The 72,089-nt window shown below is 43.2% G+C and overlaps 2 protein-coding genes across 2 annotated transcripts; both read right to left on the bottom strand.

The window, feature by feature from the left end:
• Positions 1-35,103: 35,103 nt before the first annotated feature.
• foxk2b (forkhead box K2b) lies at positions 35,104-59,644 on the bottom strand. Its single transcript, XM_080009014.1, has 9 exons — positions 59,318-59,644; positions 55,259-55,453; positions 47,503-47,656; positions 46,574-46,720; positions 44,819-45,012; positions 42,381-42,583; positions 38,176-38,415; positions 37,147-37,353; positions 35,104-36,059 (listed from the first exon to the last, which is right to left on the bottom strand). The coding sequence occupies exons 1-9, from the start codon at positions 59,602-59,604 to the stop codon at positions 35,845-35,847; spliced, it is 1,842 nt and encodes a 613-aa protein (XP_079865140.1). The 5' UTR covers positions 59,605-59,644; the 3' UTR covers positions 35,104-35,844.
• A 10,878-nt stretch (positions 59,645-70,522) lies between these two features.
• Positions 70,523-70,930, bottom strand: pirt (phosphoinositide interacting regulator of transient receptor potential channels; the record flags this gene model as incomplete). Its single annotated transcript, XM_080009674.1, has 1 exon — positions 70,523-70,930. The coding sequence occupies one exon, from the start codon at positions 70,928-70,930 to the stop codon at positions 70,523-70,525; it is 408 nt and encodes a 135-aa protein (XP_079865800.1).
• Positions 70,931-72,089: the final 1,159 nt, after the last annotated feature.

Here is a 72,089-nt window from a genome sequence, read left to right as displayed (position 1 = left end):
TGTGTTTCTTTATAATATGTGCGAGTCAGAGCATATAGAGGTTAAACAATAATGGGGCTAGAATCTAACCTTGGGGCGCTCCACATATAATACCCACTTTGTTCGACACAAAATCTCCAATGGACACAAAGAACTGCCTGTCCTGTAGGTAGGTTCTGAACCAGCTTAGAACCGGGCCAGATAGGCCAACCCATATTTGTAATCTCGCTAATAAAATCTGATGGTCAACAGTGTCAAAGGCAGCACTGACATCCAGGAGCAGAAGAACAGATAGTTTTTTAGCATTAGTGTTTATGTGCAGATCGTTCACAACTTTAATAAGTGCTGTTTCTGTGCTATGGTTATAGTTGGCTATAGAAGCCTATAGTTGGCAATAACTGTTGCATCGAGATTGCTCTTCTTCAGGGGTTTAATGATGTTTTAAATGCTGCAGGAAATATACCTGATTGAAGTGAGCCGTATAAATTTCTAATACAGAAATGTAGTTAAAAAGAGTTTTAAAAAATGTGGTAGTGAAAGAGTCAAGGCAGCAGGTGGAGGACCTGAGATGACCAACAATGTCGTCCAGTTTTTTTATGTCTAAGGGGACGAAGTGAGACACGGCAGCAGTCATATTACTGGAGAACTGGAGGGTAGGTTCATTTCTGGATGTGAGGCACTAATATTCTGTCTGATAGCTATAATTTTGTGACTGAAGAATGTAGAAAACTCCTCACATTTTTCAGTGGAGAGCATCCCTGATGGGGTTGTAGATGGTGGAAAAAAAAAGTCGATCAGCAGTGGAGAAGAGCACTTTACTATTGTTGATATTTTCATTAAGGATTTTTGATTTCTGGCCTGTTTAATTTTTATGTAGTATTGATTGAGTCTATCCTTGTAAATTTCATGACGAACCTGAAGTGTTCATTCTGCCTGGTGACACTCTCTCTTAAGCTGCCTAACAACCGCTCCATTTCTCCGGGGGGGCTTTTTGTTTTTCTATGTTTTTAGTTCCAACAGGTGCAATGTTATCAATTATATTTTGTATTTTTGAGTTGAATTTGTTCACAGGATCCTCAGTTGATGATGCCATTGAACAGCGGGTAACTCATTTACAATTCCCTTAAAGGTTTCAATGGTATTATTGTTAAGGATACATTTTTTTAGTTGTTTGGGTACCCCGCTGTTGTAGAGGAAGAGTACGCACGTCATAGAATATGCAACAGTGATCTCAAATAGCAACCTCCATGACACAGTGATATTAAATCCTTTTGATATGACCAAGTCCAGAGCATGCCCCTTATTGTGGGTGGGTCCAGAAACATGCTGAGTGAGGTCAAATGCCTCCAATAGGCTCATGAAGTGTTGAGCATCTGTGTCTATCTGATTGTCAACATGAATATTAAAATCTCCAACGATAATTACACAATCATATTGAATGGAGCCCTTGGACAGTAGCTCAGAGAATTCATCAAGGAAGCCACATTTCCATTTTGGTGGCCGATGGACAGTGATGACTAAAATCGGGGCACTGCAGCTTATAGATTTAGCAAGATGTTCAAAAGACGTGAATTCTTAGAGGGGGATTTCCTTGCAGGTATAGATATCAGAGAACACAACAGCTATTCCACCGCCTCTCTCATCGGCTTGAATGGTTTGAATTAATTTGTTATTAGCAGGCGCTGTCTCAATGAGTGCAACTGTGCCATTTCTGTCCAGCCAGGTCTCAGTCAGTAGAGAGAAATCCAGGTTATGTGCACGTATAAGCTCTTTAACTATAAATGACTTATTAGTTAGTGACCTGACGTTTAATGAGGCCATTGCTTTATTGTTCTGGGTGCATGGCTTTGCGGGGGACCGATAGTTGGAGTCTGAACCGGTAGTGAATCGTTTAGTTACAGGGAAGTTACATGGTTCGATTGAAATCAAATCAAATCAAATCAAATCAAATCAAAATGTTTAACGTGTGTGCGTATTAACGTGTTGCTAATATTATACATTTTAAAATCTCCTCTTCCAAACATTTTTTTCACCTACACTTATAAAACGTTTGCAGTTTTTCCCCACATTTCCTACCCCCGCTCACCATCATTCTGACGTGTGACAAAGCAAAAAAAAATCGGATTTTATTGCATTTCGATTGTGATCAAGATTCAAGAGGTTTATTCGTCACATACATATACATACTTTCATACATATATGCAGCGAAATGTAATGCAACGCACCCGGTAATTACACACGATATGTCCTAGGAAAATTTCTTTCTACTCGACCAACTAACTGATTCCTAAAACGGAATACAGTTAGTCGAATACTTATAGAATAATATAAAAATATATAGGATAAAATAAAATAAAGTAAAATAAAATGGAATAGATAGAGGGAATAGGTTGGCATGTGAATGAAGTGAGGTAGTGTTTGTGGGATAATACAGCACAGTATACAACAGTACGGCGCAGCAATACAAACAACCCAGAGCAGTGACACAGTATGGGGTGCAGTATGCTACATACAGTACAGTAGGTAGTGGAGCCTTTGTGTGTGGCTCAGTGAGGACCCCTGGTGAGGTCAGCATTGACAGGTCTAATTGCTTGCGGGAAAAAACTCAGTCTCAGTCTCTCTGTTCTCGCTGCGTGACTGCGGAGGCGCTTGCCTGACCGCAGCAGCTGGAACAGTCCGTTGTTGGGGTGGTGAGGATCCTTCATGGTCCTGTGGGCTCTGCTACTACACCTCCTGGTGTGTAAGTCCTGCTGGGAGGGGAGGGTAGTTCCAGTGGTACGTTCGGCTGAACGCACCACCCTCTGCAGGGCCTGCCTGTCTTTAGCAGTGCAGTTCCCAAACCAGGCAGCCATGTTGCCTGTCAGGATGCTCTCCACCGCTCCACAGTAGAAGGACTTGAGGATCCTCACCGAGACCCGGAATTTCCTCAGCTGCCTGAGGTGGTAAAGACGCTGCCTCGCCGTTCTCACCAGAGTGTCTAATAACATAACTACTTTACCCTTGAGACCATTGCATCAAGGTGCATTACAAAATGGCATAGAATTATAGTTTTTAGGGTTTCACATGTATATAAATGGTTGTTAAAATATTATGCAATGTATATAATAATTTGGTTTTGCGCCTGTCGAAGCCACAACTCTGTATGTTATCAACCTTGTTTTCAGAAAAAACAGGTTTTATTCGCAATGTCATTGAGAAGTACTACACTACCCCTAATCCTAAGTGTAACAACGATGTCTCTGATTGGTGGAGCTCACTGTGAGTGTGGACATGGCTGCACTGGCTGATGTGTACATTTAAATTTTGTGCAAACACTGACATTTATATCCAGTTAAATTGTATCTATGAAAGAAATTCATACTGAGGGTATGACCCTATATCCCTATCCTTGCCCAACCTTAAATTTAAGAGACCATTCAGAGAAAAAGCGAAACCAGTATCCTGCTTTTTTATTTCCTGCTAGTCAGAAAGAAATATAAACCCATGCGTTTTAGATGTCAATACATCCATGGTAACGTAAGGAAAGCCATGCAACACATTACGTTTGGAAGTGTGAACTACGGAAAGACTGTGAATTACCGGTTTCCGAGTTTCAGCGGAACGCAGCATTAGATCTACCCACACAGGCTGCTAATATCACAATGCCAACTATGTAGTTCTGTGTAGCTGCCACAGTGCTGGATCTATAGCCTTTAAAATTGTTGAAAAATAAGTGGGATAACAGACTTTGTTTTCTGTCATGATTAGAGACGTTAACAGGATGCTACAAAAAGCAATTTAACAAGGTCAAAAACATTGTTGAATTTAAATGAAGGCCATTTAAAAAACACCTCGTCTTCTAGCCAGGTTTGTTTATTTTGTTATCTGCTTTTGGCCTTGTCATACGCTACTTTCTAACTGAAAAAAACCCTGTCAACCGTTAACCCTGTAAAAGGTTCCATTCTACCACTTTCTTTATAGAAACATAATTATGTCAACGTAACTACCAAATTCATGACTGGGAAAATCAGGTCATGGACCGCGAAGCCTGCCTCCTCTCGGGTAACTGACAATTTGCCAGAAAAAAAAACAACCCAAAAACAAATTAAAGGAAATACGCGTGAAGCGCCGAAGCGCTACCGTTCCGACTTTACAGTTTGTGTTTCCATGGCGATGGAGCTGGAATCAGCAGGAGGGAGTCCTTAGAAAAACGACAGCGACGACAACAAACAGACGTCTGTTTGTGTCGTGCGCACGCGGCAGCGTGCGTCACATTTGACCTGTGACCAATGGCGTATTGGCCAAGGTATACAAAATTATTTTGATACTGTAGAGCAGGGGTTCCGAGTCACCGGGGCCTGGACCAGGGGTTGGTCTTCTGCCTGATCCGAGCGATCTCAAATCAAAAACAAGCGCGTGAGAACAAATAAAAACAATGTGTTTTTATTGTAGATGTGTTTATCTAATATGTATTTATTTATTTATCTGTCAATTATTTATTTTCCCTCCCTGCGCTGTAATGTCCGCCGCTCAGTGCGGGTGGCGCCTCGCTCTGCTCTCTGGTCCCGAAATGTGGGGGGGGGTTCCGAGATTATTCTCGAAACACAAGGTTCATTTCTTTTTGCGTGACCCTAATAATAAAATACAAAGGTTGGGAAACCCTGCTGTAGAGTATGCGTTAGGCTTAGGTGTTAGGAGTCCTTTCACAGTGTTTTTGTGGGGTTTTTCTTTGTTGGATGGAGACATAAAACACGGGATGAAACGATTCCGCCTCACTCAAAAAATGTAATTTAATCATTGCCGTGAAATGTCGTGTTTCTCTTTTCAAATCCGTGAAATCTGCTATTTTTCAGAATCTGGGTCGGTGACATTGGGCTAGATTTTTTGTGAATTAAGCGAGGCACCTCAACATGACTTTCAAGTTCGAAATCTATCTAGGGCTTATTACAGTGCTTTGGTCAGGAACCTTTAGAAAAGAAGGAAATGCCTTGGCGGTGGTTCCTTTTCTTTTTTTTTTTTTTTTTTTTTTTTACATTTGATTTATTTTTAATTTGAAAACTCATGGCTAAATCACCCTTTAATTGGTCATTTATGGACATTATTTGCTGCATTACACAAAGTATTGTAACTTTGACCATCTGTTTTCCAATGTGCAATGGAAGCACCCCGCAAACCTTTGTACAAAAGCTCTACATGGAAATAAAGATTTTTATTACGGTTAATTCCTTCCTTTTATCTGTTCACCTTATGGAGCCTTGTGTCTAATACCTGCTGTGTTCTGGGCAAGTTGGTGGTCCTATTCAAGTCTCCAGGAACGGAAGAACGGCGCTGAAATGGCCGACAAACAGTGACTCAGCTGAAAGCATAATTCGGCAGCCACCTTGAAAACCTTCTTCACAAGAATTACATAACATGATGTGTATACCATTCAGACATTAGAAAAGAACAGAATATATAAAAAATTAAAATAATATATTCATAATAATATAAAAAATACACAATTAATACATTTTTTCCACAAAATAAATCATCATAGTCTATTATTATGTCTGAAAGTATTTATTATAGCCCTGTTTTTAATTTCAGACTGAAACCTACTAAAAGATGGTCCAAATACTCCTGATACACCCTGACCACTATAAAAGGTATTTATTTTGGCTAACACAGCTCATTTTATCAGATATTCGGCCTATTCATCTATGCAGTGTGTGAAAATCATCACTTCACACAATCACATACATGTTAAAGTCAGCCGTGAGCACCGCACAGCATTGTACTGGATAGTACACCGTACACCACCAGCCACACTGTGCCAATGGGAGGATTAGCGAGTAAAGCCCCTGGTGTCCTGGAAATGTTAATCAGATTTCTAAATGCGTCGATGGGCCACCTACGGACCAGAAACCTGAACTCAAAGCCAAAAGGAAATACAGCCACGCGGCTCACGGCTCGTGTACGACCAGTGAGCACGGGCATACTGCTTATAGTTGCGCGGTGCCGTGCAGACGTCGTGGCGACGTTCTCCTGAAAGACAGGGGGCGCAGTGCGCAAGCCACCCTGGGACACCTGAAGAGCTGCTGTAAACATCACAAAGAAGTCCTGATGGAAGGATCTCAATAACTGGAAAAGAGAAGTCCAATTAACATTTTACAAATAGTCAGTGCGGGGGGTTTTTCTCGATTTTGTGTACATTTTTGATGTGAACAAGTCCGCAAGCAGGCCCGGCGCCATTATGAAGCGACTGAGGGGGCAGTTAGAAATGTCCAAAATCTTTGGACAGAGACGGCTCTTCCATGAATTCAGCGCCATCTGGTTCTTTTTGCGGTCAGGCATGGCTGGATGGTACAGACTGTACCTGCGGCCCTCTTCACACGACCTTCCTTCGGAAAGCGTCCATCTTCGGTGACCTGAAGCGTGCGCCGTGGAGTTGGAGAAAATTGGGAGGTGTGCGCCCTCGCGCCAAATCGTCACGCGGCGCTGTAGCGAGCGCCGCAATGGCGTCATTTATGGTGCGCGCACAGAACGACACCGCGGCCACGTCGGCCCTAAAGCAGGCTTTACTCCGCTCCGCTCTCGTAACCTGGACTTTCTTATGTCCGCGAGGCACAGGGAAAAACAAAACAACCACGACAGAACCTCGAGTCGTGTGCAACAGGCGCTGTGAAGACCCAAAAGGCAGTGGGTATTCATATAATAAGCAAAAAAAAATGAAAAAAAAACCCTCAGGCTCCAACGCGTGGGTTTTTCATCATCACCATACGCAAAGACACATTTTTCATTTTTGTGTCTGCGTCATAACCGGTGCAGTGACCCTCGCTGAATGGAGAATTATCAATTTCTCTGTTGCTAGGCAGCACCCCCACCAACCAATCAGACGGAGTTCAAACCTGCGGTCCACGCCGTCAAGCCGGTTGCGTTTCAAGCGCTTGATTTATTATTCATTTTCATCCGTTTCTTTCCTCGTTCAGATAGTTTTTGTAAGTTATTCTAGTCATGATTAGTTAGGTTTGTTAGGTTTTTGAAGTTAATTTTATGCTTTTTTATAACCTAAACCCTCCCATGCCCACCCCCTGTGTATTAAGAATTATATAATTTTCTATCATATCATATCTGTCTTATTTTGTTCCATCTTATTTTTTTACTTGGTTAAACTTTTTTCTTTCTGCATTTTTCCATTCTTTTTAAATGTTTTTTTTCTTCTTTATTACTATATAGGTACAATATTAAAGATAAATACATTTTAGCTTCACCTAACATTCATCTGCAGTCCCGTAACAGGAATCAATTACATACGTAATCATGCCACACAATCCACAGTACAATAACAACAACAAAAGACAGGTACCTTCCACTGTGTGTCACTTTATGCCACCTTCTCTTCTGTTACAGTGCGTTTTTTTTAAAGGGCAATTTAAATAGAGCATGCAAGCACAGGGTCTATTTTCGGCCTCGTTCGTTATATCATAACCTTAGTAAGTGCATGTTATTCTTATTTTATATGCGCCACGCCTGCATACCTGCGAGGTGAGACGCATCCTTGCAAATCAACACGTAATCAACATGAAGCAGAACACAATGTCTCCGTAATTTTGATTCCGACCAAACAAGATTTATTTATCTTTTGTTTTTTTACAAGCAGCAGAGATCAGTGTTTTTCAACCAGAATAACTGGTGCGCGTCTGAGCTCGCCAGGCATGTCATATGAATGTCTCAAATTCTACCTGAAAATTGAATGAATGATGGAAATTTGCTTTTGTGTTGTAAGATCAATCGATTGCCAAGCTGCACCCGTTCATCTAATTCATCAGCTCCCGCAGAACAGAAGCTCCGTGTGCAGAACAAGTTTCACTCTGAAAGTGAAGAGTCGTATTGATGAAAGGTTTCGACTCTTCTTTGAGATTCGCCCCTCGCCGACTCACTCAGCGAACAGGGTCGTTCGATTTTCTGACTCTTTCTTTGTTTGATTCTGTCATTCAAGTGGATGGTTTGGTAGATGGAAGCATCTCTAATCTGCACGTATTAGCGACGGGGGCGGATATTTCATTTCACTGTTGGGGGGGGGCACAATAAACAGAAAAAAAATTCTCAGGGGCAATTCCTGCGGGGGACACCAAAGTTGCGGCCAAAAGTGCCTGTTGTATACAATGCAGGGGCGTCGTTAGGAGTGGGCGTCCGGGGCTTGAGCCAGGGCTGGCTCTTCCTAGAGGCTACACAGAAGGCCGCCAATTGTACCCTGATTATATCCTCCTGTGACGGTGCCGGCTGTGCCCACGGCGCGCCAGCGGTCTAATGGGGACGCTTTCTGCGTCACTCTCTCACAAGATGTCTAAATCATTTGAGATTCTGGGCCATGTTGACATGATTGATGTCAGCTGCACATTCATGCTGCGAAATCTCTCGTTCTGTAACATCCCAAAGGTGTTCTATTGGATTCATATCCGGTGACTGTGAAGGAAACTGAAGAACATTGAGCTCATTGTCATGTTCATGAAACCAGTTTGAGACGACTTTGGCTTTATGACACGGTGCATTACCATGCTGGAAGTAGCCGTGAGAAGATGGGTCGATTTTGGCCATGAAGGGATGAACGCGGTCACCAACGATGCTCAAACAGGCTGTGGCATTCATGCCATGATTGGTTGGTTTTAACGGGCACAAAGTGTGTTGAGAAAAGATTTCCAACGCCATTTCACCACCGACATCAGTATGGACTGTTGACACAAGGCAGGTTTGGTCCATGGAGTCATGCTGTTGGCGCCAAATTCTGACCCTACCATCCGTGTGCCTCAGCAGAAATCGTGACTTATCAGACCAGGCTACGTGTTTCCAGTCTTCAACTGTCCAGTCTTGGTGACCCTGTGCCCACTGCAGCCTCAGCTTTCTGTTCTCGGCTGACAGAAGTGCAACCCTACGTGGTCTTCTGCTGTTGTAGCCCATTCGCCTCAAGGTTCCACGTGGTGTTCATCCTGAGATGTTTTTTGTCTCACCACAATTGTTCCGAGTGGTTATCTGACTTACCGCAGACCTGTCTGTCAGTTCGAACCAGTCTGGTCATTCTCTGTTGACCTCTCATTAACAAGCCGTTTCCCACGGAAGAACTGCCACTCACCGGATATTTTTTGTACCATTCTGAGTAAACTCTAGAGACTGTTGTGCATGAAAATCCCAGGAGATCAGCAGTTACAGAAATACTCAAACCAGCCCGCCTGGCACCAACAATCATGCCATCGCCGAAAACACTGAGATCACATTTTTCCCCATTCTGGTGGTTGCTGAGAACATAAACTGAAGCTGCTGACCCATTTCTGCATTAGTGATGTGCGAGTCATGAATGGATCGTTTGAAACAAACAATTCTTTTTACTGACTGACCCTCGAATGGGGCAGACTGTCTACATCTGAATCACCTAATTACAATATGGTGACAATATGGTAATATAACCTAAGTTGAAAAAAATGATAATGAAGGTCAATAACTGATCAATTGGACCTTTCTAAAGATGGCGTTGTTTTTGTAATACAAATATAACAAATGTCAGCCTGTCTTTATAAACAACTCCTTTCTGAAGATGACCTTGATTTTGGAATAAAAATATAACAAATGTCATCCTGTCTTTATGAACATTTCCTTTCTGAAGTTGGGCTTGTTTTGGTAATGAAAAGATTACATTTTGGGCGAACTTTATGTAAGTTGTTTATTTAATTCTTTTAAGGTTTGAAGGTTGGCTGATCGACCAACCTCATGGACAATCGCTGCATGTGCCCAGGATCTTCTGAGCTCGAAAGGGCCCTCCGCCGATGGGATAAAAAAAATGGATTAATTTTTTTTCCTTAGCGCCGTTATTCGCTGTCCAGCGGGGTTGGTGGGAGAGGTGGAGAAAAGAAGAGGGATCTGTCCTCTATGATGGAGAGAACAAAAGACATGCAAGGACAGGTAACGACGCGCGCTTCAGTGCCCAGGGGTCCATAAGCTTCAGTGCCCAGGGGTCCATAAGCTTCAGTGCCAAGGGGCCCATGAGCTTCGGTGCCCATGGGCCCCCGGGGGTACTAATCCACCCTTGACTACAAAGACATTACATGTCCTCGCCGCGGACCAGGACGGACCCTCGACAGGCGAAGACTGCCTTCTTCTGTACTGTAATAACAATAAGGTGACTAATAATACCAAAGTTGACCAAGTCAAACAATCTGATAATGGTCAATAACTGATTTATTTACCTTTCTAAAGATGACCTTGTTTTTGTTAAAAAAACAAAAAACATAACAAATGTCAGCCTGCCTTTATAAACATTGCCTTTGGGAAGATGGCCTTGTTTTTGTCATAAAAAGATTAAAAGTCGGGCGACCTTCAAAAATAGTGAGATTTTTTTGTTGTTGTTTTTTTGTCTTTTCAATAAAACAGTTATCTCGCATGTTGTCATCATTTCCCAAACATTATGAATCCACTCTGCTTTGCAAAAATCAATCAGACCATGTTTGATTTGAATATGTTCAACTGCTCTAAAATTTGACATTAATTGAATTAGTTATAATGTATTTTTCGTTGTGTTTTACGAAAACTCTGACAACTATAATTGATATAATTCCTGAGACTTATCTTAACCCCGTCTATCTACACTGTGCATTTACTTGTACTTTACATTTTTTTAGGGGTCCTGCCGAAAAGGGGAAACCAAATTGTTTTTGTTGAGAGTGTTTTTAGTATTATTCTTCTATGCCTTCTACCATTGGAAGTACCTGGTGCTCAGAAACCATTAAACCTATGGACATGAATAAATGGCCATTGTATGCATGCTGTGGTCCACATTTCATCCACATCGTTCTATATTTTGAGCAGAAATTAATAAAAAACTTGGTGATTGTGGAATAGTGGACACTCAGAAATTTGTAAATGCTGTCGATACGAAGTGATGGTGTATTTTACGGGCCTTCACAAACTGTCCAAACTGTCCGGCCATTTACAAACTGTAAATTTGTAAATGGCTAACCTGGACCCAGTGTATTGCTGCCTGCAGCTATATTTACCGTTTTTATTATTATTATTATCATTATTATTATTATTATTATTATTATTATTATTAGTATGGGTCCAGCCCGCAGGCCTGGAAAACTATTGTTTTTTCTCCGATTTTTATTATTATAAATCTTCTTGGGAAATTTTGGGATAAAAGTATGTGAAACACAGCAACCACAGTACACACTCGTTGGAACCGGGACATTACAGATGTCTTGTTGTTGGAGTTTGATCAATATTGATGTACATTTGGAGCAGAAATTAGTGAAAAACTGTTGTAAATTTACTGGAAGTTGAAGAGCATTGGTGCGACTTGATTAGTTTGAGTAGCAGGGTGCTTTGTGACATCATCATCCAAAGTAATTTAAGTGTAGTCTAACATTTGAGATTGAAAAATTGTGAAATTTGGAATTGGTGTTGATGTAAAACAATGTGTTTTATGGAACCTCGAAAACCCGTAATACATACCTAACATAACTAAACTGGACCCCATGTATTACTGCCTGCAGCTTTATATGTCATTATTATTATTATTATTATTATTATTATTATTATTATTATTATTATTATTATTATTGTTATTATTATTATTACACCTTGTTTTAGCTCCTATTGTTATTGTTCAGATTATTATTATAATTATTCTACTTGGCACTTTTCGGGCTAAAACTGTCTGGAACAGAACAACTATTGCAGCTACGGACTTGGTTGAGGTGTTGTTAGAACCGAGACGTTGGACGTCGGATGTCAGACATCCCATGGTTCAAGTTCCATCCAAATCGATCCACATACAGAGCAGAGATTGGTGAAAAAAGGACGATATTTGACAGTAAGTAGCCGAACGCTCGTGCATCACCGACACACCAAGATTCTAAAACTTCGAACTCATTCCACCGTCGAGTGGTGGAGTGAGATGAATTTGTGGAGTGAGGCGCTTTGGCCGAGACTAATGAGTAAGGCCGGTCGACCCTGTTGTTCTGGGGAACCAGGTCCTCTGGTATTTTTCTTTGGACATTTGTTGGTTTAAGGTATGGAAACCCTGTTTCAGAGTCCGGTGTTTTATTCGTTAAAGTATTGGAACCCTGTGTCAGAGTCTGCCTTCAACATTTTTTTCATTTTTGTTCTCTGCTTGGTGGTGGGGGTGGAGGAGGAGTAGGCTTCAGTCAGGAATTCTCCCTGGCCTCAGTTTGGTGTTGGCGGTATGTGCTGTGGGGATGGTCTAGTTGAGCAGACACACCTGACCTGGATCCAGGTAATTGGGTCAGAGTGGCTGCATACCTGTTGCTCGTTGGTTGGGCTAATGAGCAGCAGGGAAAACTGCCGTCCCCACACTCACGCAGGCTAGGAGCTCTGTCATGACATGTTCGATCTGCTCCTGGTTAATTCCACCAAGCCTCCTCTCTACAAGAAACTGGTGTCTACAACGCATCATCTTCTGCATCTCTGTGCCGGAGGGCACTGGAAACGTCACTTGGGTGGCGTGTTGCAGGCAGAACTGCCACAGTGAGTTATATCAATGAGAAGGGAAGGATTACAGGCAAAAATAGATGGTTGTTTTAAAGAAAATTGTAAAAACAGAACATGAAGGTGAATAATTTCCGTATTTACCTTTGAGAAGATGGCCTGGTTTTTGTAATAGACATATTACAAATGTCCATCTGTTTTTATAAAAATTAGCTTCCTGAACATTGTGTTTTTGTGTTAATCAATTACATTTAACACAATTTTTCTAAACACTGTTTTAATGGACAAGTTGTAATTTTTTTTTCCTTTTGGAATTACTAAAGATTGCTTGATACCCAATTTCCCAATGCATGCTATTTTACAAATAATAAACAGTTTGACTTACATATGTTCAACTGGTCTAACATTTACAATTGAAGAATTTCAAATTTTGAAATTAGTGTCAATATAAAAACATGTGTTTTACAGAATTTTGTGAACTTGGAATGGCTACAATGTACAAATAATTGACCTTTTGTTGCAGAATTCACAGATTATCTCACACTACACAGGATAAAGACGACTATTATGCCCGGACAATTAAAATATTGTCCTATACGTCAAATTTGGGTCACAATCATGCTGAATTTGTGTCGGTAGAATACAGAAAATCTGCTAAATGAAATACAGACCTAACACAACTAAAATGGACCCCATGTATTGCTGCCTGCAGCTATATTTATCAGGGGTCCAACCCGAAAAATTCTCAGAATTTTTCAACCTAAACCTACTTGACCCAGAAGAACAGAAGAAGCTACAAACACGGTAACGTCTCGTTTGAACTGGTATGTCACAAAAATCTCGTGAGTCAACTTTCGTCTAAATCGACCCACATAAGGAGCAGAAATGAGTGAAAAACCGACCAAATTTGACGCAAATCACAGACACAGTCTAAGTCACGAACACCAAAGGATCGACAACAGGTCTAAAACTAGGTCTAAATCCATCTGGAACACAACAATAACAGATGTTACAAACAAATTTGAGGTGTCGTTTCAACCGGTATAACCTAGAGACCTGTAGGCTTTCGCTTGCATTCACACGAACAAAACAGCAACAAGTTTGTTTGTACCACACACACACACACACACACACACACACACACACACACACACGAGTCCTTGAGGTTTTGGGTCAGGGAGTTCCCTTTTTACTGATCTGTTCACCCTGCAGGTCCGTGCATGGGTGAAAAATTGTTCACAGTGGTGTGTGTGTGTGTGTGTGTGTGTGTGTGTGTGTGTGTGTGTGTGTGTGTGTGTGTGTGACACACCTCATTTCACATCCTCTTTGCTGATGTGACCCTAAAGGTGGTTGTGACCAAGTGCAGCAGTGTTTTAATTTCTTTATTATATTTCATTTCCAATAAGTCTCATCATTAGACTTATTGTTAGTCCCATTGTTAGTCTCAATGTTCGTTTCATTCTTAGGCCTCGTTGTTAGCCTCGTTGTTAGCCTCGTTGTTAGCCTCGTTGTTAGCCTCGTTGTTAGCCTCATTCTTAAGTCGCATTGTTAGTCTCATTGTTAGTCTCATTGTTAGTCATCATTCTTTGTCTCATTCTCAGTCTCAGTCGCTTTCTTAAGTCGCTTTCTTAAGTCGCTTTCTTAGACTGTTTCTGCAGCAACAACAGAAACAACAACAAACAGGAGAACCAACAACTGCAGCAAATGTCATTCTAAAGTCTCATTGTTAGTCTCATTGTTAAAGTCTGTGTAAAGTGCATTCAGTGATTTGTTTCTAAAAACGTTATAAATTGCGGCAGTTCCGACTACCGCACGCCACCCAAGTGGTGTTTTCGGGACCCTTCCGGCGCAGAGACACAGATGATGATGGGTTGTAGACACCAGTTTCTTGTAGAGAGGTGGCTAGGTGGAATAAGCCAGGAGAAGATCGAACATGTCATGACAGAGCTTCTATCCTGAGTGAGTGTGGGGATGGCAGATTTACCTGCTGCTCATTAAACCAACCAACGAGCAACAGGTATGCAGCCACTCTGACCCAATCACCTAAATCCAGGTCAAGTGTGGCTGCCCAACCAGACCATCCCCACACCACATACATGTTATATATATGCATTGCTGAAAACATGTGAAAAGACTGCGAATGATGTAGTACTGAATTGTTGAGTTAGTTGTCATTCTTAACTCTCATTGTTAGTGTCATTGTTATTCTCATGGTTAGTCCCATTGTTAGTCGCATACTTAGGCTCATTGTAAGTCTGATTGTTAGCCTTATTGTTAGTATCATCGTTTGTCTCATTCTCAGTCTCATTCTTAGTCTCACTCTTAGTCTCATTTCTGGTGCAGATAGTTCCGTCCACATACATGTTCAGGGAGGGAGATGGAGAGTGAGCGGCAGTGAGGTTCTGAGATGGCTGGAGTTTTATGATAGAAGACTCAAACAAAAAGGCTTGCTGGCTAAAACGTGAACATAAAGTGTTAAATAATTGGTCAGAGTCCGTTTGGGTCACGATCCTGACCGCAGGGTCTTCTGCACCATGCGTCCTCACTGCAAGACAAACAACACATAGGAAAACTCTCCCAGCTGACTCAGACTAATCAGCGGAAACGGGCTGATCAGCCTTGTCAGAACATCTGCGCCGGTACAGGACGAGTCCCGCGCTGTAGCCGGCAGACCTCGGCTTAACCATAGCCCCTCATCTGCCACAGTCTCAAACTTAAGTCCCATTCTTAGTGTCATTCTTAAGTATCATTCTTCACACACTCACTAGTCCTTGGGGTTTTGGGTCAGGGAGTTTTATTGATCTGTTCACCCTGCAGGTCCTTGCATGGGTTAAGAATTGTTCACAGAAAGTGTGTGTGTGTGTGTGTGTGTGTGTGTGTGTGTGTGTGTGTGTGTGTGTGTGTGTGTGTGTGTGTGTGTGTGTGTGTGTGTGTGTGTGTGTGTGTGTGTGTGTGAATTGGGTCTGTTTTACCTTCCTCAACTCATGTCCTCTTTGCTGATGTGACCCTAAATGTGGTTGTAACCTAGTGCAGCAGCATTTTAATTTCTTTATTACAGTTAATTTCCAGCAAGTCTGATTATAAGTCTCATTATTAGTTTCATTCTTAGTCTCATCAATAGTCTCATCATTAGTCTCATTGTTAGTCACATTCTTAAATGTCATTCTTAAATGTCATTCTTAGTCTCTTTCTTAGTCTCTTTCTTAAGTCTCTTTCTTAAGTCTCTTTCTTTAGTCTCTTTCTTAATTATCATTCTTAAGTTTCATTGTTATTTGCATTCTTAGTCTCATTGTTAGGGTAATTCTTAGTCTCATTGTTAATTCTAATTCTTAATTCTAATTCTTAATTCTCATTGTTAGTCTCATTCTTATTTGCATTGTTAGTCTCATTGTTAGTCTCGTTGTTAGTCTCATTGTTGGGCTCATTGTTGGGCTCATCGTTGGGCTCATTGTTGGGCTCATTGTTGGGCTCATTGTTAGGCTCATTGTTAGGCTCATTCTTAAGGCTCATTCTTAAGGCTCATTCTTATTTGCATTCTTAGTCTCATTGTTAGGGTCATTCTTAGTTTCATTGTTAGGGTCATTCTTAGTCTCATTATTAATTGTAATTCTTAATTCTCATTCTTAAGGCTCATTCTTATTTGCATTCTTAGTCTCATTGTTAATTCTAATTCTTAATTCTCATTGTTAGTCTCATTCTTATTTGCATTGTTAGTCTCATTGTTAGTCTCATTGTTAGTCTCATTGTTAGGCTCATTGTTGGGCTCATTGTTGGGCTCATTGTTGGGCTCATTGTTAGTCTCATTGTTGGGCTCATTGTTGGGCTCATTGTTGGGCTCATTGTTGGGCTCATTGTTAGGCTCATTGTTAAGGCTCATTCTTAAGGCTCATTCTTAAGGCTCATTCTTATTTGCATTCTTAGTCTCATTGTTAGGGTCATTCTTAGTCTCATTATTAATTCTAATTCTTTGTCTCATTCTTAAGGCTCATTCTTATTTGCATTCTTAGTCTCATTGTTAGGGTCATTCTTAGTCTCATTGTTAGGGTCATTCTTAGTCTCATTATTAATTCTAATTCCTTATTCTCATTCTTAAGGCTCATTCTTATTTGCATTCTTGGTCTCATTCTTATTTGCATTCTTAGTCTCATTGTTAATTCTAATTCTTAATTCTCATTGTTAGTCTCATTCTTATTTGCATTCTTAGTCTCATTTCCTAGTGTCATTTTTAAAAGTAATTCTAAAGTCTCCTTGTTAGTCTCATTCTTTGTCTGATTCTTAAAGTCTGTGTAAAGTGCATTCACTGATTTCTTTCTAAAAACGTTATACATGTTATACATATGCATTGGTGAAAACATGTGAAAAGACTCTGAATGTTGTAGTACTGAATTTTGGAGTTAGACTGTTTCCTACCATTTTTGTGGTTCGGATTTTTTGGAGGTGCTGAAATCATGACTCAATTTCGTAGAGCGATCATACTTGGCATGGCCAATGCCACTAAGCGGATGCTAAAACATTTTTTTCATCTCAGCCTTGCAATTAGTTTTCTTCGTTGTTTTTAAATAGTTTTTTTTTTTAAATTAATTTAACATTTTAAAAAGTTTAGAGTCTAAAAAAAGAAGCCTGTGGAAAAAAGATTGAGTCGGACGTTGGATGTAGGAATAGAGACGGGATGTGATTTTTGGCCAACAGTGTAAGCAACCCAGGGTGAATGTTTATCTCCTCCTTTAGAAGTTGTCTATGTGACGACTTGTGGAAGAAGATCATTGTGTATGATCCGGAAATACTTTGTGAAAGACTTAAAAAAAAAAAAAAAAAAAAAAAGGAGACCTATTTGGCCAACAGTGTAAGAGACCCAGGATGAATGTGCATGTGTGTCTAGGAGATTCTCGAAAGTAGATAAGAAAGAAACAGTAACTAGGAAGATCAACAATTCAGGTAAGCGCATGGTTTGATTTTATTTTGTGCATTTCGGGCGTCATGAAATAAGAAACAATGGGCAATGCTTATTCCTACCCTGTTTTTAATTTATTTCATTCTTTTTGCCACAAATTCCCCTCGCGGTAAGTCAACTGCAGCTGGGGTTTTGTTTTATGCCATGTCACTAACTCTCCCGTCATCTCAGATCCTGTCACTCGCTCTTGCCATGCGGTCACCTCATTCCCTTCACCTAGTTTCCCCCGTCCATCTCCTCACCTGCGTCATTCCCTCACTAGTCCATCAGCATACAATATACAGTGTCTCAGTCCCCTTCCCTTTGCTCCCTGCACTATTGTGTTGCGTTTCGCCAGGCATTCCAACATTACTCAGTCCATTTTATTTTGCCCTGAGCTGCCTGTTTTTGACCCTGCTTGCTTGCTTTCTGGACTTCCCCGCCTGACCCTTTCTTTGCCCGAGTGACTGATCTCCCGTTTTTGTCCTTGCCCGTTGACTTAAGCAAATGGAACTCGCCTTGCAACTTGGTTTGTCTCTTTGGCGTGCTTTTGGGGCCCCGGACTGCCAGTGCCAGTGAGCGTCACACTTGTAATTATTTTATTATTTTAGGTAAATGCATTTGGCTTTTCTTTTATTGTCACTGTCTGATGGCCTTCTTGTAATGTAAAGCACTTTGAGTTACATGTTGTGTATGAAAGGTGGTATAAAAATAAAGATTGTTATTATTAGTCTCATTATTAAGGCGATAAAAGCCACCAACACACATGGGGAGCACCACTGTTCAGTGCTGTACACACACTCTGGTAGCCATGAGGCTTGTATTATTATGTCGCACACACACACACACACACACACGCACGCACGCCTGGCTGCAAGTCATCCAGATCAGTAAGAACCCTCATTCCAGTTGCTGAATAATACAAAGCAAACACTGACCTACTTTTGGTGGCAGGGAACATGAGAGAGGGAAGACACGGAGCTGGATCTGGGTCTGGATTTAGAACGCCAGGAGGAGGAGGACTGACCGAGCTCTGTTTTTACTACATGGATGTGGGTGAGGAAGGAAGGGGCGCGTTTGGTAGGAGAAGGAAAAAATAAATCTCACAGTACTAGGACCACTTCTGTCCAAAAAGGAAAGAACTTTTCTGTAACCCTCCTCCTGGTTGGTTGTAGATTTTGTTTTTCATTTAAAAAAAATTACATTTGAGTACTTCAGTGACAATATCTGTCTCCCTATCTGTATCAATGTCTCCCTGTGAGTTGTTTTTTTTGTTGTTGTTAGAAAAATACTGTATAAAATATAAATTATATCTGAGGATATTCTTCCCCAGCCAAAACCGTCCAATTGAATAATATTGAAATCTGAGATTTTTATATATATATATATATATATATAAAAAAGAATATGAAAGAGACAATATTGTCCGGAAATTATTTAATTTGAAGTTTTTTTTCAAAATTGACAAATATATTTTGGTGGTTTTGAATTTAATTTTTTTGGTTTCACATGTCCATCCACACTCTCGCAATAATGAAAACTTGCCCGGGACAGGTTTTAAAAGCCTGCAGCGGAACATCTCTGCTTCCGTACTGATTCTAGTACGGGAGCGCTGCAGCTCATTCTGCCGTGTTGGTTTGATCAGGCTCCCAAAACACAGCCCAACTGCTTGAAAATGCTGCTGTACAAGTCAGATAAGTCGTCAAACGTCAACAGGCAAAGTGAACAACGCGACCGTCTCTATCAGCAATTCTCAACCTTTTTCCACATTGAAGGTGCCTCAGTTTGACACACGGGCCACGGACACCATTTTCCTTTTATAGTAAATACACTCTGTAGTCTTTAGACGTTTCCAAACTGTCGAATTACGTGTGTATTTATATAGCTTCTGACCTGGTCGATGTCAGTAGATCTGTAAGATTGATATTTAAAATCCATGGTCCACATTACTTTGCCGGATTTATGGGAAAAAAAACTTTAAAGAAATTGTGCGCGCGTCCCTCAAACCCTGTTAGACTGTAAAGAGCGAGGCTCCTCAGCCACACTTGAGTGAAGGACACTTCAAGGACTTGGAAAATAACTTAACCGTTGATATTTGAATTGCCAGGACTTATACTCTGTGAGGTAAGTGATGTAGGTAAGATAAGGTGAGTTTCATTGAGGAGGATTTAAATGTATATTTAATACAACACAGACAATTAATACTATTATATAAATATAGGACCCAGAATCGCGATTGTGGCGCCGCCCCTTGCTGCCGCCTGCGCGAGGGCCTTGTGTCGATTATGCACATTTTGATATTTTTTGAGCTTATTGAACTTATTGTGCGTAATCACCTGGTGTCATGACATTTCACTGCATATATGTATGATCGTATGTATGTGTATGTGACAAATAACCTCTTGAACTTGATGAGATTTTGTCCAAAATCCCATACCTATACAAACTTTGTATATTTGTAATAATTAATACGTCAGATACCTACACATTATCTTGTGCAGAGAATAAAACTTTCTATATATTCTGTACATTTTTACATATTTATATTACAATTTGGCTCTTTATTTTTGCCTATTTTGTAAATGATTTGGCCAATTTTTTTTTTTCACGATAATTGTCAAAATTACCCGTACTATGAAAGTGTACTTCGCGGAATAAACCGATTCTGACACTGATCATGACGACAGTGGAACTCTGATCAAAACGTCTGATCATTGAAATGGCAGTGCATCATTTTTCCCGGGATTCCCCCTGGACACCCCTTGACCCCACCCCGCTGAGAGGCCCCTGCACCCCATGTTGAGCACCTCTGCATTATATAACCGGACCTTATTTTGATACCACTGGCTCTCGCTTTGCACGAACGCTCCGCGCCTCTGCCCCGGTTGGAGCGGCGGATCCGCTCCGGGTCTTGCATCGCGCTGTAATGTGATTAAACACGCAGGCACAAGAATACTGCAGCAATCCCCTGCGCCCGAGGCCTCCGTGGACAAGGAATGCAGCTCGGCGGCCGGGGCCTCAACACATGTGTCATATCACCAGTCTGGCCAATGTACACTTTCCGAATGCTGCATTCCTCACTTTTTTTTTTTTTTTTTTGTTATTTTTAAAACCCTTCTCTTCTCTGCCACTGAATTCTAGGAACAGAGTATATTTATTATATATTTTTTTTCACCTGCACTTGTTGACTTGTTACTAGGGGTGTTATTTGGGTTGGAGGGAGAGAGAGAGGTGAGAAGAAAGTTATGGGAGGTATTTGTGTGGGGGGGAAAAAAAAAAAACCCCATGCTCCGTGTTTCTGTGAATGCGTTCTTTGAAATAGCCGGAGCCATATCTCACATTTTATCGAGTCGGAACGCAACTTTGCTTTTAGTTATTAGAACGCACAATCTGCGAGCTCCGGCTTAAAGAGCCTCCCCCTCCGCCCTTTTGTGTCAGATATGAGCCTCGCGTGCCCTCTGAACACTCCTACAGGGCATAAAATCCGACCATAAAGAGTTATCGCCCATTAAAGGTTTTCCCATAGAAAGCATGTTATCGTAGGGCTCAGCTCACCCATGATCTTCTCCATTAACCCCTTGGTCTCCCCTCAGTGCACGAAAAAGAGCTTGTTGCTTATTTTACATTTTTGCAGTTTTTACAAAGTCCAGCAGTCATGTTTGCACGGAGCTGTGTGTGTGTGTGTGTGTGTGTGTGTGTGTGTGTGTAACCATAAGCAAACTTAAATGTAGGTCATGTCATCGTTGGCGTGGGTGGCGGGGCTCACTGGTAAATTTAGACTGCTGTGCACGGCGCTGAGGTTTATGGTGCGTCACTGTTAAACTGTCAGCACTGCGCTCACTCGTTAGTAAATGCTAGATTCGCCCATTTTTATTTTTCCAACTCGGGCATGATGAAAATGTTGGTTCCCATCATTTTGAAGGGATAGAACTGCTGATACAATTGAGAAACGTGGCACTCTGCAACGCTGCAGCTTCCCACTGTGCGACGCCCGATTTCCACGTCTGATCGAGGCTCTGGGATGCGTTCAGGAAAGTTTTTTTTTTTTTTTTTTCTTTTATCGGAACCGGGCTTAAAAATAAGTAAATAAGTCACATATTTCAAAATAATGACGTTATTGACATTAACCTTGGATGTCACTGTATTAACTATAAATAAATCTCTCTTTATATCAGTGAATTGTGTGATTTGTTTTTGTATTTGTTCGCACTCTGCAAACACTAGGGTCTTAAACTCTCCTTTTTGGAAATTGGTAAACGTTCAGTTGAGTAAACTACTTTCCATTTTTCTGGAAAAATCCAGCGCTCCCGTTTTCCCTGACATACAGTATTTTGTCACTTGAAACCCAGATGCAGTTCGACGGCCACTGGGGGGGGGATTCGACTGTCGGCTGCGATTACGGATTCAGTGTGAAGCCGGCTTAAGATTTGTTGATTCAACAAAAAACATGTTGAATGTCCATTTCGAAAACGGGAAGCCTACAATATGGTCAGAGAGTCGTTATATTTAAAATAAACAAGAAAATGGTCAATTAACTTATTTGCACGAACGCAAACTAAAATCGTAGTGCGCTACCGCGAGTGAAGAGCGCGTGGTGTCAACTGCCCGCGCGATCCGACGCCGGCGAGATATCAAGCAGGTTTAATATCTGGCCGTGTCGGGATTGAGGCGGTAGCGATGCAACGAGCTACAGCCAATGAGAGCAGACACGGGGCGGGGTGGGAGGGGTCGAGAAGGAGAGACTTTTCTTCTCTAGGTTTTTAATATATTTCATATTTAAATTCTGCTTTTATTTTATTGAGTGTTTTTTTTTTTTTACAGTGATCAGCGATATAGATATTGATACAATGACATGGTACGGCGTCATTTCAGGTGTCGATTCTCGAGTGTGTTCCCGTGACAAACCGTAGTTTTGGACCCGACACCCTCGTCAGGGATCACTCCAGGTGAAAGATCTTATCATGCGTGACCCCCTGTTGCCGATCATTCATGTAGTGTGAAACCACAACCACTGCAAGAATCCCAATCACAAGACAGGAAGTTGTGTCGTGTGAACAGTACAGAGATCTTTGAAAGTCGTGTAGTGGCCCATGGCATAATGTGAGATTCCCCAACATTCAGCAGCAGTGGATCAAAAACATGAACACAAAGGGCTTTGTTGCCAATAACAACCAAATGAACAACCAAAAGAAATGGGATACCTCCAAAACAAAATAAATAACATTTGTACCTTTCCATACTTTTAAAGCAGCCCTATGACACTCTTGGTATTTGGGATTTCGTGCCCCGACAGTTTCTGAGTGCAATTGCACTTTCACACCATTGTTGTAAAACTCCGTCCAGTGGCCGAAAATAATTAATTTTACCGGACAAATTTAAATCTTATCGGTCAAGTTTCAATAACAGTCTACGTTACAAATGCAGATAGGTTACAGAGCCCCTTTCACAGACCTCGCCACTCCCTGCGGTGAGAGAGGGTGCTGGGATCAGCTCCCTGCTACCGGTGCAGGTGCCAGATGTGCTCGGCCTGGCAGATCGGCTCGCATGTGTGATTTTTTTTTTTATATGTAAATTTTATCAGGCAAAGAAATGGGAATAACTGGTGCCAAACATCAGGGAAGTGATTTGAGATAATTCTACATTTTTGTATAATAAGTTTATTATTTCATATTTTGTGCAATATTTTAGATCGATTTTTCAATATAGTTCCTCTGTTTAGAACACAAGAAATGATCAAATGCAACCGTTTGTCCCTTGATAATGATATCCTAGAAAAGTCTGTTAATGACGCTAAACTAAAATCGAAATTTCTAACGAGTCACTTTAAAATTAAATAAGATCAAAATAAGGAGCCACTGGAATGGCTCCAAAGGAAAGAAAAGTCAGTTTTACTTCATTCTGCATAATATTGGAAATATTGTGACATTGATATTGTGGTTGAGATATGCTTCACAGGTAAATTGCCAGGCTCTCATTAATCTATTTACTTTACTTTTTAAAATGTTTTCTCACGCTTTAATGAGTGTGTTGCAAGTAAACACTCTAATATGTATTCATGCTTATGTGTGTTTGTGTGTGTGGGTGTGGGTGTGTGTGTGTGTGTTGTATGTGCACATTTGTATGCACGTGTGGGTGTGTGTAATACAACCCAGCAATATTTACTACTATTTTTTTGGCTCTTCCTCTGTTTGTGGGAAGAGAAAAATCCAACCGTCTTCTGGTCTCGGCGAAGTTGTTGCTCTTGTTGTCTGGAATATGGATCCTGCGTTTCCTCGGCAACGGCCGGAAGAGCTTTCCATCTGCAACGCCTCTCAGGCGCCGAGTGGCGCAGAATGAAATTGACCAATTAGTGGCCGAGTGGCGGCCAGAAATCACCCTCCAGAGCCTCTTCAATCACCCCTGTGGAAAACCTAATTAAAGGGAGGGTGGGGGGTGGGGGGTGTGAGTGTGAAATATTCCAGCTTTTCAGTAACAATTATTCAAATGCCCGGAAACTGGATTTCACAAGCATCAGGTGACTGTGTCGATTTCAATTTCTGCGTCCTTTTCTTTTTATACTGGAGATGGAGGAGAAATCGACAAAATGGATCATTATTGTTGTGGGCACGATGATCCATCAGGGACGAGAGACTTTCATTCAGTCCAATAAGATCAGAGGGTTTGATTATTTTACTGCAGCGCACACTTCTTTAACACCAGGAAAACCCACAATTTAAAGCTTTATCAATATATCAGTCACCAAAGCGACCAAAATACCAAATAATGCCGAATCTCATGGCACAATGGCCATGGCATTGCATCGAGAAATTGACCAGCTCTATTTACAAGCACAATTATAGGGAAACATTGTCATAATAGGATATGTTCTTTCAAACTTTGGGACAAAAACACAAATTATAAATATATAGTAAGTAACTGGTCATTTTGAAATTTTAATTAACAATAAACAGTGATAAGTTGAATAAAGACACTTTTTAATTGACACGGGACCAACTTCTCGGTTCACCTGTGACCGCAACGTTGCTCCCAACCCTAAAACCTGACTCACTGACTGATTTTTCAGAGTTCCCTTGCAACAAACACACTCAACAAGCAGCCGACCCTCTGATAGCACAGCTGATTTACTTACAGTTCCTCCAGACGTTCCAGGTTTATCACCGGAGATTTAAAGACTCTTCCCAGTGCCCGAACCGTCCGGCCGAAACCCGATTGTTACGAAATACTCTGTGTCCGTCTGTCTGCCTGTTCCCCTGGGGCTCCGCCCGCCGTCTCCTCGGGAGGGATGTTCCATTCCGTTCCCCCAGGGATTTGACCCGCGGCGAGGGTGCAGACGTCGCTTCCTCTGACCCAGAGTAGACCCAACCATGTGCCGTGATGAGACCCGAGAGTCTGCTCCTCACAAAAATGCCGTTAAATCTGCACTTCCAAACAGAAAAAAACAGCATCTGTGGCGGTGAGTGGTAAATACTAATTGAGTTTTGGGTCATGAACCCTGGAGAAAAAGGTTCAAAGTTATTTGGTTTTGTTTTCTGAGGAATCAATATTTGAGCCAATTGTTTACAAGATTTGAGCCCAATGAGTGATGGATTCTTTTTGTTTTCTTGTTTCTACGCTCAGTACTTTGTTTGTATTTGTATTAGGAAGAATCTGTTGGTCCCAATGGGACATTTCAGTCTAAATGGCTGCATAAAATAGTGCAACATTTTGGCTGGATAGATGGATGAATGGATGGAGTGATGGATGGGGGGATGGATGGATGGCTGGATGGATGGATGGATGGAGGGATGGATGGGGGGATGGAGTGATGGATGGAGGGATGGATAGATGGATGGTTGGAGGGATGGATGGATGGATGGAGGGATGGATGGTTGGAGGGATGGATGGATGGATGGATGGGGGGTGGATAGATGGATGGACGGTTGGAGGGATGGATGGATGGATGGTTGGGGGGTGGATGGATGGATGGTTGGAGGGATGGATGGAGTGATGGATGGAGGGATGGATGGGGTGTGAATGCATGGATGGATGGATAGATGGTTTAAAGGATGGATGGTTTAAAGGATGGATGGTTGTAGGGATGGATGGGGGATGGATGGATGGATAAATGGATGCTTGGAGGGATGGATGGGGTGGATGGATGGATGGATGGATGGATGGATAAATGGATGCTTGGAGGGATGGATGCATGGGTGGTTAAAAGGATGGATGGATGGATGGATATTTGGTTAAAAGGATGATGGATGGGTGGATGGATGATCGATGGATGGTTGGAGGGATGGATGGGGGTATAGATGGATGGATGGATGAATGAATGGATGGAGGGATGGATGGATGGATGGATGGATGGGTGGTTTAAAGGATGATGGATGGATGGATGGATGGGTGGATGGTTAGAAGGATGGATGGGGGTATAGATGGATGGATGGATGGATGAATGAATGGACGGAGGGACGGATGGATGGAGGGATGGATGTACATATAGTACTTTTCCTAATTCTCTCCATATAAAAACCGTCACGACCAACTAAGCCCTTTTTACAACTTAATACTGCAGAGCCAAAAAAAAAAACCAATCAAACAAATGCTGTGTTCTCCCAGTTTTACCGACAATCTGGTCCCTGACCTGAGGACACCGGAGCTGCCAGCGTGGTGCAGGGGTGGGAACGTCCCTTGAACTCGAATTTGCTGTGGTGGAGATCACAGAGAAGTGACGTACTGCACCTTTAAAAGACTCATTATTTCCCTTCATTAGATCCCGGCTTCTGCCTAAGATCCCAATGAGAGATTTGACACACACACACACACACACACACACACACACACACACACACACACACACACACACACACACACACACAGTCTCTGATGTTCGTCCAAGACAGAAACCCATGTGATGTTTTTGTGTCGTACCTATTCATGCTCGAAAGTGTTCCTTTTCTCAAACAGTCATCAAGTATAATAATGTGGCACCTTAAAATATCCAGAGAGAGAGAGAGAGAGCTACACACAGACACCTGGAGCTACAATAATTAGGGTCTAATTAGTCCAACCAGTTTTTGCACTAATTAACATTCAGTACACACAGCCATTCCACACTGCATGTGTTATGGACAGACAGACAGACAGACAGACAGACAGACAGACAGACAGACAGACAGACAGACGGAAACACTGCACACCGCAATACGCCGGCAGAGCGGTCACCCACAGTGCACTGCGATGGCGTGGCGGTGGGGAAAGCCTCACCGCAGCTGAAAGGAAGCTGGCTCTGTGTTTTTATTCACACACTGAAGACAGAACCAACAAGACACACAGGACACAGTACAGGACACAGTAAAGGACTCACAGGACACAGTAAAGGACACACAGGACACAGTACAGGAAACAGTAAAGAACACACGGGACACAGTAAGGGACGCACAGGACACAGTACAGGACACGCAGGACAGTACAGGACACACATCATACACAGGACACAGAACAGGACACAGTAAAGGACACACAGGACACAGTACAGGACACAGTACAGGACACAGTACAGGACACACATCATACACAGGACACAGAACAGGACACAGTAAAGGACACACAGGACACAGTAAAGGACACACAGGACACAGTACAAGACACAGTTAAGGACATGCGGGACACAGTACAGGACACAATACAGGACACGGTACGGGACAAAAAGGACACAGCACAGGACACATAGGACACAGTGCAGGACAAACAGAACACAGTACAGGTCACAGTACAGGTCACAGTACAGGACACAGTTAAGGATACACAGGACACAGTAAAGGACTCACAGGACACACAGGACACAGTAAAGGACACACAGGACACACAGGACACAGTACAGGACACAGTTAAGGACACGCGGGACACAGTAAGGGACGCACAGGACACAGTAGAGGACACACAGGACACAGTACAGGACACAGTACAGGACACAGTAAAGGACACACATCATACACAGGCCACAGAACAGGACACAGTTAAGGACACGCGGGACACGGTACAGGACACAATACAGGACACAGAACGGGACAAAAAGGACACAGCACAGGACACATAGGACACAGTGCAGGACAAACAGAACACAGTACAGGACACAGTACAGGTCACAGTAAAGGACACACAGAACAGAGTACAGCACACACAGGACACAGTACAGCACACACAAGACACAGTACAGGACACACAGGACACAGTACAGGACACACAGGACACAGTACAGGACACAGTACAGGACACAGTACAGGACACACAAGACACAGTACAGGACACAGTACAGGACACACAGGACACAGTACAGCACACACAAGACACAGTACAGGACACACAGGACACAGTACAGGACACACAGGACACAGTACAGGACACAGTACAGGACACACAGGACACAGTACAGGAGACACAAGACACAGTACAGGACACAGTACAGGACACACGGGACACAGTACAGGACACAGTAAAGGACACACAGAACAGAGTACAGCACACACAGGACACAGTACAGCACACACAAGACACAGTACAGGACACACAGGACACAGTACAGGACACAGTACAGGACACAGTACAGGACACACAAGACACAGTACAGGACACAGTACAGGACACACAGGACACAGTACAGCACACACAAGACACAGTACAGGACACACAGGACACAGTACAGGACACAGTACAGGACACACAGGACACAGTACAGGACACACAGGACACAGTACAGGACAGAGTACAGGACACACAGGACACATGCCGACTCCATTTCAGACCAAAGGGCATCGCCGTGATGAGCTCCACCCTAACTGAAGGTGTGCTCATCATGAACATCAGATGTTCTCCATCGACCTCCTCCCTCTCTCTGATGAGTATCTGATGGAAGCTCTGACAGATGAGATCACTGGAGACCACCACATATCCCCTTTTCCTGCCTTGAGTAATGAACCATAAATAATGTCTTCACAGCCGTTTCATTGTTGATATTGTGACGTCATGTGTGCGTGTGTGTGTGTGCGTGCGTGCGTGCGTGTGTCTCAACTACAGTGCTCGTGTACCTGCCGGCCGCACACGTCCCTTGCTCCGCACTGCCACCATGTGGTGAATAGAGGTACTGCAAACGAAAATACATAAATCATGTAAAAATGAATCATCACTGGCGGTTAAAAAATAAAAAAAAATAAAAAGAAGAAGCAAAGTCACAAAATAAAACCTGGCGTCTACAGTGATCACATTTATAATTCCCCTTGAATGAATTTAGCCTTTAGTTTTCATGGAGCCCCAATTCATTTACAATCCCAAGGCACACTTTTATGTGATGCTAAAATCACTCGCTTTGACATTACAATGATGGATTTTGATTGGATCTGGAGAACATACAGGTCACTGAATGTGAAATATCAAAACATGTTGTTGTTTTGAAATGAACAAGCTGTATAATATCTCACAAATATATCTGAAAGCTGAATGTCCACTTGTTTTTAAAATCCACACCAATCCCAAAATAGAGCAGCACCACTCAGCCTTGACTCCAGACACAACATCAGGACCGACTGAAGCGCGTGGCAGCAGCGACGGGAGAGAACAAAATAAAAATACCTGAAAATAGACTTTGTTGGATGAAACACAACTGGATGTCATTACAGCTTCCAGATGTCCAGATGTCCATCTGGTCTGGAACAGCCACACGACACGTCTCTGCCAAAATCCAAGTAATAAAGTCAAATAAAACACATCACGTCCCAATATTTGTCCATTCCCCTGTGAGCTGCATGTTGTGTCACAGCTTTTATGATGCTGTTTTGTATTCTGTTGTGGTGGAAACCAGTGTACCAGTGTTTTCCTGTCAATAAAGAATGAATTAATAAAACATTACATAATAATATAATACTAACACAATATGTGTGGAGACTGGAGAGGTTTACCGTAAACACACATTTGGTGAGAAATGGGATCACATGACTCTATGCCGAATCTATTGGCTAGTATCTTCAAAATGGAAAATGGAATTTGTTTTTCAAAAAAAAGAAAAAAGAAAAACTTCCAACAAATTGGAGAGCAGGGGTTCCCAAACTGGCGTCCGTGGAGTTGCAGTGGGTCTGTGGCCCAAAATTAAAAAATTCATTATGAATAATAATAATAATAATAACAATAATTTATTTATTATTACTTTTTTTATAAAAAATATTTTATTATATTACATGATATGACCTATAACCGATAAAAGTGTATTTTACACATAATATCTATTAAAGGAGAATATTTCATGATTCTGGCATTTATCAGCTGAAAGTAAATTTCTAAAAACAGGAGGAGGAAGAATAAACTGATATAATAATAACGTGGCAGTTCCGTCCGCCACACGCCAGCCAACTGCCATCTCCAGGACCCTGCGGCACAGAGACAGACGACGATGGGTTGAAGACACCAGTTTGTTGTAGAGAGGAGGCTCGGTGGGATGAGCCAGGAGCCGATGGAACAGGTCATGACAGGGCTCCTCTCCCGAGTGCGTGGGGCGATGGGGGTTTCAACCGGCTGCTCGTTAGCCCAACCAATGTGCAACAGGCATGCAGCCCCCCTGATCCCAATCACCTAGATCCAGGTCAGGTGTGGCCGCTCAAACCATCCCATCCACACGCCACACCACAAATGATAATAATAATAATAATAATAATAATAATAATAATACAACTTGAAACCTTTAAAATTACACAAATAAAAATGAATTTGGACGGTTGGTGAATGCATTCTTGATGCTGCAGATTAAATATCTAAACATCTATTATTACATAACCTGGGCAGCTGGCCTGGACCGAGCATGTGCCTCCATTTTTTGGAATCCCTGGCTCTGAACACTGACTTATTTTTGGTGTAACATTCCACTTTATTACACAGCGGCGGCATAAAGGAGCATTGTTCCAGTGAAACATTATTCCAAAACAAGGACCAAGAGAGACGAAGAGCAAATAATTGGATTAGACACTTAAAAATAGCAGAAGCACAAGAACATATGCACGCGGAGGCAGAGGAGGAGAAGAAGAGGAGGAGGTGGATGAGGGATAGGAGGAGGCAGAGGAGGAAGATGAGGTGGAGAGGAAGGATGAAAAGGAGGAGGTGGGAGAGGAGGAAGATGAGGGAATGGGAAGGCGTAGAAGAGGGGGAGGGGTGAAGAGGAAGAGGGGGAGGAAGGGGGAGAGGAGGAAGAGGGGGAGGAGGAGGCAGAAGACGGGGAGGAGACGAACAGGATGAGGAAGAGGAGGGAGAAGATGAGGAGTCGAAGGTTTCACCAGTCAAAGGTTTGCGTCTTCTGATTGAAGAAGCCACCAGCAGTGGAAACAGCAGATGGAGGAGCACATACATACATAACAAAATAATACATTGAATGAGCCGTTTCTGACAACGTGCCAGATAAATAAATAGGGGATGACACACGCAAAAAGGCCTCTTCGGGTCCACTTTTCATACGGCACTGACCAGACATCACCACCAAGGAAGAGGAGAATTCTTGAGCTTTTCTGGATAATTGGATTAAAAGGAAGTCATGAAGGAGGACTTTTGGGAAAACACCAAATCAAAACATCCAAAACATCCCCGTGACCAGATCCTTCCCCCGCTGCCTCACCCACCCCAGTGCTGATGGATGAGTGGGCTTTGTTTCTCGGTTGCGTGTGTTTTGTGATGCAGGAGTTCACGTGTTACCACATGGTTAAAGTGAACTTTTATGATCGGGCGGAGTTTGCGACAGCGGGTGGGTTGCCTACACCTCGGCGGTTATCATTCTGACGTAGGGCTGCACGATTACGGATAAAATGATAATCACGGTTGTTTTATTCAATATTCTGATCGATTATTCATCAACATTATTCATATATTTTTTGGAACAGAATTATTTTATGGCACTTTGTAAATCAACAGAAAACTACCTTCACAATAATAATGATTTTTATAAACCTATAGATAAATAATCAAAGATAAGTGGTTTCACTTCAGTTGTAGAGGATATATAATAAGATTGTGTGTAGTGAGCTAGATTTTTGTTGTAATTGCAACAAATCTTTAAGGCATCTGGAAGGGAACCCAAAACACCAAAAAAAAAAAAATATTTTAAATCGCATACACAATAAATACACGGTCCTTGTATTATGTAATTGTTTGTGGTTATTGTGACCAGTAATTATAATTCAGGAGGTTTGTAAACATTGATATCTTTGGAATGTCTATAAATTCTGACTGATGTTATTGGGCTTTTCTTTCTTAGAACTTACTCTGCTGGATGTCAGTTGCCCTCAGAAGCGTATATATTTGAGACGTTTAGTTTCATCAATTTCTCTTCGGGTAATTCCTTTGACTACATCTTTTCAAACATAATACAGTTTAATAGTAATAAAATACCTGTAGCTTTGTATGGTCAAGAGTTCATATCTCATATTCCTTTACTTAAAGTCAAATCGCGACTATATCCGTGTCACCAGACTGCACCGCTATCACTGTCCGTGTACCCTGTCAACTTGCACATGCGCTGTGAGTGGTGCCATCTTGGCGAGGTGGCGATTGTTGATCAAGATGCCATGTTGGAGCTGCCCCGAATGCAAATGTTATTCGTTTTGTCAGTGGGCTCGTCGGGGCCATGACATCCGCAGTTGCAGTTCTGATGTCAGTTACATCTGCACGTGCTGCCATCTTGGTGATGATAAAAAATTATGAAAAAAATATTTTTAAAATTAATTATTCCACAATAATGTAACGAACTGGATCAAACTTGAATGACGGCATGTCGGAACTGCCCCGAATACACACATACAGTACATATACACAAACACACACACACACACACACACATATATATATATATATATATATACATACACACACACATACACACACATAGAATTATTTTATATTTTGTATATTCCATCTGTGTTGGCATGACAATGCACCAAATATTACCAAGACAAATTCTGTGTGTGGCCCAATAAAAAGAAGTATTATTCGGAGACAATCAATATTCATAAACATAATAGCGTTGCAATGTCTAATGAATGTCCTTTTGAATCATGACCCTAGTTTTATATTAGTAGTGGATCCTTATATCAACACGCACACATCAGCTCCAGGTTGCAATAACAAAATACATCAGCTTGATAAAGCAGCTGCAGCGAGCTCCTAGTTGCCATGGCGACACCACCTACACAACCACCAGTGATGGGATCTGTGTCCATTATGTCAATCTTCCTCTCCCTCACTCCTCCTCCTCCTTTCCGTCGCCCCCCCCCCAGGTGTGTTATCGTGACTGCAGAATAATTAAAGATTATTTCAACTACACTGAGATCTTCGATCGGTTTTCCTGCCAGTATCTCCATCAATACATACCTGCATTGATCTTATTTTCGGCATTTTGTGTGCAATGTCATACGGCTGGCATCTCGGTTTGCCATTTCGGTGTTCGGGGAATTTTAGAGGTTGGAAATATTCTCTGGCCCCCAAAACCAAACAGCGATGTTGACTTTTTGAAGGTTGTGTTGTAGACGTTCGCCGGTGAAAAACACACAAGTTGAACTGTTCAAATTTGCACGATGGACAGCAGCCAGATGAATTGAAGCACACTTTAAAAAGACTCGTGTCCAATGGAGAAATGCCTGAGAGCGGAGGGCAATTTATTTTAAAAGAGAACTGTAAGAGATGTTTATATGAAGACATTTTGTGGCTTCACACACTTCTCATGTCAAAAAAAAGGACAGAAAAGGAAAACTGCTGCAGTTTTTAACATGACTCCCAATGATCAAAAGGTAAGGTTTAGGCTTGAAAAAAAAAACAAAAAACAAGCACTCGAGTTTTCCTTGAAATGGTTTGACTGAGACCACGAGGGTTCTCTATATCTATGCGATGAATGAATTGGCGATTTTGTTTTTACTTTTCGTCTACATTTTTGTATTTATTATTCTTCCTTTTTTATTTTGAGGGCTTTAATTGCAATACACATTTGTCGGTAAAACACAGCAATTAACCATTTGTATTCCTGAGCAAAATCAGCCATTTTGTAAATGCTGTTTAATAAGTTTGTTATTATATTAATGAATAATAAATATTAAGGGAAACGCTGGCCAAGGCCTGTAGGATGGAGGGCGCCAAAAAGAGCACCACTGCCCCCTGGTGGCCAACCATCATAACCAGCTATAAACACAGTCAACACTGGCCCCTGGTGGACAACGCCCACATTAGATTTAAATAGTCAACATTGCCCCCTAGTGGACAACCACCCTATTAGATGTAAACACAGTCAACACCGCCCCCTGGTGGGCAAACACCATGTTACATTTAAACAGTTAACATGCTGAGGTGGGACTGTTGAACCAAAAGCAAATAACTGCGCTGCAGGAGGGGGAAGGGTTTAAATTAATTTATTTAAAAAAAAGTATAATTTCTCCACTGAAGCAGAACAAACACCAATCTTTTTTTTTTTTTTTTTCCCCTCTGTCCTCAGTCATTTTGAAACATGAACAATCTGAAAGAGACTTGCCAGGTCAACAGAATAGTCTAATTATCAAAGCGAAGGGTCTGCCGAAAACCACAAAACCAAAAAAATAAAATAACAGCCAGGAACACAAACAAGAAAAAACAAAGAAAGAAAGAAAAAAAAACAAAAAAAAACAAAAAACAAAGAAAAAATAAAAAAACGGGGGGTGGGGTGGGGGGGGTAACAAAACAAAACATTCAATCAAGTGCAGATCTGGTTTGGATAATAATGCAGGTCTTTTTTTTTTTTTTTTCCTCTGTTCAGTTTTCATGGTTTAAACCAACTCGATATTTTATTTTTCGTGAGCCATACATGCAAGGAGTTCAGGGAGACATCGGAATCTACACATGGAGCTTCATACGTTTAATATCATACTGGATATCTGTGCAAGTAGTAAAATATGTAGGTATAACTAAGCCGTTTCATATGGAGGTATGGACAGAACACGGGAGGGCAAGGAGACTGATACTCCATGTAGAGTACATTTCGGGATGGGTTGGGGGGGGTGGGGCGGGGACTACACCGTTTCACCAAACAGAAAGAGGAAGTCCACATCTCTCTCTCTCTCTCTCATATATATATATATATATATATATATATATATATATATATGTATCAGAGATTAAAAAAACACAAAAAAAAACAAAAACAAAAAACGTTGCTACAACCGAAGCGGTCAACCGGTCAACCGAAATGCTGCTGACCCCACTGTCTGTACGCATTTTTTTCCTTTTTCATTAAATTATTATTACTTTGCCTATAGAATTGAAATAACATCCAAACAATGTGTGTAAAAAAAAAAAAAATAAAAAAAAAATAATAATAATAATAAAAAAAAAAAAAATTTCATGTTTTGTGTTTTTTGTTTTTGTATGAACAGAATACTGCACCATCTACATAGAGCTGCGATTAAAAACCAAGGTCAGTATTGTGAAAGGCTAGCTGCCAGAAGGTTCAGGAATATTGGCGTGTGTGTGTGTGTGTGTGTGTGTGTGTGTGTGTGTGTGTGTGTGTGTGTGTGTGTGTGTGTGTGTGTGTGTGTGTGTGAGAGAGACTCCGTCCTTCTGTGGACGAATCCCCCCGCCCTCCCCTCATTGGTCACATGACCCCAGAGCCGCGGCCCGGGGGTCCGGAATGAAAGAATGAATGAGCCCCCTCCCTCCCTCCCTCCCTCCCTCCCCCAGTCTGCACCGAGGTAGATAAGACAAAAGGGGATGATCCAGAGCGGTGGCTGCGTTCCAAATCCATCACTTTGTTTCGCTGTAGTGTCGGCCATCTTGTATTTTGTACTTTGTCGGGCGTTGCTACATCCGGGGGGCGCGGATGCAGACATCCCAAACTGCGGTGGTTCTGTGGTCGGGGGGGCATGTTTGCGTGAGTGATTTGGAACTCGGCGTGTGTGTCGGTTGAGGTCTCTCTCGGAGGTGATGGTTCTTGTTAAGGCTTCCTGTGGTTCTTGATTGGGTCACTCGTATTTTCCAGTGGCAATGTCTCACAGGGCGGGGAGGGGGCACCTCTTCTTCTTCTTTTTTGTCCTTTTTAATCCTGATCCCATTTCATTTCGGCTATTTTTCTTTTGCTTTTCTCCCCCCCCCCCGCTTAACATATATATTCCTTTGTTTCCTTGTTTCAATTCATCTTCTGTCCCAGTCCCTTTTTAAAGGAGTCTTGTACGTAATCTTGAATCGTTTTTTTTCTTCCTCATTGCGATGCAGGGAGAGATAACCCAAAGTGGAAGGTGGGGAGGGAGGGGAGGGGAGGGACTAAAACTCCTCCCTGTTTGGCACCTCGGGAGCTGATTGTAGAAGGAGAGGACGACAAAACAAAAAGAGACACGATGTGGAGCACGAGGCGGGCGGACGAAACAAAACAAAACCAAACTGGACGTGGGGGAGAAATGAGAATAACCTAGAGGGGGAGGGTGGGGGTTGGTTCCGTGGGTGGTTGTTGGTTAAGACTAGTTGACGTGGTTGCCTTGGTCGTTAGCTGCTGAGTCCGAGTCCGCCGGGGCGGTTCTGGTCGGGTCCGGGATTTCCCGCTCCTCCTCCTCCGTCTTGAGGCGCTTGGCGTCGGGCTGCCCGCCGGCCGGCTGCTCCCCGTTCTGCCGCTTGGTGGGCAGCGAGGCCGAGGCCGAGGCGTGGGCCGCCAGCAGGTGGAGCGGGCTCGCTACGGCTGCCATGACACAACACACATCACCGTTATTTTAGGGCAGGGCGCGAGTTAAAATCTTAAAGTCTCGAAGGCGAGGGCTTGCAGCGCAACTTTCGAGTTGGCCTACGCGGTGGACTGATTTGGGGGGGGGGGGGAAATGATGGAGCAGTTTCGCCTTTTTGAACGGCAGGTAGAGTAAGAACACACCCCGTCGTTTTCCAAAAGATTTTCGTTAAGTTTCCTACTCGTACAAAACCAAAAACGGAACCAAGAGACAGTGTGGTTCCCCTCCGATACAGAGACGGGGCCTTTTAGAAGAAGACGTTTTATATGGTTAAAGCTAGAGAGACAGTGCTTCACCATCGCAAATAACCTGAAGTCGCTTCTTTAAACTTTTAAACTTTTGTTCAAGTTTCTCTTTAAAATAAAATAAATAAATAAATAAATAAAAATTCCTGTTTGTATTCCGGTTCTAGTATTTCTACCGCCAACGCAACGTTTCTAAGCCAGTTTAAAAACTCCGGGGAAATCTCAAAAGTTTAATCATTTCAGTCATACTCACTGAGTTTATAGCAGATATAAAAATTTATTTTATTTTTATTTTTTTTAAAAAGGGAGGCCTAAAATTCAAATGCAGCTACATTGGGAAGTACTATCAAAAGCAAATCCCCGTAAAAAAAAAAATGGCGCATCCCTTTCAATAGGAATAATATGATTCACATGGAGCCGAGGCTAAAACTGAACGACTGCTGCGACGGATGTGACGCCAAAACTACACTGGGTCCAACAGGACCAGCACGAGTTAGCGGCCACATCTTGTGAATGAATGAATTCCAGTCAAGGCGTCGGGAGAAGCTGTTTTTGTCGGTGAATAGGTTCGCGGCGCCGTCGTAGTGTTAGATCTGTTGTTGTCAAACAATTTTTCTTCGCGGAAGCTCTCAAACCACGCATGCTAGTGATGACATCATCGAAAATGAATATTCCAGCTCGATGCATTGTTACGAAGCGACATAGCGAGTAGCTGTGTAATAAGTGCGATAACGAGCAGCCAGCCGGTCATTATTGGCAAAATAACCCCGGGACGGGTCATCGGGGATGGGAATCTCACCGCAAGTGGCCTGTGCCTGGAGGGCCGAGGTGAGGCTGTGGGTTCCGTTCTGTGCGATGGTCTTGATGGGCAGCTGGTGCTGGCCCAGCGGCGGCTGCTGCACGATGGTGACCGTCTGCAGGGACGAGGCCGCCTGGCCGCTCTGGATGATGCAGCCCGAGCCGCCTATAGAGGCGTGGGTGATGGTGGGAATGGGCTCTACTTTCACTGGGAGGAGGGAGAGAAGAGGGAGTGAAGAGCGGCCACAACGCCAGGCAACACCGCTCATCACCGATTTAACCCTTGTGTTTCCAATGTTGACATGAGTGATGAGTCACAAAAAAAAAAAATATATATATATATATATATACACTTGACATACCATTAACAGGGTTCATTCAGGCATTACAAAATGTAATTCAAGGACTTTAAACACCATTTTTGTTTTCATTATCAAGGACGCAAATCGAATATAATGTGATCTTTATTAATTGAATATACTGGTAATCGCATTGTCTCACACACACACACACACACACACACACACACACACACACACACACACACACACACACACACACACACACACACACACACACACACACACACACACACACACACACACACAGTAATCTGCTATTAAAAGTGTCTTTTTCCATAATCCATGCCGCTTCCAGTGCTCGGACCGAGAAGAAATTGAGCTACCATGAGGGAGAAAAAAAAAACCCCAAAAATAAACAAAAAAAGATTCTGGATTAAACAATAAGAAAATGTTAAAAAGTGCCAGCTCCATCTTTTTTTTTTTAGTATCAAATTATATTTCTGTCATACCGAGATGGTTTGCTACATTCCATTCACTTCATGTTCGTTCCACCACTTCTATTATTTGCTCCTCAGCCTCATAAAGAAATCCATCACCTTGTATTTCTCAACTGGTGTCCAAACGCAGTAAGAAACAGTCCTCAAACAGCCGTAACCCAATGCTATTGACATAAAACTCGCCGATCTGGATGTTCTCGCACGTCGGCAAACTCCGACCCAAACGCTCACCTTTGACCTCTGCGTACTCCCCGTTCTCCTGCGGCTCGCTTTTGATGGCGGCGGTCTGGGCGAGCAGGGCGGGGCTGAAGGAGCCGGCCGGGATCTGCTGGAGGACGTGCACCGCCTGGAAGGTCGGCTGGGAGCTGCTGGTGCTGACGGGGGAGGCCATGGTGTAGGCCACCGGCTTCAGGGTCTGAGGTAACTGTCTCTGGACCGCGATGAGCACCGGCTGGCTGTTCACTGGGGAACCTGGAGGGGAGCCAGTGAAGGGGAAGAGCGTTCCCAAAAAGAGTCGTTCTCATGAAACCGCCACAAGACATGTTCAAAAATGAATTGATAGACAAATTCACAGAGAATGTGAAATAACTCATTTAGATATGAAAGCACACAATGCCTACCTCCTATATGGGCCATTTAGTTGTTTTTAACTATTATTATTTTTAGCTTTTCTATATTATCAATTTTGTGTTTTTTAGTGTTAAAGATGGGTCGTGCAGTAATAAATGCCCTTTAGCTTAAAGTGTGAAACGACGAAACACACAATGACACGTTCAAAAATATGAAATATCACATTGTTATGGCAATTACAGTAATACCCTAACAATGTAATGTTTCATATTTTGAAAGAAACTGTTGAAAAGGCTGTGTTTTGGCGGGATTCTGGCGACAGGATTGTCCGTGTGTGTATTATTTATAATTAGGTAAATAATAATGCTAATATGATATTGCTATTTTGAGAATTGATACAGGATTTGTAAACAATGAAATAGGATTCTCAAGGGGGCCCCCAATATTTTCTTACACTCCAAAATCGAGTCTAAAATAATATCTATTATTCATTCACACTAGGGGGAAAAAAAAGAACATCTGCGCGGCCGCCATATTGGAGCGGTCGTGATCCGCTAGTAAACAATACCGCTTGTATTGAGCAGATGCAGATGTCTCCACTAAATTGACTGCAGCTTAATTCTGAAGCGATTTTCATGAAATTGGGTTTGTTATAAATGTGTATAATTAAACATGACACTAGTTATTCATTGGAATTCAATTCTGTTACTGGAAGCGGATCTAATCATATTTTGTCCATTCACTACCATGTTAAAAGGAAGAAGGGATCGTGCGTGCTTCAATTTAACAACTGAGTATTGATTGAACATTTGTATATTTTCATTTTTTTTTTTTAAACATTGGCCATCTTTTTGTCATACATGTTTTTCATCTCAGTTGTCAACTTCTGTGAAACTCACACCTCAATGCGGTGGATAAATACACAATTCCTGCTTTTTGCCTTGGTGGTATTTTTTTTCTTCTTCAGTTACACAGATATGGTGATGTTACGCTGTTGGCTAAAATCTTTATTTTAATTATGCGCGGTTCACATGTGTGCCAAACCGTGGGGGGGGGGGGGGTGGTCCGTGCGTATAACGGATCATCCACATTCCGTTACACCACTAGTTTAGGGCGCCACCATGTTTTCATAAAAATATTTGAATATAATATTTGGTGCCAGTGTATCAATAATGTAGGGTAGGCTATTTTGTCCCACCCATAGTGTTCATTGTATAAAAAAAAAAAAAAAAAAAAAGTGCTGTTCATGATGGCATTGCAAAAAAAATAAAAATAAAATAAAAACATCCACACTTTTAAGCAACAAGAATTTGAACAGTCAAGCCAAGCGAGGTGTGATACCCACTAGTGGATGTTTTTGGAATTAAAAATTAAAATTAAAAAAACAAACATTACCTGGTTCCATGACATAGGTGGCCTGGCCTCAGTAAAAAACAAAACAAAAACAACAAAAAAAAAAAAAAAAAATACATGTCTACCTTCCATGAGTCGTCACTTAAACTAGTTTCCTTCACATTCACTTCCCTCCCAATCTTCTGCTGTGGAGTGTCTGGGTTGATTTTCAATCTAATGTGCCAGCAACACAGTGGTGACTATAAATCACCATGGTCACAGAATCAAAATCTAATTTGGGGATAATGAACAGGAAAGCTGCAGTTGCTTGGTAGTGACTAAAAACTAAAACAATATGGAGTGAACGGAGGCACGCAACCCATTTACATACACAGCAGATTGTACTTCAAGGACTTTGTAGTACGAGTTAAGCACCCCCTCCAATTTTAAAGGACTCCACGCAAACAAAATAAGAAATTTTCAATGTGATCTTGATGAATTCAAATATAATATTAGTGTCATTGATATGACATTCGATTTTAAGGTCACGATTCCATTTTCAATGTACACATTTTTTTTCCCCAGCACCGACTGCGCATGGAGCAGCTCCCCCATGCTCCCCGCTGGGCTCCGAGCCACTCCGGCATTGTCCCGAGCCGGTCTCCGAAACCGGAGGAACATCGCCCGCTCCCCGGCATGGACACCCCATGCTGCTGCTAGTGTCCCCCCCTTCGAGAGGAAGCACATCCGTGGAATCTGTTTCCTGGTCGTGATCAATGATTTGTTCACTGAGTGATCAACGGCGGATCGCCTGGTTTCCTCTGGTTATTTCATTATTAATTATTAGGGGTCAGAGTTTCTTAGAAAAAAAAAGGGTCACCGGTCAGCATGCCGTGGAAGATTTCAGTTTCCCGGACAAATGGGAGAGATCCCGGTCAAATATTATCTGTGTTCATTGAGCTTAAAAAAAAACCTGATAAGTAGGCTATATAGAGAATGAACTCATCAATGCATGTCGATTTATAATATTTTTCATTGAACATTCAAAATAATTCCCATCAGTAAACGGCTCTTTAAAAATAAACAAATAAATGAATGAATGAAAGAATAAATATTACGCATATATTATGACTTGAAAATCATATAACTTCCATCCATGATCAATAAGTAACAAGTGCAGCCGCTTTAATTAAAATCTTACCAAAATAAAATTGAGATAAAATCAAAAAACAAATATGGCAAGTAGGTCTAAATAAATTATAAAAGTTTTCACGTCTTGTTGACATATTTTACATAATGGATATTTACCGTCTGCTTTGGGTCAGAACTTAAATATCCCAAAAAAAACCTCCAAACTATGGACGTGTGTGTCATTGTTGCCACATTTCATCATCTTTCTGCTTCTCCGAGTTCTGGACGCTGCACTCCGTGTGTTTGTTTACAAGCGCAGCCTGTCCACGAGGGAGGGGGTGGGGCTAATCTCCATGATTAACATGACTGGTTGGAGATGACAGGTCAGCTTTATATCGCCCAAACTCATTGGCTTTCCGTTGCAACTTACCGAACGCGGGAATGAACAGATCTGCGGATATTTTTTTCATCGAAATAGTCGAGTCAGTTTTGTTTTGACTTGGAGGAAAAAAGTATTGTGATAATTATCGTTATGGTTTTATCACCCAGCACAAATTAAAATTGTGCTTAGAGGAAATTATTTTCACTGGACATTATGACCGGACAGATTTAAATATATCTGACTAACAGATTTTCCCGGTCAAAAACCAGTAATTAATGGATAACGGAAACTCTGTTAGGGGTGTCACGATTCTCCGAATTCACAAATGCGATTGTTAAGAGTCTTGATTTGTAAAGTAAAACATTTGTTTCTCAATAAGTAACTTTGAGTCCAGTCCATTAAAAATAAAGTTATTTTTTATGTAGTGGAATAAATATCAACAAAATATTTCATAAAATTTTAATGGATAAAATAACTGCTTTGGGGTCCGTTAGAGCCGGCTCTTTTCAACACTACTGCAAGTGCGTCTCTTCTCCTCCGCTCCCCAAGTCAGTGTACGCTCTGTACGTTCTTCTCTAATCAGACTGTTTGTACCTAATTGTACTCATAGACATCATATCCATGATGTTAACTACTCTTATGGGGCGCGTACCGACGCGGCTACCGGCAGGTTGTGAGAAGTGCCGGTGCCGGTAATTGTTCTGCCCTCTGAAGTGGATAAATGAAGTGAACACATTGTAAATATCGTAATACTTTATATGATATCTTATCAAATCGGAGCGCACTTTTTCTTTCCTTTCTTTCCCGATATATTGGTATATAAAAATAAAATAAAAATAAAAATTGCAATTCGATTATTTTCCCAAATCCTTCAGCCCTACACACTACACAACTGTGATTGCTTGTTTGTCAATACTGCATCCAATCTCAAGACAGCAGGATCCATCATATACTATATTATTTTTCCATATTGTGTCTGCAGATTCTCGCCGACACAAAGCTTGAGTATCGGACCACATACCCGTTGTGTTCTGTGCAAAGCGAGCCTCCTGGATGACGGCCAGTTTGGGCTGAACCACGGTGGCGGTGGGCATGGGGGGCGGGGGGGCCGGCTCCATCTCCGAGGGGACGGGGGAGCCCTCTCGCGAGAGGCTGTCGGGGGTCTGCACGCCGCTGGAGTGGGCCGAGAGGACCCCGGTGTGGCTGGGAGAAGCTGGGGCGCTCCTGAGGAACGGGTCACAAAAAATATAGTGAATTTAAGATCTGGGAGCCTACACCCACTGTTGATTATATGTACAGACAAACATGCATGAGGGCAAAGGAACTTGTGATAAGAGCTTGATAATACACGGTTTGCTTTCATTTGAATACATGAGGGCGCACTCAAGTGTGGAACCTTTATAACATAATGATTTCATTGTGTTTTAAAGATCTATTAACCAACTTAATATCATTTGGTTTGGCATTTTTGTTTTGAGGATATTCTCAGATAGATATTTTCACCTTGTTTCAGTAGATCCCTAATTCACTGTTTGGAAAAAAAAAAAAAAAAAAAATCAGGTCCTCAAAATAGTGACCCACTAATCTGTGCTTAAACTGTCGCTACGCACTATTTCCTCGGGCACCGAGCTGTAAAAAAAAACAAAGTCTGATGACCCACAATACTCGGAAAACGGTTAAAAGGGTCTCATTGGGCGAGGTGGTGTTATTCTCCACTATCGATAACAATATTGAAAAATAAAGCTGCAGGTACATGGGGTCCAGTTTAGACATGTTGGGTATCACAGGTTTCCGAGGTGCTGTCGCACTGAGGAAAACCTGTCGTGATCGTGGGTCGCTGTCAAATAAAGACATGTTTACTTTAAATGAAGCATCTCCTTTTTGACGGCTCACTGGACCTACGTCTAGAATTATGACCGTGCACCGTTTCTAGTAGAAGAAGAAGAAGAAGAAGAGCCTTTAAAGTAAGTAGCCTTCAAAGAAATGCTACTCGTAACATATTATATAGGAATGAAAAGCACAACTTATGCAATAAATGCAAAATATTATTATTACGATATATTTATTACCAGCTTCTTGCTCAGATTGTCACAGATTTCCTCACACTCCAGCGCGCTAGAATAGGTTGCCCTGCATTCACATGGACTGTTACTGTACTGCTGTGCCGTACTGTTGTATACTGCACTGTATATTTCACACACTACCTCGCTTTGGTCACATGCCACTTCACTGCACATATCTGTATATAGTAAATATAGTAAATAGTCATAGCAAAAAGTCTATTCCTTTTATTTCTATATTGTATTCCTACTTTGTATATTACTTTTTTTTTAACCCTTATTTTATTCTACTGACTGAATTGAATTTTAGGAATCAGTTGGTTTACATCATGAATCTTGAATATGGTAGAAGGCAAACCAAACCGGAAGTCACGTAGAGAAAGCGACAAGCCGATTCTACTGCGCGTGTCTGCTGCGGCTGCCGGGTTTTTGCGCTGCAGCGGTAGATGCTGTGTCCTCTGGAGTATCGCACTTAAATGAAGTTAAATGTCTTCAATAAAAAAATGTGGATTGATATAAAAGCGTTTTTTTCTATTTATTTATTGCATGGGGGCTGTGGTCCTGGTAGCCTGGAAGCCTGTGTAGGATCTGGACACGGTGGGCAAGTGATAAGTTGCGGCTCCAGGTTATTACTTAAAAAAGGTCATAAAATAAACAGGAATAATTAATAATAAAATCACCAGTGGAAACCAGGTGATCAGCCATTGATCACTCAGTCAACACATCATTGATCACGAACAGGAATCTCTATAGACACACTCTCTCTCGAAGCCTTCATAGATGTACGTGTCTAATGGAAGATTCAGTTTTGAATACTGCAGTGTCTCAGACAAAATTTATTAAAATATTGTTTCAGATTTTTTTAAATTTTTTTATTTTAAATAACACTTTAAAGAGCCGCAACTAGTCACAAAAGAGCTGCATGCAGTTCATGAGCCGCGGGTTGAGTATCACTGGTCTAGGTGTAGCAAACACTATGCAGTCCACAGGACGCAGGTCGCTGGACGCAAACGACTTCCGAGACATGAAGCTTGGAATTGTATGACTCCTCAAACCAATCGAGTCACGCCAACGTCCTTCCACTCCAGGTAAAATTACAACAGTTGTTCCACCAATAGCTTCTCCAAAAGTACATCGATATTGATCAGATTCCAATGACATCTGAAACGTCTCGGTTCCAACGAGACCTCAACCACATCTCTGCGTACTGTGGTTGCCTTTTTCAGATATTTTTAGCCCGAACAACGCCAAGAAGATTAAAAAGACAATAAAACAATCGCATTCCCAAAAACAAGGGAGATATACACAGGTACGTTAAGTCTACGACAAGATACAAATCCCTGGTCGCCACCGTTGAGACTACAACTGTGTAGACTCCATGTTGGGATTTCCCCCTCACCTGGAGGACAGGGGTCCGTGGGGTGTCCGGAAGCAGGGCACGCCCCGGGGCCTGCGTTTCCTGAAGGCCTGCTCGATGAGCTTGCTTTCCGAGGTGGGGTCTATCCTCCAGAAGGAGCCTTTGCCTGGCTCCTCCTGCGAGCGCGCCACCTTGATGAAGTAGCGGTTCAGGGACAGGTTGTGGCGGATCGAGTTCTGAAAGACAAAGGAAAACGCACACAGATGAGGATGTGCCAAAATAATCATCTGATGCATCGGTTCTCAATGTGGGGGTCAGGGAACGGGGTTCCCAGAGACTAAATCGTATCAAAACGGGGTCCGAAATAAGGTTCCTCCCTGCAGAATGAGCAGCTAAGCAACGTCCCGAAGTAGAAAAAGAAATTCACCGAGCATCAGGGCTCTTGTGATCATGACATTTTAACTGACGATTAACTCTAAATTCATCGTCCTTTTTGTTGATCTTATGTCACTATTAAGTATATGATAGTGTAAAAGAGACATTAATTGGCATTGCATATTGGAACAATTCGGATAGTACATTTTCTCGGCCCCAAATGACGGAAACATCCCAAGTCTACATTCTATTTGTTGCAAAATCCTCACATTGCAAAATGGTTCCGATCAGTTCAAATAACGAGACGTTAATGTTATAATTGTCAAAGCTCGACGCACCGTCCGTACATTTCAAATCACAGTGTCCACCCGACTAAAGGTCGACGCGGGAAATAATTTCACAAGCACCAGTTCCACCCGGAAACACTGGTCAGGAACCAAACAGCCGTTAGCAGCCTGCTAAGCTCAGCTGAGTCAGTCACAATGTGGCGAGTGCAAATGAGTCTGGCACACAAGGAGCCGCCTGCTTCTTTTAACTCAGCCGCCTGGGAAGAATTTCGGGCCCCAGTGAACTACGACAGCAACGCCGAGCGAGCGGTGGATCGGATGAGGGCCGTGTGTCGGCATATGTGTGCGGAAGGGGATCGAGACAATCCTAATACACTTGTTTTTTCTATTATTCTACCGTATATTGACATTTAAATGTTGAGACCTCGAATATCAATACGGGCCAATACGGTAAGGACCTGCTAGGGCCGGGCAATATAGATAATATAGGGATCATATAAGACTTTATTCACCCCATGGGAGAAATTCAGGGATTTCAAAATAAAATACAAATAAAATGAGAAAAATGAATTTCAAGGCGATGACGCACAATCACTGTGCATCATACATATACGCATGTTACTGTATTCTAAAAAGGTTGAATCACTTAAGATTGCTCCCTCTGCCTATTTTTGGCAAGCAAAGGGGAATTTCACCATTCAAACCAGAAAGGCTTTCTCCGCCTTTACTTCCTCGTTTCCAAAACAAGGATTCAGAGTGCGGACTACTTCCATTAAGAGCCTGACATCTCAGCAGCTATGTAAATGATAGTGCAGCATCTGGCACGTTGCAGCAGTTACTGCAAATTCCTGTCTGAGCGTTCAGTCTGAGCGCTCAGCCTGTCTGAGTCCTTTTGTGGTTTGATGCAGAGAGGTTTTGTGAAACAACTTTTTATAACAGTATATTTTTTCACCCGCCGGAGCGAGAATGTGCCTTGAGACCGCGTGCCCAATGAAAGAAAAAAAGTCTCTCAGCTACGCGATGAATGTTTGGAGGCATTTTCAGCTGGATTTTTGCCAGGAGGCAACAGTCTTTTAAATGACAAATTGACAGAGATAGAAAAAATAATAATAATAATAACATGGAAAACACTCACCTGCCAGCCCTTGTCTGCAGTCCTATAGTAGGGGTAATTTTTTGTGATGTGGGTATAGATTCCATTTAGGGTGAGCTGCTTGTCCTGAGCCAGAGTTATAGCTTGGACGATCAGCTGTGCATAGGAGTACGGAGGTTTGGAGTCGTCCTGCAGCGAAGAGGAGAAGACAATAGAGCAAAACGATAAAAAAAATAAAACAGATGTTACCTCCTGAAGTGATTCAGTTATCAAAAAACAACATTGCCTTATATTGTCAAACTGATGGCCGCACAAACACAACTCCCCGACTTGCTGTCAGGTTACTAAACCGACTTGTCTTTAATAAAAAAAATAATAATTGTACCGCGTTTTTACAGCGCTTTATTTCCTCGCCAGATTTTCAGTCAGATACAGAGGTCCTGTATCTGACTTACCACATACCTTATGTTTACATTTGTAAATGTATTATTTGGCGTCTGTTTAAAAAAGCACAATTTAACTTCATGTTTTTTGTCTGAATGTGAAGCGTCGCATTTCGATTTTTAGCGGTGCCCTTAAATTTTGTGCCGGTGGCTCCTTAAATTTTCGACTAGTGCTACGAGTGGATAAAGTTGGTCTGGAGCTTCATCAAAAAATCCTGAGTGGTTTCTTCCAAAGCATTTTGTTGTTGTTCACACACACACACACACACACACACACACACACACACACACACACACACACACACACACACACACACACACACACACACACACACACACACACACACACACACACACACACACACACACACACAAATCTGGAACAAAAAACCTCAAAAGTGCAGTTTGAGCGACTGCCTCGTTCACTTAAGCTCTCTCCACATCCACCACCTAGCGCTGTGGTGGATCATCCTCTTTCTTCATCTCTGGTTGACACGGTGATGCAAATAAGATGTTTGATGCCCTTACCTTGGGACTGTCCCCTCCGGAGGCTTCTTTGTCGTTCTCGGGCTGCGAGTTATCATTTATCAGCTGGAGCTCTGCAGAGCTGACCATCCGACCGCCCATCCTGTAGCCTGAGGAGCCGGCGCCCCGTGGACTGGAGGGGCACGAGTTAGCAGCACTGTGGGCAAAACACAATATGACTGTCAGTGACGCCTTATAACCCTTTATTATGGCACACGTGCTAAGGGTGTCACGATTCAAATTGACTTTTGTTTTTAAGTTCACGATTCGATTTAAAAATGTATATATTTTTTTTAACACCATGATTTCTGAAGAAATAAAACTTGTTTCTCAATAAGTAACTTTGAGTCTGTGACATTTAATCATTATAAATGTTATTTTTTGCAGTGGAATAAATATAAACAAAATATCTCAAACAATTACATAGATAAAAAATGTCCGCTCTGCATGTTCTTCTCTGATCAGGCTTTTTTCTTAATTCTACATAGAAATTTTTGTTTTAAATACTCAGACCTCATATTGTAAGAAATGTTTAGGTCTTGATATCAATTACAAATCATTATCATTACAAAACATCAAAAGTGTGCACCACAATGTGATACAAAACCTATAAAAAGAAAGAGAGAAAAACAACAACAAAAAAACAAAACAATACCAATGAGTTATTGCTAAAACTGAAATGATCAGAAACACATTGACATTTCAATGACATTTGAGTCACATCCGCTGGCAACTGAAACCACCGTTACAAAAAGAAAACATTCAGAAGAAAAAAGCCCAAGCACAGAAACACCCAGAGCGTCCGTGCAGCATTGCTCAGCCTGGCTTTTGATACACATTTTAACCATTATGACTATAGCTGATGAGGGGAAAAAAAGAAAGGTCTTCGAATTTTATCTAATGAAATTGAAAATCTCAATTTGGAGACATAGATAAAATACATAGATACATCAGAAGTACTTAAAGTGGTAAATGGTGAGATTATAAAAATCAATCCCATATTTGATACTCTCTACAAGAAACAGCAATTCAATGTATTTGCGTTATGCATGTGCTCCTCTATATGCCGTTTCCATTGTTTGGGGCGGGGTCCGCCTTTCCAGTCAAAAATACCCAGATCGGTCACCACACCCACAGAAGTGAAACCCTCTTGTGTTTGATCCTATTAACAACACTTACACACATAACAAAACCTGCGTATTTTGACCAAGAATTGCGTGGTTGGTGCATAAATTGTGTGCCGGTTGGCTGGTGTGTGTGTGTGTGTATAGATAGTACTAAGCAAGCTGACGTTTAAGTAGGAGCTTGCTCGGTCTTTCCACATGCACTGCATTTTTTAAGTACTCGAAGGATAATTGAAAACTGAACACACACACACACACACACACACACACACACACACACACACACACACACACACACACACACACACACACACACACACACACACACACACACACACACACACACACCAGTTTAACCTGCCGGCGAAGGGAGGCCCACGTCAGGAGTGACCTAAACCCTCGGAAGCCACCAGAGATCCGCCCGTACCAGGTTAATTCTTCACCATCTGTCGGACTAGAAGGTTCAGAGGATTTCTGGTGGCCCTCCTCTCTGTTAAACTAAGCTCGTCTGGGGGAAGAGCTGATCTCCCCCCCCGCCCCCGATCAGGCTCGGCCCAAGGTCAGCCCACGATGAGAGGATGACCTATGGTGGACCATCCTACAGTAACCACCAACACCCGGGAGTCTCCAACAAAACCATGAAGCTGGTCTGTGGTCTTGGAAGGCAGTGTGCTCGAGTAAAGCATTGGTTTTCTCCAGAAATTTGAATTAAAAAAAATTTGCTCACTTTATCGGAAAATCTAAAAAACACCCATCTTTTCAAGAGAACATCACAATATTTGTGTTACAGAATCACTGTTGTTAGTTCTTAGGAGTGCTGTTATATTAGGACCAGTACTATTACATTATTATGTACTGCTGTACACAACTTTGTTAGTAATGCTGCAATACTGTAACTGGTACTTAGTGATACTCGTGCATAATGGGCTCGCTAGTCACCAGTAAGCATAGTGCTTATTGCTTGTATTGCTTTTTACCTTGTGGGGATGGATGCGTACATGTGTGTGTTCTTTCCAGAGTTTCTGTTCGGAAAAAATTGCTACCGGTCAACGTGTCCTGGAAGATTTCCCGGACAAACGGGAGGGATTCCGGTCAAATATCATCTGTGTTTATTGAGCTTAAAAACAATTGATAAGGAGGCTATATACATAACATCATCAAGGCATGTAGATTTATTATATTTTTGATTGAATATTCAAATAAATAATTAAATAAGTCCCCTCAGTTAACGCCATTTAAAAAAAAAATTATATTACGAATATAACTTCTTCAAATCAAACAATTTCCGTTTGTGAATAAGCAACAAGTGCAAGCTGCTTTAATAAACATTTCACTAGAATAACATTTTGATCAAATCAAAAAGAATATGACAACTAGGTCTAAATAAATAATAAAGTTTGTGCTGTTGCCCGTCTTTATTCATCTTACACAATGAATATTTACCATCTGCTTTGGGTCGGAACTTAAACCCCCCCCCCGCCAAACTATGGATGTATGCGTCTCTGTTGTCAATGATACATCATCTTTCTGTTTTTCTTTTGGACGCTGTGCTTGGTCTCCGCTCCCTGTGTGTGTGTTTACACGCACAACCTGTCCACGGGGGAGGGGGCGGGGCTCAGTTCTATATCAACTAAACGTGATTGGCCAGAGCTGAACGGTCATCTTTAGATCGTCCAAACAGATTGGCTTCGCGCCGCAACTTGCCGAGCGCGGAAATGAACAGATCCGCTGACTTTTTTTTTTTTTTTTTTTTTATCTAAATGATCCACCCAGCACTAATTCAAATTGTGCTGGGAAGGAATTATTCTCACTGGACATTATGACTGGAGAGATTTCAATATGTCGAACTTTCCTGATTTTCCCCGGTCACAATCCGGCAATTACAAGATAACGGAAATGCTGATATTTCATATCTCATTTTAATTTCTCTCTCTTTCTCAACTACAGTGTTTGCCGCCGTAACGGCTGAATTTTCCTCTGGACATTAATGAAGTGTTACCTTATTGAATACCTTGATATTTATAATTTGACGATATCTAGAGGGTGACCATTTCATAAGATTCTTTTACCTGCAGTTTGTAAGTATTTGAAAAACGATCAAAACTGAGGTGGATATTATGACCAGGCAATGGATTAGAATAGTGTTTTCCAACCCTTTTTCTGCAACTGCACACTTTCTACAATGAAACAATGATCCCACAGCACAAGGCTATCCCACTTTCCTACTATGATACAATAATTTTCACTTTGAAACTTGAGCTTGTTTTGACGAACACAGGGCTGGTCTCCTGGCCAGAACCGATGATTTAGTGCAGCCCTGCAATTTTTATATTGCAACACAAAATCGCAATTTTTCTTTTTTGTATGTACTTGAAGTGAATTTCTAATGTTCAAAGAAGAAGTTATTTGTTGATGTTATAAATGTTCAGAGCAATACCTTGTTGAAAAACACTGAATTATAACTCTTATAACAGTCTATATAGTTGCATTGACTTACTGTAAATGCAGCCTCAAAGATGTTTCCTTATATCACATCATTAAGATAACCAAAATCCCAGACGACATCTAGTCTCACGTCACAATATCTATATGAATCGCATCAACATATTGCCCATTTCCATTATCCACTTCATTCCAATTTTCCTGAGGACCTGTCGGGCGGACACGGGTCAATTTGACAACAAGTCAGAATGTAAACAACAGCAGCTTGTACTGCTGCTCTGATATTTGCTTTTTCCTAAATCTTGTGTGACTCGGGTATTTGACTTAACACTTGTTGGGAAACCACCCATGCACATGATCGCAGCAGAAGGAAGGGGTTTTTTTGGGGGGGGGGGGGGGGGGGGGGCTCGCTCAGTTATTTGCAAAACTTGGCAACAGGGCCGTGACATACACTTTAAAAGGGATAACTAATTTAACATCGTAATCAAATATTCAGTTTGTCGTCACCTCTCAGAAGAATCACACTGCCTTCTCCAGTCCTCCATTTTGTTTTGTTATACTATCCATGCAGAGGAGGGGTAACAGCGAGAAAACATAAGGTGCAAAATGGCAGAAAAGATATTCCTGCTGTATTTATCAGGCAAAAACGATGACAAAAGAAATTAAGTCTATTCTCAATTTCAAATAACGTGTTGGTACAAAAGCCGCTCCATTGTTCGTGGCGTTTGCTGCAAATACCTGTTGGAACGGCATTCCAACCGGACAAAAACACACACAATTTGGGTCTGATTGGACAGGTAGATACAAAGAGAAAGACAAGGAGAAAAAACAGTTTGGGGCTTTTGGGAGGTTAGTTTATGTTATCCGTGTGCCAACAAGTCAGTGCAAATGCACGTAATTAAACGTTTACCTTCGACTCTCTACCGGTTGTTTGCCTATTTGCGCGGACTTGTTTCCATTTATCTGGTCACATAATTTAGAAAATGACTAAATCCTCCACATAAGGGCAGACTCCAAGACGGACAGGTATAATGTATAAATTCAAATCACAAATGATGAGAAGTTAAGACTTTAACCTCAAGTAACAAAAGCGATGTCTGGATTAGCAAAGCTGCGTCACAAATATCCGGACACGTTTCTCACCCAGGGATCTAAAGCAAATGGCCGACTTTTCGCCGGTTCCTTTAGATTGTGTAAGATTGTGTAAGTTGCTAAGACATGAAAGTCGACCCTCCCGACCGAGCTGGCAGATTCCCAACAGAGATTAGAAACGTTCTTCCGTCACACACACATGCGCACCGCACTCTTCACCGCGGGGCAGCTTCAAATCTTTACGAGGTTCATTTTAAAAGACGCTCACATGCCTTGTTTAATGGAAATTACAACACAACTCTCAACCAATTGTAGCATTTATCTGAAATGTGCCAACGACTCTAAATAACGGAATACAATTTGGCGCGACAGGACAATCACCATATTTGAGACGGGTGTTTTATAATTCCTAACCTGCTCTTACTACATCTTTATTGACATTTGCCGACAAAACAAAACGAACGACGCTCGAAGGGTGCGGTGCAATTCTATTTTTTAGAAATTATGAATCGATTTCAAAACATATTTACACACACACACACACACACACACACACACACACACACACACACACACACACACACACACACACACACACACACACACACACACACATATATAAAAAATATATATAAAAGACCTTTCTGTATTAAGACTGAATTTGTTGAGAAAAACATTTTTGCGATGTACAGACCAGATGCAGGGTCTCCACACTTTTTGGAGACAGCGCTAATAAATTGTATACCTAGGAAAACCAGCGCGACTTGCAAATATGCCGTTTGTTTTTTTTTAAATCATCGTATATCATGTGAAACACTGGGAGGGAGGCATTACTGGTGAGTGTGTGTAGGCTGAGGCTCTCGCAGTCTTCCCCATTCCCACGATTTATTTGTGCAGAATATCAACATTGACTGGCACATGTTTTTTTTTTTTTACTTTATTTTACTTAAAATGGGTAAAATCTTATGTTCGTTGTAGAGCTTCGAGCGGCACGCCCCGCCCCCCTCCCTCTCTCTCTCCCTCTATGAACACCCCCTCCTCTCCGTGCACACTCTTGACTCAAACCTTGATCACGGGCGGGATTCTTTGGGCTGGGTACTAAAACCCGGTACCACTATGGCACCCGTTCCTACATGATCGGTGTCTATCGGACGGCAATGCAGATTTCGGTGCCTCGACCGAGCTGCCTATTGAAATATCCAGCCCTCCGGTGCTCCCAAAACGCCGCACACGCCTTCGCTAAACATTATCATTTGGAGCGCGCCACTTGAAATTCCTTCCCTCTCCCATGCGCCTTCTCACTTGGCTAGCTCGTTACGGTGCCATGGCCAATCAGATAAACGAGGCAGGTCGTGAAAGTCTTCACTACCGATAACATCCGGTTCATACAAACTGTCAGTTATTTGTTAACATGTGACACGCTGGGTTTAGTTGGAATCATTTAAAATAATTCCTTTGTAGAGCATCCTACATCTCGTGCACATCATGCTCGTCCTCCCCGTGTGTGAAGGGGATTTCTCAGTACAGAAGGGGATCAAATCCGATATCAGGGGGTCCCTGCGTGTGGACACAGTGAGCAGATTAGAATAAGTCTTGGAGGGAACTAGGTTGGAGGAGTTTGATGCCAAGGAGGCCGTACAGGTGTGGTTCAGTCGGGGAAAAAGAGCCAGAAGATCCAACTACACGGGTTGGCCTTCAGAGGTGCCCAAGCCTGAGTAGCTCTTCGGGGGATGAGCTCTGAAGGGAGGGGAAGGAGAGGCGTATAAGAGGGAGTTCCTTGTTGACTTGTGTTGTGGTTGTTAAGGACTAATGTACTGACCACATACATCATGGTTACATTTGTTCATTTATTGTTTGGTGTCTGTTTAAAAAAGAACCCCAAAAAAATTACAATTAATATTTTTTTTGTTAAAGCACTATTTTAAACTTTGTGACTTTTTTCTTCCTTCTTAAAATAAAACCGCACATTGTTATTTCTGTAAATTGCCTATTTATTACCAAAACATTTACCAGTAATACAGTTAAGATGGAAAAAATATGAATGTGTTGCATTGCATGTTGATTTCAGTGTTGCTCCTAAATTTTGTGCTGGTGCTCCTAAAATGTTGGGTAGTTGAAAACTAGTTGAAAAGGTTATTCTGGAGCCGTGAGATGGTATTCAAACAATTTGGTATAGATTCATATTAGGTGTAAAATAGGCATGGGCAATGAGACGAATATATCTGCTTTTTGGACGATTTTTTATTTTGCTAATTTAATGGTCTGTCCTCCTCTGCAAATAATTAACCCATCTTTAAAACCTAGCGTGTCGCTGCATGATGATACGCGTCGCTTCTAATTTGTCGTTTACTTCCTGGTGAAATCAACCCACGCGCTGCTTATTTTGTTGGATAGCCCTCGCTTTTGGCAAACCACTTGGCTTTGATAAACACAATGAATGTTGTCACACCCAGTTTCCCAATCAGAAGCTCCATTACTATCCACCACAGTCCACCAATCAGGGGAGGGATTATTGGGCAGATCCAATCAGCTTCAACCCATGTGCAGCTTTTGGATTGTGTTGATGCTTTCGACCAGTGTAAGTCTTGCCAGTTTCTTTCTGCATGAGCGTTGCAAAGAATTGTCTGAGGCCAAGTGGAGATGGAGACTTTCTACACCAGCACTGGAAAATATTTTTGCAGACAGACGTGACAAGAAGCAGGAGATCATCCAAGCCCGATCAGTGAGCGCGGTTCCCAAAACACGCGAATATATCGGCCATCGCCGGTTGTTGGGCTGATGGTGGCTGGTAGGAAAATTTCGACATATCCCCCAACCTTAGTGTAAAATGTCAATATATGAATATAGAATTGTACCGTGATCCATCGAATTGATATCGGGGGTAATCGATATTGCTTCGAATTGTGATTCCTTGCATCGAAATCAAATTGTGAGATCCTGCATCGTATACCCAGCCCTAACCCAGTACATGTTCTATGGATGAGAGTACAGCTTCGATATTTTTAGATTTTTCAGGACCGGCAGACAAGCTTAAGATCTGATAAGCTCCCATTGTTATAAATATACATATAAACCAGGGTGTACTCTAACGTGCTATTCACCTGATGGTGCCGGTGGGCGACGGCAGGGGACTCATGAGGTGAGCGATGTTGTCTGGAATGTTGATGGTCAGGGGGGAAATCTGGGGCTGCACCACCTTGATGGGGGACTCCGGGGCCTCACGCTTCACCTTCTTCCCGCTGGACAGTGCTGTGAAGTTGATCTTGATGTTTGTGCTGGGGAACCGGAAAGTGCACCTGAAATTTTTTTTAAATAATGAAAAAAAATAAAATAAAATAAAAATAAAAACGAGAGAGAAAATAAGATTAATGAAAATGACCATTGAAAATGTACGGAGGAAAACTAAAATCCAACGAGTCAAAAGCTTTTCATTTCATCATCAGTCCAGCATCACAGAGAAGCTTTCCGTGTACACCAACTACCGAATCTGTCCTTGGGATAACCAACTAGTTCCGTACTGACATGTTTTTTATTTACATCGCTAATAACCACCTAATCTTACCTCAGCCTCCCCCACTCTGGGGAAGCTAGAGCTCTAGAGGGGACATAGACTCACTGGTGGATACAGCTAATTTTAGGTGTTTTGGTAAACACAAACACATGCTTGGGGCACACTCCTCTCTGAACCATGTAAACAGCAGCATTCATTTCATGCCCTGGCTGGTGATGTGCACTGCTTTTCCCCCATTGTTTTAACGGGTTCAGAGTTTGAAGATGAAGATAAAATAGCCATCTTATTATTGCTCTAAGATAAATCTCTACAAATAGCGTGCCGTTTGCGTCGAGAGAATTCAACAGAATGAACCAATGACAACACACACTTGTATGTCCCCTGCATCTCCGAAAGTATCTGCAAAAAAAAAAAGCAACCTATAACGTGCGAAAAGGAATGAAACGGTCAAATCTTTAAAAACCAGAAATTCGGTCATCATTTCCGAGTTCCCATTTCCCCAACCTGAAAAATACGTCGGGGGAAAAATATCTGCGGTCATAATTTAAGTATTGAATTATTGAAAGTGCTCGCTTATTACACATATAAGGTGATTATTTCTGCAATTGTGCTGATATTGCTTGCAATGTTACTTTTGTTTGGATTGGAGAAATATGTGGAATGTCACAGCTATGTCACCGGTTAATTAAGGTAGCCGATGTTTGTTAACACGCGTTAACTAGCATTTGCAACGGTCAGTGATGCTTTCCCGTCACTGTAGCTGACCACCTCAAAGCAATTTCTAGAGGCCAGAAATTTCCTGGCTGTGAAATTAACGAGTTCCATTGCGTATTTAATGGAGCTTCAGTTCCCGTACATAGTTAAAAACTTCTGACGAATCAGGGAGGGAGGCCCAGTATGTCAGTAAAAGCGAAGATAACCACTGGTCACCACGTTTCAGAATGAAGGAAATGTCTCACAAACCGTCTGACTGTGGGGAGCCGTCGATAGAGTTAATTTGCATTGCCCAGTACACTACATGCTAATTTACATCAATAACCTTGATACAGCTTAAATCACTGCAACCACAAGCTGATGACATATCCTAGATAAAGAGGGCCGATATTGCCAATATTTTTTTCCACAGTCCTTGTGTTCTTTCACCACTATTAGTCATTTGGTTAAGGGTGCCAGGCACTGTACTTTGTTGCTGAGCCCCCCAAAAAAGAGCTGGCATTGGCAGAGAGAGCCAAGTTCCTGACACCCACATCTCAAATTAGAAAAAAACAAAACAAAAACAAAACAAGGGCAAGCTTCCTGGAGCCCCAACTGGTGGTGATGGGGAGGGGGCAATTAAATTATGCATGTGGTCTCCTTACACCATTTTGAGTCAGGGTAGGCCTATAGTTTCTACCGCTGTAGACAAGAACCACACACTGGGCATTCGCTAATGACGGGGAGGTGACCTGGGAACTATTTTGGATAGCATTCGATGCCAATGAACATCTGACTTGAGAGAAATCAAAAATGGTGCATTCCTGGGGCCATTTCACACTAACCAGAGGAAAATAAAAAGTCTACTTTTCCAGCAACTTGAATTAAAGTGACCCATGGCCACAGAGTGTTACACACGCTGCAGTCCATAACACACACACACACACACACACACACACACACACACACACACACACACACACACACACACACACACACACACACACACACACACACACACACACACACACACTCTTGAGTGTTTGTTGTTACTGCCGGGGTGCTTGACCAGCGTGGCACATAACAAGTGTGATAAATTCCTCCCGAGGAAGAAGGTCATCCTGCACTGGCTGACCAGGAACTGCAAGGGGGCAACAGCAACACATTCTAAGCAGCATAAGAGGACCCAGCTACCAAAACATCCCTGATGACAACACAAACAGGAAAAGTCCCTTTGTAGTGCTAAAAATACACTCACATTTCCAAATAAGGCCACACGTGTACAAGAAAAGGGAGACAAATCTGAACGTATTGTCATCTTTTCGTTTGCCATTTTCATCGTCAGGTGAGAAAGAAGTTTCCTTTCCATTTTACAAGCTAAAGAGGACCTCGGCACGATTTCATTTAGAATGAATGAAAGCAAATTCCAATGTTGTTTTTCTTCAATTCAACATCAAAAGTACGTGACACAGGTATTGTAAACCGGCAACTTTGCACAAACGCCCCAAATGGAATGAACATGGAAAGCCCTATACTTGTGGTTAAGCAATTCCTTTTTTCACACAGGCACCAATGCTTTCATCAAGAATTCTTTGCCAACACAACCCCCCCGCACACCCCTTCATTCTTCTTGCACAATGAAGCCAGAACTGAAAAAAAGGGAAAGTCTGGATCACAGTTGCTATGCTTCTGTACCGATGGCAACACAAGCTCGCCCGACACTCAAGTTTCCTACTCGGTGACAAAGAAACGGTGGAATGTGTTATAATTCCTTTTTTTGTTTTTTTTTTGTGTGTGTGTGTGTGTGTGTGTGTCTGTGTGTGTGTAAGTAAAGGGTCAACATCTCACAGAACGTAAACAAACCAGACTGGGTGGGAGAGTAACTGTGCTGGGAAGGTTCTGTGGGTGTGGAGGTGAAGAAGCGGGAGGAGGTGGGGTCCTTCTGTTCTCTCTGTTTACATCATCATAGTGGAATCTCTGGAATACAACCAAGCAATTCCTCCCGGGGTCAGCGCGGCTACGCGTTCTCCCATGCGCCGGGTCCGTGCACTGTACGCAAGCTCTTTCTAAAGGACGCCTGGGTGTCGTCGACGGAACTATCAGAATATACAACATGAAATATACCTTCAACGTTAACGCTCAAAAATATTTTAGATACTTCAATGACCCATGGAGGGAGGGGGGGGGGGGGGTGGTCTGCAGTGTTTACAGCAGCTTATACCAAAACAACAGGCAATGATAAAAAGTAATGAGGATAGAAATGTCCCAAAAAAGGTAATATGCAATAAAGCTAAGAATTTAAAAAAAGGATAGAAATATTTGGAAATATACAATAAGCGTAAGGATTAACAATAAACCCCTGCATTAACAGTTCAGTTTAAAATAGTAAATTATATCTTATGAGATATATATTTTTGTTAAGCTTGTTTTTAAGCAAACTATTCATTGAAGTTATTTGTATATGAAAATGTAGTTGGCCGTTTGTGTATATATATATATATATATATACATATATATACACAAGATATGATATCATTTCGTTAAGCTTGTTTTTAAGCCAACTGTTCATTGAACTTCCTTGTATATGAAAGTGTTTTTTGTAAACCAAAACACACACACACACACACACACACACACGACCAATTTTCTGCTGTACATTTCGAAATGTCGACTCGTACTGTACTTTTTTGTGCATTGAAATATTATTGTTTATTGCCAGTATTTTGTATTTAAAATAATTTAATGTCGGACCAAATAATTAACATTTTATACGTTATATTAAGGTCTGAATAAAGTATCCATCTGATCTGAACACATTGTGATGCTCCGCTCAAGCTAACAGGCTAAAACACGTGGTCCCGGCCAGCACATTCAAAACAACGTCGTTGTGGTGTTAACGTTAGCTTTAGCATTAGCATCCACATGTTACTTTCCTCCCCCCGGGAGAGGCACTCACATCCTGGGCAGCTGCAGCGGCGGGGCGCCCCGTCTCAGGAACACCCCGTCCACGAACACCCCGTTCTTGCCCAGACACCGCAGGTAGAACTCCCCGCCGTCCCCGCTGGTGGTGAAGATCTCCAGGTGCCGCCGCGATATGAAGCTGGAGTGGCCCATGCTCACGTCCACGGAGCCCTGCGACGAGTTCCGTCCGACGCTCACCGAGCGCTTCTTCATCACGTATTCGAACTCGCGGCCCTCCAGCCGGGCGACCGGCCCGGACGATCCGCTCGCCACCACGGCCATTTTTTTCTTCCTTTTAACGGTTTTTAAACGGGTTACCGAGTCGGGGTGATAAAAGAAAAGCCTTTCAATATAAAAGGGTTTGAAACCGAGGCATCAGACCCCAAAAACGCGAGAGTTTTGTTGTTTTGGTTTGTTTTTTTTTTAACGGGGGAACGTGTGAGGCGAGGGACAGCGGCGGCTCCGACCCCACCACCGTCGAGAGAAAGGGCTCAGCGGACGGGGGCCAATCGGACGGCGCCGGGGGGGCGGGGCCCTCCCCGACCGACGCCGCCGTCGGCCAATCGGACGGGACGGGGAGACCGGCGAGGCCGCGCTGGCGTCCGCCAATCACACGGGGGCGTCGGTCCGAGGGCAGACTCAAGGTCGGTTGTTTGGTAGTGCAGGCGCGTATGCCGTGTGGCGGGACGTAAAGGGCGGCGCGGATCGTTTTTTTGGGGGGGGGGGGGGGGGTTTACTACAACGCGGAGCGGACCGCTTTTAGTTGACACGTGCGCGGGGGGGGGGGGGACCCAAATCCGGGCCCCGGGAGATGAACGCAAGCGAGGGGCCCGTCGGGTGGCAGCCGCCGGTCACATTTACGGCGATTTCACCCCCCCCCCGCTGAGCGACGCCGCCGCCGTGTCGCGCTCGCGTCGCCGAATCACGGCGCGGGTCGGTGCCTCGCCCACTGCCGGCTCCACGCCCGGTTTTCCGCCCCTCCCTCCCTCCCTCCCTCCCTCCCTCCTCTCTGCAGCATCCTACTCTCTGACCACGAGCGAGGTCGCCCGGTTCCGTCGCCCGGTTCCACGCCCCGTCCGCCGCCGTCGGGACGCTTTTCACCTCCCCGGTCCCCGGTGCGGCGCGTGTCGGTTGGGCTGGCTGCGTCAGCGTAGCCGCGGACGAGCGTGTACTCCGGCCGCGGGCGGTGACGTCACCGGAATGAACGACCCTGCCCGCTCGAGGACACTTTGTTTGTAAACAGTGTGTGTGGGGGGGGGGGGGGGGTCCTGCACGCTGCGCTTCTTCAAATGGCCTGAGAATTGTTTTTTTGGCTTGAGAATTGTTTTTTTTTTCCTGACCAAAACGGACACATTTCACAAATTAAAATAACAAAACACGTTTTGACCTTTTTTTTTTTACAAATTAAAATGACAAATCTATAAGCTCTGTACACATTGTAATAAACTAGTAAAGCCCATAGTAATAATTCATATTATTATTGATCGCTTCAACCTATACGCCAAAGCCATGATTTATCCTGTGCATATAGTATTATATTTGTGTATCTTAAACCCGCGATTACTTCTTCTTTTGTATCTTTGCCAATTTATATATTTGACATTTGAATTGTATTTTTTTTTTATCCTATTTTATTTTATTATTATTTGTAATCTCCCTTTTACCTATTTTGACTGTTAAGCTTGCGCTGTAGTGCACCAAACCACCGAAATAAATTACTTTTATGTAATTGTACCCCAGTGGAAATAAACCAATTCTGATTCTCATTAAAAAAAATATATATATATATATAAAATATATTATATATATAATATATTAAATATATATATATATATATATACACACACTAATAAAAATGTAGTTTTGGCCGTGGTCATCTGAGAAGACTTTGCTTAAAAAAATCCCTTATTTAATATTTATTATACACATTATATCATATTATATTTAAAATGTCATTATATTATGTCATCCACCCATTTACCTCCTTACATTGTCCAGCAAGTGTAACCCTCACATTAAAGATAGGCTCCAAATTTACCAAGCATGTTTTGTTTATATTCACCTTGTGCTTCACAAAAAGGCAGGTGGAGGTGTTGTTTTCCCTAATTTGGTACATGGCGAATGTACCAAATGTGTTTCATTTAAAAGTGCTCAGTTCTGAAAAGACCCCCCTTTAAACAGGGTTTTGCCACCTCCGAAAGTTTGGGAGCCACAAGCCCAGGCCTCCGACCTCTAACACTCACACACACCAACACCACCCTAATCACCCGTCTTCACAAGGTGACAAGTAATAATCAGGCAGTCACGTTATTTTTATTTTTTTTTCTAACAAGGCTGACGTTATAATAGTTTATGTCTGAGATCAAGGCTTATTTGCATACCTAATTTGCCACCTACATTCTCCATAAGGGGAGCCATTTTGTGAAGTTTATTAAAAGACACACTGGTCTAGACTTCTAAAAACACCAATGTATAAATAGCAGACTGGAAAAAGTTACAAAACATAATGAAAAAAAATCTATCTATCTATCTATACATGTCAATGTAAATCAAAGTTTGATAGTCTTGATATGCTAAATACTTAGTAAGCAATAAAATAATTACAGCTTAACATTCACAATTACATTTTAACCAGTCGTGTGATGAATTCAAAGTATAAATTGAGCACAAATATAGATGTACAGGTGAGATTCTAGACCAAGGATCCCAAACTAGAGGCCTGGGGGCCACATCAGGCCGATGAGACAATGAAATGTGGCCCCGCCACAGTAATATATTGATAAATCTGGCCTGCAATTAGTTTTTTTCAAATAACAATGCTTAATTAATCCACACAGATGCACTTCATGTTTTCAAAATATAACGCAGAATAGATCCTAAGAGAGCTAATTATAACAGGATAACGGAGCAATTCACTAACGGACGGGAGAATTCAAAACAAAACAAAAAATGATTTTTTGTTTTCCCTCTGAGTTCAACACGGGCCCCCCCCTAGGATCAGAGATCCTGGCCGGTGGCCCCCCAGCTTATTTGAGCTTGAGACCCCTGCTCTCTTCTGTCGGCTTCACTGAACAACCTAGACCCGTAGCCGCCACTGGAGGGAGACCGGTGCCTTTACAATCCTCAAGAAGGCATCGCCAGGCTACGTGCGGTATTTGTGCAGGAGGCAGGACTAGAATTTTTTTTTCTTTTTTTTTGTATTTATCGCCGAAGAGGTTTTATGAATATAGATTAGACCTTCAAGACGGTAGACCTCGTCCGTTAGTTCTCTCCGAATCACCATGATACACGTTAAAAGTAAAGGATCCTTTCTTGATACAACTAACTTTACCTCCACTTATGCTGGTTACCAAATGGTTCCCAAATGGAGAGTCCACGGTGAGGATCGGATATCAATTTCTGATATCTCGCAGACCTTAATACTATTTATATCGTACACTCACATTTCTCTCTGGGCTGTTTAAATGACTTTTCCCGATCTATCCACGCACGGTATCTGTTTGTTGTGTCTGGACTTGCATGTCATCGTACATTTAGCTTTTTAGTATTTTATATCCACATTGTGCGGCATTAAATTGGCCGATAACCGTCTGATGGGTATACCAAGTCTTTACAGGCCTTGGAGAAAAGTCAAGCTCGACTGAAGCCGGCAACGTAATCAAATCTTAATACTGAACATTATCCAGACACAAAATGAGGGAATTCTCTCGATACAGACACAAATCCTTCACTTTCTCCCCTCAAATGAACTCAAAACCCTCCTCTCCGTGGGCGGCGATAACGTGCCGTGGTAATGAAGGTGCCGAACCCGCAGCATCTTTTAATGACCTACACATTCCAAACACCTTGGGATTTGAGCTGAACAAGGTAGCTGGCGTCCCAGGGGAGGGCTGTGCTGTGCGCCGGGTTTGCCTTTTCCCTCTCGCCCTCTGTCTCCCTCCCTCCCTCCCTCCGTGTCTGTCTGTCTCTCTCTCTTCTCTCCTCCACCCTTTCTGCAAATAGAGGCCCATTATGCCTCCCCTCCATTTCCTCTCTGAGCAGCAGGAACCAAATGGACACATTAATAACGCCCTCCATGTCTGAGGGAGCTAATGGCGCCCTGAGTGCTGATTAAAACCGCAGAAGAAAAGGGTGTGGTGCCGTGGTATTAGTTTCATCCTTTTTTTTTTTTTTTTGGTGCAATATGTGTCAGTGGTTTCCTAGTTGGTAGATTTTCAGTTGTGTGACTAATTCGGGGGTGGATGGGGGGGGGGGGGTGTTGCCTTGTGTCTATATGCCTTCTTTTCCACATGTTTCTTTGTGCTGAAGCTGAAGTGAGGGTTGTTTATTTTTTCCGCCCTCTCTCCTCGCTGGGTGGACCTTAGTAAAATATCCCCAAGCACAACCCACGCCGCCTGTTTGGCAAGTTTTTCCGAAGACAGCAACGTCACACAAAGAGCACACCAACAACCAGCCTGAATTGAATTCCACATCTTTAGTAGCTTACATCGGGGAAAATCTTCCACGCATCACTTTGGAGTTGCAGTTTTTTGTTTTTTTCAAGCATATACACATTTTTACACCCGACACAAAATCAAGCATGATCTGATAAATACATTTTTTTTTTTTTTTTATCATAACTGTCATACAAAAAGTGCTTTAAATCAGAAACCCGATACCCAAAAAGGTCCTGAGGTTCTGTTGCCGTGGACATACGACATCAATGCGAACGTTTTTTTGGGATCCTTCCATCGGTTTTTAATCCTTCATCTGTGCGTGCGTCTTATCCCCATTCATGCATCCACAGCCTCGCCCGGTCATCCATTGGACTTGCCATGACGTGGCAAGACGTCACGGCGTTGGTTTGGCAGAGCCCGCATGAGCGGTTGGGCGCAGGACCGCCCCCCGTTAAACCCCAACGTGGCGGTGCCCCTCTTCAATCTGTCTGGGTCTGAGGGGGGTCCCCGCTCTGTCTTTGGCCGGCGCAGACGTCTCACCTTGGCAAGATCAGTTCCTCGTACGGCACGGTGAGACTTCCCATGTACCAGAATATCCAGAAGACCAAGCTGAGGAAAATGAGAAGCGGGCCGGAGAGCACGAAAAAGTCCCAGAAACTCAGCGGCGCGAAGATCCCCATGAAGAAGAGGATGAGGCCGACCACGTCGAAAATCACGGCCAGCACCAGGAAGAGGGTGCAGCGGCTGTTTGGGCAGCAATCCATAACCGGGGCGACAACGTGAGCCGATTGACGCTCTCCGGGTTGAACTGCGAGAAAGTGAGGTGGGAAACCGGTGCGAAGAGGCTTTTCTACAGCCCAAAGTAAAAAGAAAAAAAAACACCTCCGCGCTCGAAGCACACCTCACATTTCTGTAATACCAGGAGCCTCTGGTACACAAGCAACACAACCACAACAACAGGTTGCGCCGCTCCCCGCGGCGTTTCCCTAACAATGGTTATTTCGGTCCCAGGCGCCTCGCCACTGTCCATCCTCATTCCTTTTGGCGAGGTGGACTGACTCGTTCGACACCTTCCGCGACGTTAGCGTAATGCGTAATGCCAGGAGGCCAAACCCGGCGCCGTCGGTGCTCCACGTGACAGATTGACGCAAAATTTCAGGATCAGCTGTTTACAGGCGGCTGTTTACGGAAACAACAGACCCGCGGTGATCAACCGGGGCTTTTGCTCCATTTAAAACTGGCGGGGCTGATTCGCGCCCCGCAGCGGGTGCATCTCGGTTCAGAGGAATCGAGGTGTAAACCCCGATGTAAAGGGAAGCCTTACTTTCGGATCGCCGGGAGTAGCCGGGCGGCTACCGGAATCGTTTAAACTGATCCAGCATTGAGAGGAGAGGAAGATCAGCGGACAACGGGGGCAAACGCGAAGCGAAGAAACTGGTCACGAGGCTTTTCTCCCTCAATACTAGATAGATTTAAAAGATACGCCGGTCACTCGTATTGACTCCCGGTGATCAGAAAACAAGGCTCAGGCTAAAAAAATATATATAACAATAACCCGCTTTAATCATCACCAAGCGGCCTCACCCGTGGTGATTCTCCCCCTCTTGGAGTAGTGATTAGTTGTTTATAGACCCAAACATGGTAAGATGGTTCTCCAAAGAGGGTGATAGGTGACGGTCCTGTACAAAATGAAATAAATAAATAAAAAAACATCACCAAGCGAAGAGCGATGCCGTGTCCCTGAAAGCCTATTGAGGTATTTCCAACTGAGCTTGGGAGACGCTGAGCTTGTTGAGGGCGGGCGCGCGCGGCACGCGTTTCGTGACGATTCGCGGCGTCGGCGGCCCGGGAACTGCAGGGTGGGCCGACATTCGGAGGAAACGTCGCCGCGCACTGACATTGTTCCGACGGTCGGAAGTGATTTCCAAGCGTGTCAGCGTCCTGGGTTTAATCAGAGAGCGGCGTTTTACATTTAACAACGGCCTCAAAAAAAAAAATCCCTTCGGCGGAATTCCTCTTTGTTACGGCCGGCGGCCGATCGACCGGGCCCGGGCCGCTGTCGCAGCTCGACCATTCCGATACGCCTCCCCCGTTTTAGTGGCACGGTGCTTGGGTTATCTCCCAAATAGGAGCCTTTCTGTGTGGAGTTTGCATGTTCTCCCCGTGCTCACGTGCGGTTTCCTCCACCTAACGTCAGTAAGGACCCCCACCAAAAACATGCACACATCATCGTCTGACCAGCGATGGACACTCGTCACCAGGTCCCCGGGCGCGTCCGCGAATGCTGCCCACTGCTCCTGGCCGTGCCCCCGGAGGAAGGACAAGCCAGGATGGGTTAAACGCAAGAGGCCTCATTTCACCGGCCACCATCCAAAGCGCGTGTGTGTGCGCGTGCATGTGTTGTAGAGCGGTGTGCTGTGTGACGATTAAAGATTGTTGTTGTTGTTCTTCTTCTTCTAAGTGTGATGTGTAAACTCAAATAAACAGGGAAATGTTCAAAATGTCAACACGTACACGCCACCATACCAAAACGAGGGCTACCGCGTCACCCGGAGCCTCTAAGGTTTGTTTTGACCCGCATCACGCTGGCGAACCGGTCTGACCAGTGAAGCTGTCGCTTTCCCATGACCGCGGTCCACCCAGCGCCGTGCTTCCACACATTGGACCGAGTCCCCCTGGAATGTGTCAGCGTCAGAAATATGCGACACAGCAAATGTATTTTGTACATAAAGATGTGGATAACAGAGTGAAAAACAAATAAAATAAAATTACCATCATTTACACTCTCTCCCCGGCAGGAGGCGTTTCACCCCGTGCTGGGTTTCCAGAGTCTGAGTTAATATTCCAGCGTCTTCGGCGGTACAGGTGGATCCGCAGCGTTTGGGGCGTGGTCACGCCCGTCGTCCTGCGCATCTTGGGCCTGGACATCGCGGGCCTCCGAGAAATCTTAAAACAGTCCAAGACACAACAACGGTCAACAGTCTCAAGGCCTGGGCGGATACAGGCTCACCGGGGGGGAAATTAAGGCGCTTCATTTAAAAAAAAAACCACAAAAAAAATGTGTGGTGGAAGGTAGTGAAGTAAAAGTACCTCGTTGAGTGGTCGGTATACCTACAAGTAAATTATTCAAGTATAAGTATATTCAATTCGGGAGACGTTTGACTTCACACTCCACTCCGCAAATATAAGCTAAGATAACACTTTAGTCCGGATGCCGCGGCAGCAAAAAAAACAAAAACAGTGCAGCCGATGAAGACAAACACAAATTGAAATAAGATGAGAAATAACACGTATGTACAAATCCACCTACACAAGATGTCAGAAGATCTATCTGTACTTTTTAAATCAGTGACATATAAGTTTATTTTTATTTTACTATCTCAGAATATATATAAATATTTAAATCCCTGGACTTGAGTCCTTCGCCCCATATCCTTGTAATTGACTATGATAGCACCTATACTATTTACTTTTTTGGTAAGTTGTAGTTGCATGCGGCCCCGGGGCCGCAGAAATAAAAGTACGTCTCTCATTTTACACCGCATCACAGGCCCTGCTACAGCAGGACACCGGACGAGTACATTACTGTACATGACATCACGTCATTTATCAGGAAGCCTTTGTCCAAAGCGGCTTACTACAATAAGTACTGTTGGTAGTATCAAAACAACGGCCGGAGAAGGCTCACATAGCAGGAAAAAGTAACATTAGAAAGAGATGAGACTTTTTTTTTTAATTTTATTTTAGAAGACAGAGGAAGAGCAGAGCAAAACTGGGGTATGGAGATCCCTGGGGACTTTTGCTTTTAATACTTTTAAGTACATCTAAGAGCAAGTACTTATTGTGTTACAGTTAAGTAGACACGTCACGTGGTACTTTCCCTTTTTTACTACAGTCATATGGTGTCAGTATTACTAGGTCTGAGCAGCCGCTTCATTCTCCATATTCTTCTTTTTTGTTTGTTTGTTTGTTTGTTTATTCCCTCCCACCAAATGAATGACATCACGGTGTGGACGGTGTTAAAACGGCTCCTACGTTACCAGCGGTGGTGCCGGTGCCGGTGCCGGTGCCCGCGCCGTCAGACCGGGGGACCCCCGGCCTGCCCTTGCCCTGGGCCCGGGGGACGGGGTCCAGGGATCCTTCGAAGCCGTCGTTGGGATAGGCGGCGGACCTGCCCCACGTCACCCTGGAGGCTTTGTGAGCCGCCACGCCACCGCCGCCACCCTCCTCGTCATCCTCATCATCCGCCTTCTTCCTCCATCCATCCCCGTCCTCCACGTATTTCCCCCTGGGGTCCGGGCCGCCTTTCACGGAGGGGTTGAGCCTCGCCGACAGCTTTCGCACCAGCCTGGCGAAGCTGCTGCTCTTCTCCAGGGCGCGGTCCGGATCGCCCTCGGGGACCCTGATGTTGCCGACGTACCACATGAGCCAGCAGGCCGAGCTGGCGAACACCACCAGGGAGCCGCTGTAGATCAGGAAATCGCCGTAAAAGCGGCCGTCGAGGCGCAGGTTGGCGAACACGCCGACGAGGAGGAGGGCCAGGCCGACGACGTCGATGGCGACGGCCGCCGAGAACATCCCCACGCACCCGCCGACGCACTTGACCCCCATCGTCAAATCACCGCGGGTGCGACCTCTCCTCCGCCCGCCCAGCGCCGCCGCCGCCGCCGCCCGTCTAACGGGACGGGCGCCGCCGCGGTGTGGCTCGACGGCGCCGAGCGCGCCGAGGGGGGCCGCGCACCTGGTGGGCGCGCCGCTCTGTGACCTCACCCCGAGCCGCCCTGTGACGTCACTGTGGTAAACAGCGCCACTCGTAATACGATTCCCGCGCGCGGCCCAGTTTCACGTCCCTCGTCAGGACTTTTTTTTTTTTTGTTTGTTTGTTTTTGTTTCTTAGAAATGATTTATTATTGTTCTACAGAAATAATGAAAACACAGAAATAATATAAAATAAAATACAATACAATAAAATAAAATAAATTCAAATAATATAATTAGTATATAATATAATATTATTTTAAGTGAAAAAACATTATTCTCTTTCTATTTTCCAACAAAAATACTGTGGCATTTGAAAAGTCCTCTACGTTTTTTTTTTATCATCATCATTCTGCCTTTCCAATAAATTCCAAATAAGATTTACACTTTTATTTCGTTACAATCTTATAGGATTTACACATTTTCCGAGGAATTCTCCCCAGTGCAGTGCCCTTCAATAGGATTTCAAGATTTATGAGGAGAACCCCGGAGGATCTGTGTCGTGTGTTATCCTGTACATATTAACTTATACTATACAATCCAAATGCCCCCCCCCTCCCCTCCCCAAAATAAATAAATTCATAAATAAATAAATTAGTTGAGTATGTAGTATCTGTCATGTAGATTGGGTGGAGTGCACAAACCTTCCCAAAAAATTAATTCACATCAATGAGGGTGAGTTTATTTATTTTGTGAAACAATATATATAATAAAAACAAAAGACATAATAATTTTGCTGCCATTCTTTGACAGACCCCTGGACTACACTGAAAAACAACGACTTGTTTTTCAGTGTTTGGGCTTCATGGCAGATTGCAGTGCAGGTTTTATGCTCGTACGTGCCTGCTCTCTGTGTTCCATGCAAATAAAGTCCGTTTTGCATCATGCAAACATTCAACATGCAAACATTCAAACAACGATCAATTTATTAAGTAGTCACCAGAAACTGAATTCCAGCAGCGAATATGAAACGCTTATTGTAACGTTACATTTATCACAAGGCATACTGTAGGCTTGGACGTGCAGAAATAAACATAGGTTAAATCAAAGTGCCATAGCTTATTTTTGGGCATAATTGATGGAGTTTGCAAATGACATTCAAATTCTAGGAAAATACCATGTGCTTTGTATACAAGGATGAAACGTTTTTTTGTTTGGGTTTCTTTTGTTTTTTTCTTCTGTCTTGCACTGACCAGACTAGTCAAATTACTGCCCTTTGCAGAATGTGATGTTTGGAGACAACACATGGGTTTCCAGGTTAAGGCCACCTTTGTTTGGGCTAAACCGCAAACACCTTCAATCCGATGGTTGTCACTGGACACAGTGAACTTTGAGTGGACAACCTCAACCTCTTACACGCTTCAATTATTCAGGATGAGTCTGTATACAAAACGCAAAAAAACGTTAAGCGCCCTCCACGCCTTTCGTGAAATATTAATCGACTACTCAGGAATAGGGGCTCGCGTGGATAATCATTAGTTAGTTCAACGTGCTCTCACATGCTCTGGACAAAACAGAGGTGTTTGGCTTTGGCGTACCGGGCCGAATCTGCCCGGACTCTTCAGTTCAAATAAGTGTGCACAGTGGAGGGCGTCGCCCGGTTTTCCTTGAACAAATGACTCGAGCGTCACATCTTTAAGCAAACATCCGACAAAAAGGCACACAAGCCAAAACCTCTCTATCCATTGTGTGATTCCTTTCTTCGGTAAAGGCTCCTCATCCGGGGGAGGTGGCCATTAAGGGTCGTATCAGTATGATTCAGTATGATGGGGTACAGCAAATTATAGACGACCGATGGGGATTCCAACAACACAAGCAAGCTGGTCTCCGTCTTCACACAAGTCTTTGTTTTTTTTCTCACATGCTTTTTTTTCAAATACAACCAGACTCCGACCAGATACTCAAGCATTACAGATTGTTTTTGTGCTTTGAAGCCGTGGAAATCTTACTGACACAACCTTTAAAAAAGCAAAAAAACAACCTCATCAGTCACCCCCCCTTCGCGATCAGAGGTTAAACTGCGGCGGCCTGTAGTAACTGAGGGGTCTCTTGAGGGCCGGCTGCTTCCGGTTCTCCTTGGTGATGGGGATGAGGACCACGCCCACCATGAACACCATCAGCCCGATGGACAGCAGCGCCGGGCCCAGGATGTTGGTCACCTTCCTGCAGTGGCCGGCGAAGTACAGGCCGCTGATGATGAAGCCGCACGCCAGGAAGCTGCCGCCCGTGGACATGAGGTGGATGGGGAACCAGTAGACCTCGCATTTGCCGGGCGGGGCCTCGGTGGTCCACAGGGAGTCGCTCCTCGACAGGCTGAACACGGTGCTCTCCGTTCGGCTGGGAGGGGTCAGCTCGTCCCTGGACTGGGACAGAGCGCACTCCCCCAGGGGGATGTTCTCCGGGCTGTCCGGCATGCCCTCCTCTGGCCACTCCTGGTGAAGGGGTGACTCCTCTGGGGAGGAAGGTGTGGTGTGGAATTCTCTGTGTGGGATTTGAAAAGCCTCATAACAAATCGATCTCTTTGTGTTGGAAATGTGATGTGAGCTACTTAGGAGTAACGGTTTAAAAATCATATATTATTAACCGTAACGCATTAGCATGTCAGAGCATTGGTCTATCAGTGTTAAGCTATATTAAATATTTCTACATAATGACACGCCGTCATTATGTAGAAATACTGATGGCAACGTTGGTTGGAAAGCCACGGATGAGCTCTTTTTAAAATGCATATATATTTTTTAATTAACCATGAATAATTGCTTCAAATATAGTAGACAACGCTGCAACCCCACCCACTGCAACGCCACACTCCCACCAATTTGCTTCGAGTGTACCAGCTCCACGCTGGGACCGAGTAGCTCAACACCTACCTTTCTTACGGAAGCAGTAAGTTGTTGGAGTTGTGGTCGCTAAGAAATCGTCAAAAAAATAACAGCAAACAACATCCGTAAATCTCAAGGAAAAGACGAGGATGGAACTCTCTCCCCCACCCCCTCCCCCGGCAGACGGTCCAGCCCCTGAGAGCAATGAGTGAAACGCTGCGGAGACGGAGCCTCGGATGGAACATCCCACCCCTCGCCGGATCGTCTCCCCACCTCCTGAAAGAGGAGTATCCTCTCCGACCGCCGTCTCTTACCATGGCCCACCGCCGCCTGCGTCGGGTCAGAGCATCCGGAGCTGGACGCCTTCCTTCTGGTCCGGGGCGGGGTCCCCCGGGGGTTGGGGTCACCCGCCGAGGACGAAACCGCGGTCCCGGCCCCAACCCCAACCGCATGCCGCTGCCTCGCCCTCGACCCTGTGGGACAAAAGACAGCGTGCAAAACTTCTTCAAATAGCTTTGGTAGTTTTGAGATGCGTTTGGGAAAAGGCCGTGGAGCGGACGACATTGACGCCTGGAATGGGCCGCCCGATGTGCTTTCCAACACAAAGGGGAGCCCGGCAGGAGCCGCGGCGAGGACGGCGCTCGCTGTTGCCGCCCGGATTGATGGAGCGAGCAATCACCCACACGGCAACTTTCCGATACGGCCCTGATATGTTGCCATTGTATCGACCCCAAAGTGGCCCCGAGCCATT

Source organism: Zeus faber (genome assembly GCF_960531495.2).
Source record: "Zeus faber genome assembly, chromosome: 11".
In the NCBI taxonomy this organism is placed as follows: Eukaryota; Metazoa; Chordata; class Actinopteri; order Zeiformes; family Zeidae; genus Zeus; species Zeus faber.
Note: the sequence above shows the minus strand (reverse complement) of the source record. Positions and strands in the feature narration are given on the sequence as shown.

Coding starts and splice junctions, on each gene's coding strand:
- foxk2b (XM_080009014.1), bottom strand. CDS start 59,604: ATGGCCGTGGTGGCGAGCGGATCGTCCGGGCCGGTCGCCCGGCTGGAG. Junction 38,416..42,380: donor CTTTGCACAGAACACAACGG/GTATGTGGTCCG, acceptor GCTCCCCTCCAG/GTTCCCCAGTGAACAGCCAG. Junction 36,060..37,146: donor CCAGGCACAGGCCACTTGCG/GTGAGATTCCCA, acceptor GTGTCATGGCAG/CCGTAGCGAGCCCGCTCCAC.